The sequence below is a fragment of the Aulonocara stuartgranti genome (genome assembly GCF_965226115.1).
Source record: "Aulonocara stuartgranti genome assembly, chromosome: 16".
Lineage (NCBI taxonomy): Eukaryota > Metazoa > Chordata > Actinopteri > Cichliformes > Cichlidae > Aulonocara > Aulonocara stuartgranti.
The window spans coordinates 20,635,026-20,695,973 of NC_138952.1; the positions used below are offsets into that span (position 1 = coordinate 20,635,026).

At 40.7% G+C, this 60,948-nt stretch overlaps 4 protein-coding genes across 6 annotated transcripts; all 4 read right to left on the reverse strand.

The window, feature by feature from the left end:
* Positions 1 to 9,185: 9,185 nt before the first annotated feature.
* Positions 9,186 to 12,682, reverse strand: LOC309691171 (piggyBac transposable element-derived protein 4-like). Of its 2 annotated transcripts, none has more exons than XM_082508762.1 (4): positions 12,152 to 12,682; positions 11,065 to 11,233; positions 9,935 to 10,872; positions 9,186 to 9,845 (listed from the first exon to the last, which is right to left on the reverse strand). In XM_082508762.1, exons 1-4 carry the CDS (start codon positions 12,278 to 12,280, stop codon positions 9,297 to 9,299), a joined length of 1,785 nt encoding a protein of 594 aa, XP_082364888.1. In that variant the 5' UTR covers positions 12,281 to 12,682; the 3' UTR covers positions 9,186 to 9,296. The 2 variants fall into 2 exon arrangements, with proteins under 2 accessions (XP_082364888.1, XP_082364889.1); XM_082508763.1 differs by having other exon boundaries at positions 11,065 to 11,256.
* Positions 12,683 to 29,694: 17,012 nt separating this feature from the next.
* LOC309690663 (cystathionine beta-synthase-like) lies at positions 29,695 to 40,516 on the reverse strand. Its single transcript, XM_082507878.1, has 15 exons — positions 40,305 to 40,516; positions 38,537 to 38,857; positions 37,211 to 37,317; positions 36,371 to 36,505; positions 36,154 to 36,233; positions 35,871 to 36,075; positions 34,996 to 35,087; positions 34,668 to 34,787; positions 34,506 to 34,590; positions 34,318 to 34,423; positions 33,726 to 33,803; positions 33,480 to 33,614; positions 32,835 to 32,943; positions 32,654 to 32,738; positions 29,695 to 31,466 (listed from the first exon to the last, which is right to left on the reverse strand). The coding sequence occupies exons 2-15, from the start codon at positions 38,848 to 38,850 to the stop codon at positions 31,342 to 31,344; spliced, it is 1,776 nt and encodes a 591-aa protein (XP_082364004.1). The 5' UTR covers positions 38,851 to 38,857; positions 40,305 to 40,516; the 3' UTR covers positions 29,695 to 31,341.
* A 752-nt stretch (positions 40,517 to 41,268) lies between these two features.
* On the reverse strand, positions 41,269 to 52,508 carry LOC309690593 (cystathionine beta-synthase-like). Of its 2 annotated transcripts, none has more exons than XM_082507732.1 (15): positions 52,411 to 52,508; positions 49,555 to 49,843; positions 48,688 to 48,794; positions 46,910 to 47,044; positions 46,738 to 46,817; positions 46,464 to 46,668; positions 45,891 to 45,982; positions 45,621 to 45,740; positions 45,459 to 45,543; positions 45,271 to 45,376; positions 43,924 to 44,001; positions 43,686 to 43,820; positions 42,752 to 42,860; positions 42,571 to 42,655; positions 41,269 to 42,256 (listed from the first exon to the last, which is right to left on the reverse strand). In XM_082507732.1, the coding sequence occupies exons 2-15, from the start codon at positions 49,839 to 49,841 to the stop codon at positions 42,132 to 42,134; spliced, it is 1,749 nt and encodes a 582-aa protein (XP_082363858.1). In that variant the 5' UTR covers positions 49,842 to 49,843; positions 52,411 to 52,508; the 3' UTR covers positions 41,269 to 42,131. The 2 variants fall into 2 exon arrangements, with proteins under 2 accessions (XP_082363858.1, XP_082363857.1); XM_082507731.1 differs by lacking the exon at positions 52,411 to 52,508 and adding an exon at positions 51,204 to 51,311.
* A 1,114-nt stretch (positions 52,509 to 53,622) lies between these two features.
* On the reverse strand, positions 53,623 to 60,543 carry u2af1 (U2 small nuclear RNA auxiliary factor 1). The gene is made up of 8 exons (XM_082508764.1): positions 60,435 to 60,543; positions 58,851 to 58,938; positions 58,562 to 58,628; positions 57,569 to 57,618; positions 55,940 to 56,038; positions 55,710 to 55,843; positions 54,045 to 54,137; positions 53,623 to 53,952 (listed from the first exon to the last, which is right to left on the reverse strand). Exons 1-8 carry the CDS (start codon positions 60,476 to 60,478, stop codon positions 53,811 to 53,813), a joined length of 717 nt encoding a protein of 238 aa, XP_082364890.1. The 5' UTR covers positions 60,479 to 60,543; the 3' UTR covers positions 53,623 to 53,810.
* Positions 60,544 to 60,948: the final 405 nt, after the last annotated feature.

Sequence of the window (60,948 nt, forward strand, 5' to 3'; positions counted from 1 at the left end):
AGTCAAGTCTCAAGTAATGTCAGGCAAGTCAGAGTCGAGTCTCAAGTCACTGGTGTAAAAGTCCGAGTCAAGTCACAAGTCTGAAACTTTGAATTTCAAGTCCTTTCGAGTCTTTAAAAAAAACAAACGAAAAAATAATGTTGCAGTTATATGCTAAATGTAAATATTAGACCATGTAATTTTAAAATCTGTGTTTTTCTCAACACATACAAAATAGTGAACTTAGAAAATATACACAAATTGTGAAATTGCACCTCTATAAAATGCAGCTCAATTAAACTTAGCTCCAAGAATAATTTTCACCGACAGTTCTGAGATACGCTGCATGTTATTCTTGGATGCGGTTGTAGGACCGGCTTTAAAATCGCATGACAAAAATATCATACACATTAAAAAAAACTGTATCACCAACATAGCCTGGAAAACATTTGCTAGTTAGATGAAGTCAGCTATCTCATCTTAGCATATTTATATGCATATTTATAATCATACGGTTCTTGGAGTGAGTGCACACACTCATGAAGTTTAGTAACTTCCGGTCACTGCAACAAGTCCAGGTACAGTTTACCGACGGATGGGTGCAGGACCTTGAAATGCACCGTGTAGAACGAAAGACCATCGTACGTATCATAAGTTTACCAGTCTCACAAATCGTCGTCATAAATACACATTCGTTAACCGTTTATTAATATAACCTTTGAGCTCAACGGTAATTAATTAGTAGTGGAAATAATTTCTGGTAGCATCACAGAAATGTAGCAGTGACAATAATACTGTATGCTGTAATCGTACTGGGCAATTAGTGATACAAAAAACCTGTTTTATCCTGTGAATAAAAGTATGTGTTTTTGTCAGTGTACCATAATAACAGAAGCGAAACGCAATATTGTGTCAGGACAATTCACTATTTATGCACAATAAACACAATAAATAAAGGAGCATAGCGCGACAATTTCTGTTCAGCGCCAGACTTGCTTGTAACCTATATCACCAATTATGTTAAGAAAAATGACGCATTAACTACAACAGCAGACTGACCTTTGTGTAAATGCTTGGAGCAGACTAACCTGTGAGCTGGAGTGTTCTGGGACGTTATATTTGATCTTTGAATGGCTGCAATCCAGTCGCCTCTTTGTTACTTCGGAAACATGGCTCGAACAATTTCTCTTCAACGACGTAATCCGATAACAACCGATCTCTTTACCCGTCGGCTTCCCGTGGCTGTCATGCGACCGGCTATTGCAGTTAATAATACAACAGCTTCTTGACATTTTTGTGTTTCTTTTTATCGCTGTGTGACTGATTTTAATTGAAAGCCTGCGTGCGCTAGTACCGCTTGCCACGAGTTCCCAGAATCCTTTGCGGTTCTACCCGTGAATGACGTCACATTTTCAATCTCCATATAATATGCATGTTAAATTTTATATTTGGGGTAAAATATCAAGTCTTTTCAAGTAAACCGGTTCAAGTCCAATTCAAGTCCCAAGTCATTGGTGTAAAAGTCCAAGTCAAGTCACAAGTCTTAGAACATTTTTTCAAGTCAAGTCTAAAGTCATAAAATTAATGACTCGAGTCTGACTTGAGTCCAAGTCATGTGACTCGAGTCCACACCTCTGGAAAAAATTAACCATGTTTGCTGTTCATATGTCTTGTAATTGGGATGAAGTAAACATCTGTTGAGTAATTTAACATAAAATTGTTTGATAGTGTTAATTTGGAAAGCCAAAACTCTAGCGGGTCCACCAGACCCATGAACACTGGCTGAGTAACAAAAATACGAACACCACACAAGGGTTAAAAGTAACCTAGTCAGTTTTGAAGATTAACAATGGCTAACACTGAGCAGTGCTGATTTTCTAACACTGGAAAATAACTCAAAATGTTAGAAATATTCCAGTGTTAGAAAATCAGCACTGCTCAGTGTTAGCCATTGTTAATCTTCAAAACTGACTAGGTTACTTTTAAACATATAACACTGTCAAAAGTGTTAATTTAACACTCAACAGTGTTGTATTTAACACTCAGAGGTGTGGACCCATATGGACACTCTCCAGTGTTAATTTAACACTGGAGATTTTGCTGTGTGTTGTCTTTTAAGTTTAAGACTTCACTAGCATTCCCCTTGCTCTTAGGGTGAACTATCCAAAAGTAGACTGTTTTAGCACATACTGTGAAATAAAAAAAGATGGAGATAATTTCTGAAATGTAAATCCAGAGCTAAAGTGCCTTAAACCCATATTCCAGGGATGTCAAACTCATTTTACATCACGGACCAGTTACAGCCCACTCTGATCTTAAGTGAGCCAGACCATTGAAGCTCCCTTTCTACAGCAGATTGTAAAAAAAACATGAACTTTTCCATTATTTAAATTTTTATCTATTACCTAATTACTTTGGGGCAGCATGAATGGCCATGTGTGAGGTCTTTATCAGTAAAAGTAAAGAGTTTCTACTTATGAAAATAGAAATAGTCCAAAATTTTCCTTTCAAATTTAGCTTTAGTTTAATTAATTTTTAATTTTTAATTAATTTAGCTTTCCTTCAAATTTAACAAAGCTTTCCAGAGGGTCTAGATTGCAGTCTTTCTTTGCTTCTAGGCCTCATCTGTTGAACCCCCACCATATTATTTCCAGTAGTAAGAGAGTCAATCATGGGGGGCGACTCCTGTAGATGAAAAAAGAAGTCACATTTCTACAGAGGTCGATGGAACCCCCCCCCCCCCCCCCCCGACCTTACACACACAACACAGACATCACATGGGGATACAGGTCGGAGATCGGTAGCGTTACAGAAAAAAACAACAACACTGAAATATGCACTACAATGGGAAAGTACAAGAGGAAAAAAGACACCTCTACTCATGCTGGGCTCCTGGGAGGTCAGCATGAGAACAGGAAACAAAAAAACTCCTGTGCACAAAAAAGCACATAAATGTCCACAGCACAACATTATGGAACACGTGACAAGCCACAGGGTCGGGTGGGCGGTGAGGAGTAATCCGAAGCAAACACAGCAGCCATCCTGCCCAGCGCTACCATTCCAACGCGGGCTCAGACCCGCCGTGTTCCCCAGGAGGGAACAAGCATCGAAGGCGTTTGGAAAGGGAGGGGAGATGAGTGTGTGCATATCAGTGTATATGTATGTGTGTGTGTATCTAGAGTTCAGCTGGGACAGTGTCCTTCGCCCTGCCAGGCTAAGTAAACAGCCTTCCAGCCAACCCAGGTGGCCTTGCACAGAATGGGAAGGAACAGACTAAACACAGTCGTTATCAGGGAGTTTTTGTTCGGCTCCAGCCTTGAGACCGCAGCTGGCGCTGAAAGGGTATCCGCATGAAGTGATGGTGCTTTTTACTTTAGTGCGAACAGCTCATATGAATTTCAAAGCTGTTCTAACAGTCCAACACTGGTCTCTCAATCTCCCATTGGAGAGCCGTGAGCTTCTCCATGATGCTATCAAACTTGCGCTCTGTGATGTTGTCATTCTTGTGCTCAAAGAGCCGATTCTGAGAACTCACGACCACAATGAGCCTCCCAAGATGTAATCCAATTTGCGCTCAGAGGTGTTATTCCGAGCGAGCCCTTCCAAGATTTAATCCAGTCTGCACTCAGAGATTTTATTCTGAGTATTCACAGCAGCCGTAGCCTCTCCAAGATCTTATCCGTGCTGCACTCAATGAACCCATTTTGAGAAACTCACGCCTCTTCCCATCGTTTCAATCCCAGCGGGCAGCCTTGTGGGGGTTTGAACAGCCGGTTCCGCTTTCTTAATTCTTCGATAAGTCAGGGCCAAGCCAGCTCCGATCAGCCAGAACCCTGTTACCATGGTTCCGAAAAGGTAGATATCTTCAGCACTCAGGCTCACCCAAGCCCAAACTTCTCGTTGAGAAAGGGGTGTCAGTTGCAATCAGGGACCAGTTGATCAAATCCATAATTCCTCTTTTAGGTTTTAGAGAACAGAGAGTGTTCCAGGGAAAAGTAATACAAAAAACACGAGACTAGACAAGGACATAAGAGGCTAAGCAGGAAAGCTAAGGGAGAGGAGGAGGAGGAGAAAAGTGCGACCGCCTTCGTTAAGAGCAAGAGCAGAAATACTTCCTCAATAACTTTAGCAAACATTTTCCTAATGAGGTTGAGGACCAAATCACAAGTTTCAAGATGTGTTAAGTACAGCATAATGTACATTTTGTAAACTATGGTCCCATTAGAGTCAAATAAAGGACGGTAGGGCAGGGTACACTTTAAGGAAGGCCTACCTCTAATCTACAATCTGCATGTTTTGCTGTGGATTATTTGCCACGGTTTGTGCATCACAACACACTGAACCTTAATGCAGGTCATATTTAATGTTTCATATACTCTTCCCTCAACTTCAACCTCAAAACAAATTTGTGTGCTGGTGGAAGAACAATGTTTTTGATTAGAGCTCCCAGTAAGAAACACTTTAGCTCAAAGTGCATGCAGTGATCCTCACGTTTCACATGACTTTGTGCGTGCTACCGTGATTTTTGCTCTTTGTTGGTGCGTATTATAACAGTTTAATTATATATAATATAATATAATAAAAAGCCACGCAAAAATGAGTATATGCTTGCTCCAAACCAAATAATTACAAATGAACTCCAACTATTTAGTTATTATTATCATGGAGCACAGTAGCCCGCCACGCACCCTCTCCACTCGTTGCCCGGCTGCTTGTGTGTCTTTGTGTGTCACCTTTCCGTCTTTCTGTCTGTCACCCCCTGGGCTGCAGCAAACGCATGAAGTCATCGTCCTGTGCTGACGTCAGCTACGCCAGCTTCACAATAGAGCCAACAGTCTGCAAGATGTTTACAAGTCTGCCTTTCATTTCTCAGAACTGTTGGTTATACAAGACTGCAGAGATTGTGTGTGTGCGTATGACACAGAGAGAGTGTGTGAGCCTCTTTAAATGGGTCATGTGTGTTTGTGCAGCCGCACAGAGGGCAGGGAGGTGGGTTGAGCACGGGGGCAAGGGTTGGCATTAGTGGAACTGATTGTTTGAGACAAAAAGCCCAGCAGTCATGAGGCTCTGTTGTATTTGTCAAGGTAATTAAGTCTGAGCTGAGAGATTTGAGGCATTTGCTTGTCTTTTTCCATTTGCTCCATTTTTTTTCATTTCCTCGTCGACCGCTGTATGTTCAGTGTCACATAGCCAGATCCTTGCAGAGGATTTTAAAGGTGACTGTGTGACACTTTTTTAAATCCTCTGCCTTGCTGTGCGCCTGTATTTAAAAAACTCAGCTCCCACCTCAGCTGGAGAAAGTTATTTCATGACATCAACCCCAGTGACAGGAGCGAGGGGAAGTGATCGCATATCCTGTTGATGTTCAGTTTGCGTTTCACTTAGTGGACAAAATCACAAATTAGTCCACGATTTCACTGGACAAACACCTGCCTGGAAAATGCCAGGTCCTTAACAAAGGAGAACAAGGAAGCTGGCAGGCTAGTCAGGAAGTTTACTCACCGTTTCCACTGAAGTTATTCTCTCTAGCCTGTACAAAAAACCACTGGGCTGTGAAAATGCAGGCCCGACAGCAGCTCCCGGGGGGCATCGAGCGGGAAAACCCTCTCACTCAGCCGCAGTCGGGAGGCATTGACGTAAGAGCGGAACGGACACATGGGAGGATGGGGGCTCCCAAAATGGAAAAAGCTCCCAAGTTTGAACAACAACGAGCATCTTCCTTGGCATCTAACACAAACCCACACAAACCTTTATTTACATGTACACACAGCTTTTGTGCAGGTATTTGTCTTTAATTTTTTCCCCACTGAGATCTAATATTTGCTGCATCAAATCAATTGTACGCCACGCAGCCTGCTGCACAGCTCCTGGCGTGTTTAATAGCGGTCCTGCATGAGAGCAGACACATGCTGCAGAGGGATCTCACTCAGGCGGAACCAAGCTTATAGATCCCTGCGTCTGAGCTGTGTTGGTGAAAACAGAAACCACTGACGTTACATAAGCCCGTGGTAGCCAAGGTGACTGATAGCAAGCGGCACAGAATGAGGTTACTGATAAACTTTAAGAGGCACTGCAGCCAGTATTTTTAGTGCCGGTCCTTCAAATGTCAGTGTTATGGGGTCAACGGCATGAGGAGGAAAAAAGGAATATAAAGAGCCTCTGATACTATCTGCAGTTTTTCACGGGTTTTCTTTTCTTTCTTTAGTCTTTGATGATCTTTAGGCGTTCTCTACACTTATTTACAAAAACATTATCTTCTATGGAGTGGAAGATATATGCATCCCGTTATTTAATTACAAAAAATATCTATATTTTCTGAGTAACAGCAAATGCTAACTACCAAGAGTTAAGAGGGCATGCTTCTAATGGGCACATTGAAAACAACAAGTAACTGGTTGTAAAAGTAAGGTTAGAATTAATTAAGAGAAGTCTACTGGTCTTTATTAACATGGAAGTAAAGCCTATGTTTGCACAGCTGCATCTGAATAAATCCTCAAGACTTCTGGAGGGATTAGACTAAAATGGAGATGTCAAAACGCATGGCACCACATTTGGTGAAAAACAACCACAGCATATCAGCACAAACACCTTGTACCAACTGTCAAGCACGGTGGAGGATGGGTGATGTCACTGAGGTGGCCACGAACTGCTGTACACCAAAGTCTTCTAGAGTCAAATGTGAAACCATCTGTCCCGCAGCTTAAGGTTGGCTGAAACTGGTTCATGCTTCTAACAAAACCTACAACAGAATAGTTACAAAAGCAAAAAATCAAAGTACTTAGTTTTTTACAGCACTGTGTAGAGTTATGGAAAGAGTTTTTCACATGACCGAGTAATTAGTGGCTGACCCTCTCTACAATCAGAGCTACAGACACTTTGATATATTAGAAAATCTACTTTCTGTATGCCTTGCAAGTTTCACTGAATTAACTACAAAACAAGCTAAAAATACATGTCAGGGAAATGGAAGCGTAAAAGGAGTTCTGATGACAGTTTCATCCTAATCTTAAGTTTTATTTCTTATACCACAGAAAATCCAATAGGTCTGCCCACTTAACCCTAAATAAAAACTGATCAAGCAAAAACTGGGAGTGCCTCGGTTGATTCTGACCACACTGAGAGTTTATAAGAAATGTAGCTTAATCAGCTAACTGTAGTTTATGGAAATCTTTAAAAAGAATCAACAAGCTGCTGATCACACATGAATGCATTTTGCTCAGGAGGACAGCAAGCATGACGAAACTGCAGCGGTGACTGTAAATGAGCAATGGAAACCATTTATTTAAATAACAGGTAGAAACGAAGCTTAAAACTGACTAAAGCACATATTGCGAATATACACTCTGACGTAATGAGGGCTGAGAATAATCTGTTAATGGACGTTTGATTTAAACCCTTTTTTTTTTAAAAAGAAAATTCTGGAGCACTGTGACCCTCCTATGAAGTGCTCCACTGCGTTACCTGACAGGCACGGCTGGCTTACAAAGATGTTTTTAATACTGGCCCTTGCATGTCATAAAGTATTGAAAAGCTGCAGCGACTACTGGCCCGAACTCTGGGTTTCGTAGCAGAAAAGCCTGTCCCCTGAGAGACACCTACACACAGCCCGGAGAGCAGTGTCTGTCTGGACGAGCTGACACGGCAGCAGCACAGGCTGACTCACAGCAGCTCTACGCTCCATCTAATGCACCACCTCTGCCTTTCACTGCACATCAGCATCAAACTCCTCTCAGAGGCACGGCGGGGTTTTTGTGCTCGCGTACGTGTGTGTCTCTGTGCCAGTGATCTTCTGCACTTGTGCTTCTTTGCCCCAGTAATCTTTTTCTTTAGATACTCTGTGCACTCTCGACACTGTTACATTAGAAGGAAAGAGAAAGCGCTGAAAGTGTTCCCACCCATCATTTTTACAATTCCACATTTAGCTTGGCAGGCAGATCATGGGTGTGTGTGTGCTCCAAGAACATGACTGTGCCGGTTTGTATCATCCCTCTTTTTAATAAAGATGCTGCTAAAACTACAACTGAGAGGGCCAGACCAGATTAAACACGGAGTTTCTTTGTGCATAAAGGTTACTGCACAATTGTTCATCAGTTTATTTTCTGGGTTTGTACTGCAAGGTAAGCCCTGCCCACTCTGCTGCCTCACCCCCTCAAATTCTTCCAAAGGGACATGAGGTGTCTCCAAGCCAGCTGTGAGACATAATCTCGCCAGCGTGTCCTGCGTCTGCCTCTGGGTCTCCTCCCAGTTAGACATGCCTGAACTACCTCACATGGGAGGCAACCTGAAGGCATCCTGTCAGATGTCCAAACCTCCTCAACTGACTCCTTTTGATATGCAAGAGTTCCTCCCAAATGACTGAGCTCCTCACCCCGTCTCTAAGGGTCAGCCCAGAAACCCTTTAGAAGAAGCTCATTTCCGACGCTTGTATCTGCAATCGCATTCTTTCGGTCACTACGCACGGCTTGTGGCCACAGGCGAGGAGGGGAATGTAGATCAACCAGTTAACACTTACACCCCCGGAGAGCAGTCATTTCGGGGTAGTACCTTAGACCCCCGCGGAGTCATCATTTTGCGTTTCTACCTTTAAAAGCCGGAGAGCAGTCAAATGCTGGAAGTGGAAGCTAAATTGGCTAGTCATTCATATGTATATTGGGTCGTTACCTAGGAATTCTGGAGGGAGGGGATTGGGGGAGAAATCAACACACATGAGTCTAGGTCCTTTGTTGCTGACATTTATTGATAAAAACAGTAGTTTCATTTCATGTTATTTCCTTTTTCATTTCAAGCAAGGAAGTGGATGTAGTTAGTAAGTAAGATATTTCAGACATTATTCTGACACAGAGGAGGAGATACTGGAATTATAATTAGTATCTATGCATGCATTTGTGATTTTGTTTGACCTTCCCATTGCTTACAGTACAAAAAACCAACCATTTGTACACATATGTACTAATAATAATAAAAAGTGAGTGCAACACTGCAACCCGTCACCCCGTCGTTCAGTGGTCGTTGATCAGTGGTCCATTGTGGCACCATTCAGAGCACTGGTACAATAGTACCAGCAAGATATGGGAAGACATTGCAAATGTACTTGGATTTTAGGTTGCAAGCCACCCAAAACTTGATCCCAAACTTGTCAGGTTTACTTGCAAACACTTGGAGTGTTTCAGTATGCCATCTTAGGGAGAACTCAACACACATGTAGGTCCTTTGTTGCTGACATTTATTGATGAAAATAGAAAAAAAACCAACCGTTTGTACACATGTTTACAAATAATAACAAAAATTGAGTGAGTACATTACAACATTTTCAGCAATCACTCACAATCCTGGCACTGCCACGGTATCTGTCGCCTGCATTTACCACATGTGTACCTGTAGCAGTGAACACATCGCACAGTGGCCTGATTTTTTTTGCATCTGTGTTTGACCTGACACGTGGCCCTTTTTCCAGGGCTCGGTGTGGAGGGTTGTGTCCGAAGCAACTGTTCTTTTCTTTCCTTCTTCGCAGCTACATGAGAGTGAGCCAATTCGGTTGCAAGGGCTACCAGGAAGTCCACCCGTCTTTCCTTCGTCCCGGTGCATTCTTGATACAGCACATGTGCATTCAGTGCTGCCATGTCAATCATGTTATAAAACACGGCAACTGGCCAGCGCCGTGTTCCTTTGCGGACAGTGTACTCCCGAACCATCTGGTCCATCACATCCACGCCACACTTTGTCTTGTTGTAAAGGGTGACAGTGTTTGGCTTCCTTTTGGTAGTGTTTTCGGTCTGAACCACGCTGTGCATGCTGCTAAGAATATATACTGTCTTCTTCCGTTTGGCCGCATACGCCGTCAGCGTGGCAGCAGAGGTTGAAAACACCTAAGAAATAAGATAAATTGTTAATTCCATAGCCCTTTTACACACAATGAAACACATAAACATAGAACCACAAAAGACCTGCAACATACCTGAGTGGTGAATTCATTGCGATCTGTCTGTCTAGTGGATTGAGGAATTTCCCTGCGAATCTTGTTGACTGTGCCGAGGATGGTGGTTTTCCGTCTAAGAAGTTTTTGCGCAAGTGAAAGCGATGTGAAAAAATTGTCAGTGGTAACATTTCTGCCCTTGTCCAGGAATGGTTCCATCAGCCTCATAACTACATTTTCGGAAAGTCTCTCCCCAGTGGGACGATTGGGGTCCTTGCCAAGATATGGGAAGACATTGCAAATGTACTTGGATTTTAGGTCGCAAGCCACCCAAAACTTGATCCCAAACTTGTCCGGTTTACTGGCAATATACTGCAGGAAACTGCACCGAGTTTTTGATGGGAAAAGCTGTTCATTGATGGTGATATGTAGACCAGGGTTGTAGCACGTGATGCAGTTGGTGACAAATGATCCCCACACACTGGAAATTGCTGCGAACTTATCAGTCTTTGCTCGATCACAGCGGGTGGACTTGTCATCAAAGCGTAGGTGTTGCATGATGTCTTGGAAGCGGTTTCGTGCCATAGTTCCAATTATCTGTGGGTTTCCCAGGTTTGCTGACCAGCAGTCATTTACAGATGGAACCCTGTAAACCCCCCGCAAGATGACAATAGCAATAAATGCCATTAGTTCAGGGAGGTCCATGAACCAACAAACATGCTCCGTTTGCTGTGCATGTTGAATAGTCCATTCTTGAATGCTACGAAGCATGTCAAGAGTGATGAAACACAGGAAGCTCTGAAGGCGACTCAAGATACTTCTCCTGGCCTTAGCCGTTGGCTCTCCATCTGCAGCGTACGGTTCTATAGGGGTGAAAGGGAGACGGGTCCCCACATGTTCTTCACGCCACACTGTGCCATCTTTCGCTGTCTCAGTCCCCAAACAAGCTCTCTTTTTCGGTGGAGAAGCAGTCTCCTCATCTGCAGTGTGAACAAATTCAAATTGTGAGCAATGGGAAGGTCAAACAAAATCACAAATGCATGCATAGATACTAATTATAATTCCAGTATCTCCTCCTCTGTGTCAGAATAATGTCTGAAATATCTTACTTACTAACTACATCCACTTCCTTGCTTGAAATGAAAAAGGAAATAACATGAAATGAAACTAACCGGAAGACTGATCAGACAGCTCTGAGTCCGAATCCGGCTGAACTTCTAGGTCTTCTCCATCCGAGTCACAAGGGTCGACTTCCGCCAGGATCATTTCCAACGCCTGCTGGGTGGTGAGTCTTCTCTGCATTTTCTTTCCTTGGAGAGGAGGTCCGTACACCACAGGATTCTTCAGGGCAATGAAGGGTTAGGCTAAGTGCAGTGAGATTGTATCATATATATACCCTTGATCACAATTGATCAGTGGGGTCAGGTCACACTGATCAGCGGGGTCACACCCCCGTCGTTCAGTGGTCGTTGATCAGTGGTGCCACAATGGACCACAGAACGACGGGGTGACGGGTTTCCTGCAGTATATTGCAAGTAAACCTGACAAGTTTGGGATCAAGTTTTGGGTGGCTTGCAACCTAAAATCCAAGTACATTTGCAATGTCTTCCCATATCTTGCTGGTACTATTGTACCAGTGCTCTGAATGGTGCCACAATGGACCACTGATCAACGACGGGGGTGTGACCACATAACAATGCAACCCGTCACCCCGTCGTTCAGTGGTCGTTGATCAGTGGTGCCACAATGGACCACAGAACGACGGGGTGACGGGTTTCCTGCAGTATATTGCAAGTAAACCTGACAAGTTTGGGATCAAGTTTTGGGTGGCTTGCAACCTAAAATCCAAGTACATTTGCAATGTCTTCCCATATCTTGCTGGTACTATTGTACCAGTGCTCTGAATGGTGCCACAATGGACCACTGATCAACGACCACTGAACGACGGGGTGATGGGTTGCAGTGTTGCACTCACTTTTTATTATTATTAGTACATATGTGTACAAATGGTTGGTTTTTTGTACTGTAAGCAATGGGAAGGTCAAACAAAATCACAAATGCATGCATAGATACTAATTATAATTCCAGTATCTCCTCCTCTGTGTCAGAATAATGTCTGAAATATCTTACTTACTAACTACATCCACTTCCTTGCTTGAAATGAAAAAGGAAATAACATGAAATGAAACTACTGTTTTTATCAATAAATGTCAGCAACAAAGGACCTAGACTCATGTGTGTTGATTTCTCCACACTCACTGCGGATGAGGAGACTGCTTCTCCACCGAAAAAGAGAGCTTGTTTGGGGACTGAGACACTCATCTGCAGTGTGAACAAATTCAAATTGTGAGCAATGGGAAGGTCAAACAAAATCACAAATGCATGCATAGATACTAATTATAATTCCAGTATCTCCTCCTCTGTGTCAGAATAATGTCTGAAATATCTTACTTACTAACTACATCCACTTCCTTGCTTGAAATGAAAAAGGAAATAACATGAAATGAAACTACTGTTTTTATCAATAAATGTCAGCAACAAAGGACCTAGACTCATGTGTGTTGATTTCTCCCCCAATCCCCTCCCTCCAGAATTCCTAGGTAACGACCCAATATACATATGAATGACTAGCCAATTTAGCTTCCACTTCCAGCATTTGACTGCTCTCCGGCTTTTAAAGGTAGAAACGCAAAATGATGACTCCGCGGGGGTCTCAGGTAGAAGCCTTCTTGACTTGACTGCTCTCCGGCTTTTAAAGGTAGAACGGTAGAAGCTGGGAATTCCAGTGTTAATCAACAGCTTCATCTTTAGTGCAGCAGCTGCAATGATACCAGTCAGTCCGTTAATCTCTTGCCCCACTCGTGATCAACACCCAAACGAGGCGAGAACTCCCGAGCCCGGGGTGAAAAGGGTCACTCCACCTTTCTCAGGCTGTGAACCGTGACCTCAGACTTGGAAGCGTTAATTCTCAACCCAGCCACGTCGTATTCGGCTGCAAACCGAGCCAGTGCAACGTGAAGGTCAACATATCATCTTAAAAAAGCAAATATGTGATACTGAGACCACAGAACCGGATACCCTCCACCCCTCGGCCGCTCCTGGAAAATTCTGTACATAAAACTTATGAGCAGACGGCGACAAAGGACAGATCTACCTAAGGAACGGAAAGTGCTTGCAAATTATGATTATGGCGTAATGGTAATCTGGACCCACTTTACCAGCTTGTGGGCCAGATGTTGCTTATGCCAATCTTGCTATAGAGAACCATGTTTGTGCACCGAAGCCCTGAACTTTATAAGAGATCACCTGAACAGAGTTGCATGGAGAAATGTGCACAGTAGCTAATCTTTGACTTGTACAAGCTCCCTTGTACAAAGTGTGCTTTCCTCTAAAGCGCACAGAACAATAGGGAGAACAGATGAAGAAGAAGATTCCTGTTTTGTGCCACATTTTAATAATTTCCCACTTTGATTCTCCCATTTCTGTCTGGAGTTCGTGTGATAAAAACAAGTTAAGACTGACTTTGTGCATTTCTCTGGTTCACAGATAGGTCCGAGCTGTCGTGTCTGTTTCACCACTGCAGCTTTGTTTGGATTTTTATGAATTTATATCTTCTTGATTATACTTTAATCTTATGTATTAAGACCTAATTCTCTCCTTTACATGCTTTTAACAGCTTAAAGAATTATATATGTGCTGTAAATAAATGATATCAGGCATATTCAGTGTAGCAGGGATTCTTTAGCTTCTGGTTTATTCCCATCTTTGACGTCAGCACTCTGTATGCTATATCTGTGCTGTGATTCATTTCCCAAGGTAACATCCAGCCTTAAGAATTACTCCAAAAATGTCATTAATTACTCATTAAAGGTTACTCACTGAAAAACAAATGATATTACTAGTTACTCATAAGCAAAACCACCTAATTACACAAAGTCATCCTTTGTTAATCGCCCAGCAAACAGGTTCACGCATGTTCATGCCAATTATGTGCAAAATAGGTGAGGCAAAGTGGGCGAAATAGGTGACTCCCAGCTTATTAACAGTGGCTAACGTCACCAACCAAGTTAAACATATTAAACCTTTTGTATCTTCAAACCCAGAGATTGAAGAGATGATGCAAATGAAGCCTATTTGCATGAGAATGGGGCTAAGTTTGGTACATGCACTGGACAGATCAGTCTGTACTACCATGATTAAAATGGATGCTGTATTTATTGTGTTTCCATGCTGCTTCTAATTTATTGCATTTGAGACTTTTAAGTCATTGTCCACCAGATGCTGTTCTGTTGTTTTCAATAAATTGCATGCGTAAAAAAATGTTTTGTCTCACTCCCATTTCTTCTTGTTGCATGTTGAAGCTCTACTTGGAACCTTGTTAAGATCCAACCATGCAAAATATGACTTTTTGCCATTTTTCAAGTGGTCTTAGACTTTTGATCAGGACTGCATTTTATTAATATCAAATTCAGGGTCACAGGGGCCTAAAGGGTCACAGGGGGCTATATATATATTGGGGTTCACAGTGGGTTCTCCCAGATGTTTGGGGATAGTGTTGTGTAAAAACAAATCTATATGGGTAGATGTGTGCAGCTTTTTATCTTTCGAGGTCATATTGGACTGTGATGCCCTCCAGGCACAGTGGTCATTAAGAACTTTAGGTTGTATTGATGTAAATGATTAAGAAATCTCAGTTCTTCAGGATTCAGCTGCTTGGAGAGAAATCACAGCATGAACAGCAGGTGAGGGATTCAACATTCAGTCTCTCCAAAGGGACTTTGTCAAAACATATGGGAAACAATAAACAGATTCTGGCAACCAGCACAACTGTAAACTGTATCCCTCCCAATAAAATGCAAAGGTTAGCCTCAAACTGCTACACTTTCCCTGAGGGGCCTGAGTGTGACGCAAAACAGAAATCAGAGCAAACGGCTGCTCTACCCTCCATTCATTTGACTTTTTTTCCTCTCTTTGATTCAGTAATTCTTTGGCTATCTGCTTGTCAATCAGTATACATTCCAGCTGTGTGTGCAGGGCTAAAATACTTTAGCCACTACACAGTGTGGCAAAAGCACGACGAGTCGCAGCAGGGGTCTTTCGTCATTTCGTTGGACGATGAATTTCTGATTTATATGTTTTGACGGAGGAATGACGCAGAATGAGAAAGTTAAAACTAGGACATGGTTTCTTCCTGTCAGCTATGTCTGCTCTTACTTCGCAGTCTATAATAAAAACCTCTCACACTCTTTTCCACTGGGCTGCGTTCCTCCTGGCCAGAGTGGCATTTCCTAACAGGAATCCCGGGACTCCTTTTCTGAGAGGAAACTGAGCGTTCTTAAGGGGAAAAGTCACTTAAAGCAGGGACCAGAGTTGCTCTGCAGTCAGTCTGACCTTGGTGCAGTTACACAGAAGTATTACTCACTGCGTACAAAGTAGAGATGGCACGATACCACTTTTTTATGTCCGATACCGATACCGATATCATAAATTTGGATATCTGCCGATACCGATATGAATCCGATATAGTGTTTTTTAATCAACAAAACTGTTTTTTTTTTAATATCTTGCTGCATTTTGTATAAGTTCATACTCAAGTTTAAAACAACAACTACACTAAAGCTATTCTGTTATACCTGTATGCAAAAAAATATATATTTCATAGTTCAGCAATACTGATCAATCTAATAAACTTAAACCTACACCATCCTCCCTATTCTGGTATTTTAAAGAGCACTTAGCGTAAATATTAAGCAACCTAACTAATAGGGTTCCAACTCCCAGCAACAACAAAAATAAATAAATAAAAAATAGGGAACCACCCCTCACACTCCACCTCATGATGCTTAATCAACGTAATCAACCTTAATTTGATGCAGTGTGGAAAAAAAATGCACAGAAATCAATTATTTTTCAAGAAATATTAAATAGATTCAACATCTTTCTTCAACAAAATTGCAGACTGCACAGATGGTACCTTCCCAAAGGAAAAAGTACTATAGCTTACTAGGGTATATATATTAGACTTAATAGTCACTATATACAGTAATTGACTTCTATTCATTTTACATCAAATTAAAACTTTGGGTGTAAGATTCGGATAATTATTTATTAAAAGCTAGACATTTTAAATGAGAATAAGAAAGAAAAGTATGTCTTTGTGCCCCCTTTTCCCTGTTAATGCCCTATCGGCCCCCCTGGCTAAACTTTGCTAGATCCGCCCCTGCACAGTTACCAGCGTCAGCTACGTAGAAAAAGATCCTCGAGTAGAAAGTAATATTAAATAAATTCTAACAACAGCTGATCAAGCTTAAACGTGCTGCTGTTGTTCAGCCGCTGGTTTCCTCTTTCTGGTGCAAAGTGGGCCAAAAACAAACCAGAGAGACGGACTCGCGACAGAAAAGCTGATCAGCTGATCATTAAGCAGTTTCATGATTGAAGTAGCAGCAAGAAGAGGCAGTCACTCCATATATCGTTTGGTAAGCTTAATGCAGGAATGCTTTACAAACATTCAGAGATGGACTTACACACTTGCTTTACTTCTCTCGGGGATAACTTTGTCGGAGATGAAATGCCGGGTTGCTAGCAAAGCTCCACATGCTATCCAGACCAGGTCCCGCATGCCACAGCCGCTCTATCACGTGATGCATACTACTCCGACGTGCTAACGTTCTGAGGTGAGTTACAGCGTGTTGCAAGTTTTGTGAGGTGCTTTCGTGATATTTAATGGATCGGATTACATTTTTTATTTTTCTCCGATATCCGATCCAGTAATTTAGGTCAGTATCGGACCGATACCGATACGTAATATCGGATCGGTCCATCTCTAGTACAAAGGCAAAACGCTCAAGTGGAAAACCAGATGTTTCTGTTTAAGACTAGTTGTGTAAGTGCTGGTGATGGATGAGGCGGAGAGCTGTCAAGGTGGTAAAAAGATTAAAGCTGAACGGATCTTTCACTTTCATTTTCAAACCAAATTCTGTGCCAGCTGTCGTCACAAAGGATCCCAGCAAGAGAAACATTCAAGTAGGTTAAAAAAAGACAGGCTGTGCTCTATAACTACATTATAATGACAGATATATTGAATTAGAAGTGCATTTGGGCTAAAAAAAAAAATGTGTTCAGTCATCCAAAAACATGCAATCTACAGCTGGCTTATTACTTCTCTGTGAGGCTTTACAATAATGCTGGACTGTAAGGGCATTTTTGTCAGATACAGAACAAAAGATGAGCCATGATGTTACCCACTGGTTAGTGTGATGATGATGATGCCTCAAAATGAGGGTTTTCATAGTCACCATCTTGAGGTTTTGAAGCACAGGGTGTTCCTCCTTTCTGACCCTAATCAATACCTCAGTTTAAGAAATGCACTTCATGCATACGACCTGAAGCTAACAAGTAAAACATAAGATCATCCAGAAAGTTGAGGTTTACTAACGTTAAAGAGGTTTTTTTTAGACTTCAGTGTAAAGCTAGATTTAGACTGCAAGAAATGCATGTCTTAACTTACGTGGTAACCAAACTACTTTTAACCCTATGTCGCAACCTTCCACGCCAATCAAGTCAGTATGCTGTGAGTCAACCCAACATGCAATTACATCATGTTACATAGAAGGTTGTGGCATTGGGTTAAAATGAGGTTCCATTTACGGCATAAGGTATGACGATCTAACGCAAAGTATAATTTAGGGCTGGGCGATATGGCCTAAAATCCATATCACGGTATAATTTGAGGCATGTGCGGTAACGATATATATCGCGATATATTCTTTTCTTCTGTATAACGTATTTTCCACACTATAAGGCACACTTAAAATTACAGGTATTACAGGTACTGCACTGCAGTGGTTTGTATCATATCTATCTAATAGACTCCAGTTTGTGCATGTAAATGGAGAGTCCTCTTCACACACTGAGGTTAATTATGGAGTTCCACAGGGTTCAGTGCTAGGACCAATTCTGTTTACATTATACATGCTTCCCTTAGGCAGTATCATTAGAAGACATAGCATACATTTTCACTGCTATGCAGATGACACCCAGCTCTATCTGTCCATGAAGCCAGATAACACACACCAATTAGTTAAACTGCAGGAATGTCTTAAAGACATAAAGACCTGGATGGCCACTAACTTTCTGCTTCTTAATTCAGATAAAACTGAGGTTATTGTACTCGGCCCTGAAAAGCCTAGAAATATGGTATCTAACCAGATTCTTACTCTGGATGGCATTACCTTGGCCTCCAGTAACGCTGTGAGGAACCTTGGAGTCATTTTTGACCAGGACATTTCCTTCAATGCACATATTAAACAAATATGTAAGACTGCATTCTTCCATTTGCGCAACATCTCTAAAATTAGAAATATCCTGTCTCAGAGTGACGCTGAAAAACTAGTTCATGCATTTATTACTTCCAGGCTGGACTACTGTAATTCATTATTATCAGGATGTCCAAAAAATTCACTGAAAAGCCTTCAACTAATCCAAAATGCTGCAGCAAGAGTCCTGACAGGGACTAGAAAGAGAGAGCATATTTCTCCTGTTTTGGCTTCCCTTAATTGGCTTCCTGTTAAATCCAGATTTGAATTCAAAATCCTGCTCCTCACATACAAGGTCTTAAATAATCAGGCCCCATCTTATCTTAATGACCTTGTAGTACCATATCACCCTATTAGAGCACTTCGCTCTTGCTCTGCAGGCCTACTTGTTGTTCCTAGAGTATTTAAAAGTAGAATGGGAGGGAGAGCCTTCAGTTTTCAGGCCCCTCTTCTGTGGAACCAGCTTCCAGTTTGGATTCAGGAGACAGACACTATCTCTACTTTGAAGATTAGGCTTAAAACTTTCCTTTTTGCTAAAGCATATAGTTAGGGCTGCACCAGGTGACCCTGAATCCTCCCTTAGTTATGCTGCAATAGACATAGGCTGCCAGGGGATTCCCATGATGCATTGAGTTTTTCCTTTCCAGTCACCTTTCTCACTCACTATGTATTAACAGACCTCTCTGCATTGAATCATATCTGTTATTAACCTCTGTCTCTCTTCCACAGCATGTCTTTTATCCTGTCTTCCTTCTCTCACCCCAACCGGTCGCAGCAGATGGCCGCCCCTCCCTGAGCCTGGTTCTGCCGGAGGTTTCTTCCTGTTAAAAGGGAGTTTTTCCTTCCCACTGTTGCCAAAGTGCTTGCTCATAGGGGGTCATATGATTGTTGGGTTTTTCTCTGTATCTATGAAGCGCCTTGAGGCAACTTTTGTTGTGATTTGGCGCTATATAAATAAAATTGAATTGAATTGAATTAAAATCCTTTAATTTTCTCAAACATCGACAGTGTGCCTTATATATGAATTCTGGTTGTGCTTACTGACTTTGGACCGATTTTATGTAGTACACAGCGTGCAGAAATCTATCAAAAATGTTTTAGTACAACTTTGGAAAGCTATGAAGGCGCACCACTTGATGGATTGCCGGAGCATTACGGAGCCGCGTGAAGTAATCTGGTTCCAAAACTCCGTCCTCTTTAGGTCCCAAAGTCAAACGAACACTGCGGCACACTGAGAGTTAAAAACTGTCTAAATTCTTTCATCTTTAATAAAATGATCAGCGTTGCTGTTTTACCAGGTGTAACAATTAAGTTTAACATCCAGGCATCCATGAAAACAGAATTTATTAAATTCAACGGAGTTAGAAGTTTGCAGGAAGTTAGCTCGCTGGTTTCCACCTAAACATGATATGCCATGTTCTGACTGAGAGATTTCTGAAAAAATGAAAACGTACAGCTCTGCTATCACTTCCAACATGAATGAAGACAGAAAACTAAACAGCAGTGACTTTTGGAGGGTTACTGAAGTTGGACTAGCTGGTATATAATGATGTCCTACGTGATTGCTAGCAAAACAGCTATGTTAGCATAACATTAGCACAGTGAAGCTGAAGGATGAACGCCAACTTTTTTTCCACTCAATAAAAGTTGACATGAGGGTTTCTAGTTGTTAGGGACAAATGCAATTGCATGGCAGGATGCTATACACGGGCCAAACTTCAGTCAGGAGAACAACTGAGATTATTCATCCACAATACGAGGTTAGTCATTAATATACTGCAACAACATGGGAATAGAGAGAGAATTCGGCATTAATGAATCAATGGTACGGAAGTGGAGAAAGCGCCGTTTTTGGCTTTCCCCATATTCCGAAAGTGCTTCATCTCTTTGCTATTACTTTTTTTTTTTTTTTGCCTGTCCCGTTTGGTTCTTTTGCCATCAGAATTGTTGTCTAAAGGCAAAGAAAGATGCCCAACTGATTTACTTTACCAAATGGACCATCCCAGCCTTGCTGTATTGGTCTATTTGAGTCACCTTTCCTTTTATTGTTTATTTTATTTTCATTTGCTGAACACAGGACAGACTTGACTGGGGAAAAGAAAAGGGAGAAAGAAAGGGAAAGAAAAAGATCGGGGAAGAGGGGCGGTGATAAGGGGCAAAAACCAAAAACCAACAAAACAAACAGGCAAAAAGTACATATATCAATCACCTGGATCACATGTTGAGAAACAAAAAAGAGAAAACAAGCAAAGAAAAAGAGAGCAATATAATAAACAACATCATCATGATGATCTATGTGAATATAACAGTAAATACTAAATATTAAACATTATTGTGCAGCACGCAAGATCGACAGCACACAGTGTGCTTTGAGGTAGCAGCCAAAAAGGGTGTAGTTTGTGTGTACACCTGTGAGCATGAGCGCGCTTGTAGTTAAAAGGTTCCTTCATGTAATGATCTGCTAGAGGGTGTGGAGAGCCACAGCCCCGTCCTCCAGGGCATGAAGCAGGTATGGAGGAGATCAAAACTCCAGACATCCAGAGGCCCGGGCCCGGGAAACCGTGCCACTATCCCGGAAAGAGCAGCGGGGGAGCTGGCCCCCTCCCAGCTGACTCCAGTAGGCACCCCCACACGCTGCAACCCACCAGGGAAAGGGGTCCAGGCCCATCCGGACTGGGCGCAGTTCAGCAGCGCCGCCCAGCCACACAGAACCCGGGGCAGCCCACCCGACCCCACCACAGAGAAAACTGCACCCATCCACTTATCTTCCAGACTACACAAGACAATAGACACCCAGGCTGAGTATATCTCTCCCCACCTGCAGAGTCAGTTCCTGGAGAGAAGAGACCTCCTGCAAGATATAACAGCCTCCCCCACCAGCTGAAGAGCCCCCCAGGTGGCTCGATGCACCGGCGGCACCCTGCACCAGGGTTGAGCCAACCAGGACCCAAGCCCCCAAGACCCAGCCAGGGCCCCAGCCCTCTCTTTGCTATTACTGTTGCCCGGCATAATTTGCAGATGATATTGTTTGCAGCCGCTGCAATGCTTTTGACCAAAACAGGTGCCGCTTGATGACACCATCAACATGCGGTAGAGCGGTATAGTCAAAATCTCTACCGTTGACCAAATTTATATCGTTTATACTGCCCACCCCTAGTATAATTCATGTGTAACTCGAAGCTTTTGTGGCAAGAAATTCCAACAAAAAAAATGAATAGTTTGAAAATACAGAATTCAAACGTTCCATCCAACTTTTGCCTCTTACCTGAGTTCAGGTCGTGGGGATTCAGTGGAAATATTCAGTCACCTATATAATAAAAATTAACTTTGCCCTTTCTTTGCATTTACACATACAAAGAGACCACACAGTGTTTGTGTTACGTGCGGATTTCAGTCCCCGTGGATGGCATTCACTGAACTTTAACAGTAATTGGACTAAATCGTCCTAAAGCCAAAAATGGTTTCTAGCTACCGCTGTCTGCTTCTCCTGCTTGGATCTCTTGACTCATACATTTGTGACACAGACAAAATTTACTTTTCAAGACTCTGGGAAAGTTTTCCAAACATACGTTTTCAGTGGATTAAATCAATGAATCATCATTGGTCTGGATTAAAATGCTGAATTTTATAGTTCTTTGTAAATCTCACATGAAACCCTTTTCACTGAATTTTCCTTAAAGTCCTTCAAGATTTATTTGTAATGTGCACTTGCAAACCTGTGGGGACTGAGCCAGAGTGCTGCAGTAGCTCTCTGGACACGGTGTATTCTTCATCATTAAACATTTAACTGTGCTATTTTCAACTTTATTGATTTCCCAGAAAGGATTTGCAAGGTTGCACCATTTGCTGCACTGACGCAAGTGTAACTTTCTTGGCGAGGGGTCGTGACTGCAGGTGTGTGACCCGGTGACTTCACTCTACTGGGTTAGATAATGGTGGCCGGGAGGTGTGATGTGCTGTACCAGCAGGACTGTTAGTGGCACTGGCACTGAGGGATTTGAGTCCCGAATCTCACTAAGTGACATAACTGAAGGCAACAGGCCAGTGACGAGAGTCCTCCATCACTGCCGGTAGCTGTGCACCGGCTCGGAAATGATGAGATTCAATTTGGGCCACTTAGACAGAGACATGTCATTCACACCTCAGTGTGTGTTTTCCGTGTGTGTGTCACTGTCGAGCATGTGTTGACAAGCACATCGATTACGTCTTTCCTGCATATCTCAGCATCCTCCATCTGATTCCCTGCACACTAAACAGAGAGCAGACAGGCATTTTTTTCATAGCAGCACAATCTCTGAACTCAACTGCGAGAGATGATATGCTTTGTCATATATGGGGAAACAAAACTATGGAGCCATGTCTTGTATGCAGGTTATACAGCATAATATGTAACCTTGCACGGGTGAGATCAGCGCTTATGCAGTCTAGGGTAGGGCTCTCTAACCTGCAACTGCAGGGCTGCATGAAGCTTCTGCTGTGGCTCTGATTAAAATCTAGATGAACAGGAATAATATATAAATTATAATTTTATTTATCATTGTAAGGAAGTCTAAATTTTCCAAGTGTTAAAGGGTGTAACCTCTGCAAGTTTTAAAAATAAAGTTAGTTTTTTTGTCAGCTTAAATGTGCCATTGCTTATGCCTATCACTTTATTTCATTAGTTTATCCGAACCCATGCACACACATAAATGGCTAGTCATGACTCCTGCTATTTAATTTTATCTGTTATGAAAATTTGAATATAAAGAATTTAATTGTGCATGAATTTAACTGTGCATCAACCAACCCTGCTGCTGTCCCATGTGCATGACCTGCAGCTGGACTTTGGTCAAATTAAACTGAAAGTGGCCTATGTTTTTTAAATTTTCCTTATTTTTAAAACTATTGGGTTTTTGTGTGTTTTATTTCTTATCAGTAATTTTAATAGGACTCATTTGCACAAACACAGGTAGCATTCAAATTGACCAACACAGATTAATATCTACTCCGTTTTAAATTAGGCCTATGCAAGATAATTGTTTTTTTTTTCCCCAATTTGAGAATTGTTCCATAAAAAAGGAAATAGCATTTTTCTTATTTTTAGTGTTTAATTTCATTTTCAAGAAAAACATGGTATTATTTAAAGGAATATCCAAACAGTCATAAGTAGCACAGCGTAGGCATAAGTGATTATAGATTTGAATGTTTACACCACTTATAATATTGATAGTCTGATTTAGACTTAACAGGCTGGATCACCTTTATTATAAGACTAATATATTCTGTGGCTCCATACCATACATATACACCATACATGGCACATCTGTGTTTAAGCTACAGGCTAACATTGCCTAAATTACATCTCTGTGTGGATTCCTCTCATAATACATGTATGTATTGTATGTATGTTTCATATTACATGCTAGAGCCCAACAGTATATTTGCCAATATGTCAGTGTTGGTATTTTTAAGGAAAATAATTTAATAAAAAGTGAAAAAGCTGTGGGAGAAACACCCTTCAGCCATGTTACCAGTGTTGTTGTTGGATATTTTGTCCACCAGGGGGCACCCTGCAGTTTTTGCAAACACACCAACCAGCTGATCTGAATAGAGCCAGATCGTCAAGGAGTCACTTGTTGTGAAGGTGAAACGACCTTATTATGAAAAGGCATTGTCTTATTAGCTCAGTAAGGACTCATGCTGGGGAAAACTCAATGTTTGTGTGTCTCCTCCTTTCTCCGGCTCCTTGCAGGGGTCTCCACAGCAGATCATCTGCATCCATCTTACCCTATCTGTAGCAGACGTCTCCTTTACATTAAAACATTTTTAATGTACCAAAAAGTACCAGCTGATATATTGGATTTTTAAATGACCCCTTATTTTTCTCAATATTAGTCTTTAAAAAATATGTCAGTCGGCCTAAACCACATGCATCGTTTAATGGGATGTGTTGCACTTAACAGTAATGACAAACTCTACTGTCATGCTAGTTTCTTCATTTTGTGAGCTTTTGACTGCACATCTAATATTAAATTCTACATTCTTCTGTCTATAAGACTAACGTGATTAACTAGGTCCAAATGCTTGAAAGCAAACAAGCTCTTGGAGAAGATGTTGCCAAGTTAGGTGTAAAGTGTAAAAGTGATTTCAAAATATATTCACACTATTTACAGACACTTATGATGATGTGTTAGCTTCATGGTTTCTCACGGAAGACCTTTCAGTTTCTGACAGGAAGAAGCTGTGTGGCTCAGCTTATGAACAGTGGCAAGAGTAAAGGCGCTGTTTCTTTTAGTAAAAACAGAACCACATTAACAAACAAAAAAACAAAACAAGCAAAAAACAAAACAAAACATCATATTCCAGAAGTTTTAGAAATTAATAATACACTACGTAGCTAGCTAGTAAGTTGACGTCTGTGTTCTGGTTCTTGGTATATCTCCAAAACAAAAAACAAGCCATTGCAGAAGTGACTTAAACCTGCCTTCTTTCCAGCTGAGGTTTTGCAGTGGCATGACCACCAACCACATGACGTTAACTTGAGACTTAATGACAATGCAGGGCCAAGTGAATAAGGCATCAGTCACAGTCTTTAACCATCTGGGAACCAAGGGTCACAGGGTGAGGGTTAAAAGTACCAGCTGAGAGTCAGTGAGCGATAAGAGATGTGCAGGAACAATGGGCCCAAAATAATCAGTGAAATGTGTTTGTATGTATGTATGGAGGCATGGTACATGAGGTACACTGTCAGTTTATATTGTTATATTAAGCACACCTAAATGAAGGAAAATGCAATCAGACTTTTGGTTGCAGTCTTCTTTACAGCTCATCTGGACTTTGGCTGGGTCAAAGTTGGTATGAGGTTTTCCAGACGTCTTGTTCAGATGCAGTTTTGGAAAACCTAATCCATGCTGCCGTGTTCTTTTAATGCGAAAGAGGCTTCCTCCTGGCAGCTTTTCCAAACACAGCATAAGTATTCAGACTTTTTAAGTGTAGTGTTGTGACCTTTAACATTTAACATGCTAACTGAGGCCTGTAGAGTCTGAGATGTAGCTCCTGGGTTTTTTGCAGTTTCTCTGTCTGGGTCTGAGGCTTGAGTGAATTTTTTTAGGAAGATTATAGCATTGCTCCAGAACAGAAAACTGTCAAAACGAATGCTTTTATTGAGGTGCTCACAGTTGATGATGGTCAGTTATTCAAGTGCATTAGATAAGAAACACATGGCTGTTGCTTACGCTCTTAATTCTTATGGATGCAATAAGGATATACTTAGTTTTCCCAGAACTGCATGTGATAATGTGATTATAACAGTAATACTCTGCATTTGCAAATGTATCTCAAGTGAGCTTGTAAAGCGGTCAGCCTGCATGAGGGTCAGCCTCAGCGGTTTTGTGGCTGAGGGCTAACGACCAAATGGGGAAGATGCAGACGTGAGAAAGGCAGAGATGGCGAGTACCAAGATTGTAATGTTGTATTTTCCAAACATGGAGGCATTTGAGTGAAGGTCACAGGCTGATTTAACATTTCTAATCATTATGAAGAAAATGTGTTTTTGCTCACTCTGAAAAGATTGTTGTCTTTAAGCTGTTTAAGTACAATGGCATATTAGGGCCACTGAAGAGAAAAGTGGCAAATTTGCCAGGAATAACTCAGAAAATATAATTATTTCATCAAGGCAACTCATCGCTTTGCACATCTCTTTGGTGTGCACTATGCCAACATTAGATGACCTAATTACATGAGGCTTTTCAACTGGATTTAGTAACAAAGAAATACTTGTGATTTTAGTGTGAATCACCCACTTTATCATGAACTGGGTCTATTCAGAAGAAAGCACCACACTGATTTGGATGAGGTCATAGTGTTTGTGTACCAAGAACTACAGCACAATGGGCATTTGGCACTTTAAAGGTAAAAATCTTGTGTTCCCCCCTCCCCCTTTAGTGGCCCTGATAAGCCGTGATAAGGAAGTGACATATGGAGAGAGAAAAAAGAAATGACAGGAAAGGACACGTTCACGATTGCGCGTCTTCCTGCTCGTGCCTCACAAACAGCACCGCACAGACAACATCCTGTATGCACAGAATAAAGGGGGCAGTGCACCCGAGCGCTTGTGGAGTGCTGTGTGACATCATTTGTGTGCAATGACGTTTGTAATTACAGATAATGACGTATAATGTTATAGACAGCGTTAGTATTTAATTTTTCTCTGCGACCTCATATTAGTCACATTTACTCGATTCACGTCTTTATTTTTAAATGGCAAACATAAACATGTCTGAATGATTACAGTACACTTTCAGTCTCTTCATGTAGGTATTACCTACAGAGTAATACCATTTAATTTGAATATTTGTTGGTCTGCAAGACCCACTGAGGTTTAGTGATTGTGCACATGCCTATTGTAGCCAATTGTTCGCAAACCAAACCATGAACTGTGCAGCTAATTACCCGAAGCAAAGCTTTTCAGTCAGAGACATAAACGTCAGTTTGCTATTTTACGAGATCTTATCTCCCTTCCTGGAGTCTCAGTTGCCCGACAGCTGCTCCCAGCCAACAAGCGTCGCAGCACGTAACAAATAACCACGCCCACAAGGCCACAGCATGGAGTTTCTACACTTTATTTTTTGTACAAACAAGATAAAAATGTGTTCATTAGTGAGCTTTATAGATGCTTGTGGGAGCAATTTGTTATTGTTCAGCAAACAGTTTTCCACTCATTTGTAGGCTTTGCATGCTGGTTGTTGCATCATATCTGACATACAAATGCTTGAGTGGTATCACACTTCTTATCTACCTGTCATGAGCAAACCATACAGACCGCATATATATGATGCTCGTAGCTACCATCATGGGCATTTTAAAGCTTTAAGCCTGGTTCTTTTAGTCGTCATGGTTTATTTAAAACCGATCATCATGCTAACATAAAGGGGTACACAGCAATAAAAGACTACTGCAGACTTGTTGACCAGTGGGGATTAATAATATTTAGTGCAAAAACTGAAGTGGCTCCCCCTGAAAATGAGTTACTGCCTTTAAGCTGCATTGTTTTTACTGGCTCTTATACAGAGACATTATAAAAATGCTTTGAAACCAGATGTGATGAGAGAGGGGCGGTCGGACTGGGAAACGTGCTTACCAATTAGCTAATGACTTTACAGTTCATGAGCCAAGGAGCATATCTAGATAATCTGGAACATAGTATGACCACGATTTACCAAATGGACCAAAATTTCGGTCCAGCGCGACCCAAAATGTGCAACTGAACCCACAAACTCATGAGGAAAATGCTTACAAAGGTCAGGGCAGGACTGTTTTCCCCCACAGACTTCCATAGGACCAGAAGTGTTCTTCAACCACAGCTATTGCTCCCAGGTGGCCGTTGAAAAGAATGCAGAAGGCACCTTTAAGAACCAGAAGCTACAGTATGTCCATCTTTTGTATAGAACATGTTGTACAGATGTCTGTAGGGGAACAACCTACTGCCCCCTCGCTGTGTGACCTGTGTAAGCATGAACTCTAGTTTATAGAAGCATTTTGTTGATATTAAATGGAAAATGTGGTCAGTTTTGTAAGTTATGGTATTTGGATAACAACTTATCAATCTCAAGCCAGGTTGGTTGCATCCATCTTTTATTGACTGGCTTTTTAAGCCAGCCTCCTCAAGGATTCATTGTTTTTGGCGTCCGACTTTGGCTTCGGGTGCTGCTTGGTCTAAGTGCTATGCTAAGCTAACAGGCTAATTTGTATTTTATGCATAGATGTAAGTCTGGCAGTGAACACGTCTATTCATTTTAATTTACTAAGACCTTTTTAAACTATTAGGAATTATAAAGGAGGCTTTGTAATTCCTGTCATTATTATTATTATTCAATAAAGAGCCATGTCAGAAAAAAATCAAAGAAGGTAAACGTACTAGCAAGATATAGTGGATTACTAATTTTCCCAAGGGGCCACATGAGAACTGGAGGACCTCAACAATAAGCTGAACTCCTTTTTTGCTCAATATTCATTTTTTGTCTTTTAGCTTACTGGTCTCGCTCCCCTAAAATTAAGGCATATTGTAATAGCCTTGAAAAGTAAACTGCAAACTCTCTCTACAGATGTATTGTACTAAGTCAGGTTCTGCGTTTAAGGTCATTTAAGTGTTCCAGAGCTCCCCTCTGTCTGTGGTGTAACATTAAAACTTTGATTGCTTTTAAAAGTCTGTTTTGTGACTTCAAACACGCCCTTCCTGATTAGTAGCTTCAAGCCTGCAGGCCCAGGGCAAATAATTAACCTCCAATTCTGCAATTATCCCAGCAGGCAAAAGAAGCATTGAAAGACAGAGAGGACCTGAGCTGGAAGTGCGTCATGCTTAATTTTCGAATGCGCCGACTGTTTTTAGTCGCCAGTCACACACTGGCAGCAATCTGCAGCACTTTGGATAACCTGTTGATTCTGAAAATGGTTTCATTTTCTCTTTACGTCAAAAACCAGCCGGATCTAAACAACCATCTTTCCAAACTAAATAGACCCACATCGGCATGCAGTAGTGTTATGTTAGAGTGGGTAAAGAAACTCAGCAGGGCTTTAAAGATTGAAGAGATTTAAAACAAGGAAATGAAAGTGTGAAAGCCCGTCTGTCTGTGTGCCTCTGGCACTATAACTTACTAAAGTCAAAGTATGTGGTTTTATTCCTTATGCTTGATGATAAGAAGTTTAAATTATGTGTCTTTTACCATGAAAAACCACTTTCCATGTCATTTTAACCTACAAAATATTGTTATAGCTGCTTTAGAAGGCTTTTCTACACTCAGGGGGTCACTTAATCCAGTTGGAGTTTCTGGAAATCAACGTGTAAGCACATGGATACAGCCTGGTGTTAATGACAGAAAGAGACCAGCGTCATCATGGGATACTGCCTCTGCCTGCTGGTGATGACAGATCAGGCGAGGCTGTGATGTGCAGAGGACAGTCAGGGAGAGTGTGACAGTGGTTTTCCATCTGCTCTGATATTGGTTGTGCAATGACTAGTTTGGCTCTTTAGAGTGATGGTGTTAATGGTCATTTTGATGTGAGGGTCACCTTGTTAGTTTAAAAACGAAGTCTTTTACAAGACAGGAAATAATGGTGCAGTGACATGACAGATACATCACAGTGTGTTGCTTTTTAAATGTGATGTGCTCCTTGACAACGACAGGTGAGAATGAAGGAAGGAAGCAGCAGACTTTCAGCACATTTCTCTTTGACCAGACTCGCTGCTGGAAAAAACACGGCTGAGAAAAATAAAAGCTTTGCAGAAAAAAAAAAAGTCAACAATAAGTAGAAAGTTTAAATACGGCATGTTCCTTTATCCACTTTTGCATCTTTTTGTTTTAAATCAGCATTCAGACATGACTTTCATGTCATTTCCTTCTTATTTGGGTCTTTTTGCACTTTTATCTATGTACAATAAAAGCTTTCAAAACAAAAATAAAAATTAAATACAATAAAAACAATATAAAAAAGCTGCCATTTGGTCTCAGCTTTAATTGTTGTCAAGATAGTTTATTAAATCCAAGGCAGGGCATTAAGTTACACCTTGTTACACCTTGAATTATTGACATTACTGGCTGAAGGTCAGAAGGATGACGCTCCTACAATCTGTGTGTGTCCAGGAGGAACTGAATATACAGAGAGCTGCACAGCTGGTCTACCTGTGCCAATACTCCCTCCCTGTGGTTTAGTGAGTCATTACACTTCAACGCAGAGCAGTGAGTAAAATTAGGTTTATGCACAGAAGTGAGAGAAATGCTCAATTAAAAAAAAAGCACATGCCAGCATTTATGCATGTCTTCTATTTAAATCGACTATAGACAAAAATGAAATCTAGTGTCAGATTAAGCAGTAGAATAGAAACATCCTCAAACATGTTTTGGAGCACAAGAGGGACTTTAAAAAATAAGAAAATGAATAAAACAAAATCTGACATTGTCCCTTTTCTACTTTGTTCTAAGACATTTGAACTAATGTTTGAGCAGCAAATGAAAAAAATAATTAATAAAATAAGTGTAACTTCTCTACTTTATCATTACACGCTAATAGCGCTGTATAAACAGCGGAAAAGGCCTCAAAGTATCTCTGCAGAAGAAGCCGATACCTTTTGTCTTTTCACTGCATGATGCCTACATTTCCCACGGTGCAACTTGACAAACAGATAATCAGGTGTCCTCACAGTATTTAATGTAAGCTTGAAATGCAAGCCCTTACCCTCAATAACAACGCCACAAGTGACAATTTAGCCAAAACGAAAAAAAAAGTTTGAAACGTTAAACTGAGGTTGTTTCCTCCTTTAAATGAAGTAAAATGTAGAAAGCAGCAACACCAGATCACAAACCCCGTTTTATGAGCTGTGCCGTAAACTTAGTTAAAGAGAAAAGTTGGACAACCTTGAAGCTCTATTCACTTTAATTACACTGCAAAAGCATTTTTTGTGCAACAAGCTTATAACTAAGCTTAACAAGTAAGTAAGTAAAACAGTGAGCTGAATTTATCATCACTTTCTGTTTTGCAGGTACCTGGTTTGAAGGTTTCTAGGTACCTGCTAGCTAAGAGGAAATACAGCAAATTAATGAAAACATGTCACAGAAAAGCAAAACAAACCAGAATCTGTAAGGCCCCACACTTTCCGTATGGCTCAAGTCTTTAATAGTAGGAGTAAAATGCAAAGAATATAAACACTGAACTATTCTGTAAGAAATGAGACTGTAGGCCTGCTTTCCACCATTCAAAGATTAAATGTAGATATCAGACCTAAGCCGGTCGCTGCATTATTGACGGTGAAGGGAACACATTCATTTCGCACAAGTCGGAGAAAAGAGTCAAAAAGCTCCAGAAAGATGATGGTAAAGTCCCTCATACAGCATTTAAAGCTGCAAGGTGAATACACTCAGATTACTTGTAACAACACTGACAGGATTAAAGTTAAAAAAAGATAATGTTATTTTCTATTTTGCTTCAACTGTCAACAAATCCCAAAAAACAACAACAACAACAGCTATAAATATAATTACAACTTCTCTGTCCTCTCTGCGACTGTATATCTTATAATTTCGGTGACACTGTAGGTGATTGTTTGCTGTGTCTCAGTGAGAAGAGAGTAAAATCCACCTTAAACAGGACACAGTCACTGGGTTACACTGCCTGACTTTGATGGTTGCAGTCCTGCCCCTCGTGTGTGGTGATGTAGGAGAGAAGGTCAATCGATGTCACGACGGCAAATAAAATCTCCCTCTGGAGGGCCGACCCATCGACCCCGTCTGCACAGAGACACAAAACTGCTGATGGACACAGATCTGCTAATCTCATAAACACGTATTTTATTTACAATATAGAAAATATATCAGATCTTTAAACTGAGACACACCGTTACAATAATAATACAATGTTTAAAGCGTTAAATGTTGACTTCAGAATTTGATGGCAGCATCACGAAGGAAAACAACAAAGGAAAGCCAGAACTGCAGTTAAAAGAAGAGGGGATGTTACACAGTGTCGAACACGGCCGTGTCCCAACTTCATTCAGACATCAAATTTAAAATCAGTTCTATTGTGAATAAAATATCAGCTTTTTTTAGGGGGGGGGAGTAATAATTCACTCATTTAACAGTTGATTAATCCAGCCTCTGGGTCTCTTTTGTGTGACTGTAATTCAACATCTTGTTAGGATGCCTGGGTCGTCGACCCAGGGTTTTTGAGTTTATGTTATTATTTATAATTTCTAGTTTTTGGTTTCTTTGAGTTCCGTCTTATGGCTTATGTCTCTGTCGTCTTTAGTTGCTCTGTCTCCCCTATCACCTGCATCCCCTTGTCTAGTTCGCGTCTATGTGTATCTTAAGTTCCTATATCCCCGTGTTCAGTCAGTGTCTGTGTCTGCCCTGTTCCCACGTCTCTGTTCCCTTTGTAGTGCCTGCATGTGAGTCTGTGTCTTTGTTCAGTCTGTGTTATGTGTTTCCTGTTTTACTTTGAAGGTCTCTGTCTTTTCTCAGTGTGTTCAGTTTATGCTTCTTTGGTCTCGTCAGTTCTGATTTGCCCCAGCTGTGTTTCCCTCCTGTTACCCATTCCCTGATTGCTCCCTCTGTGTATTTAAGCCCTGTGTTTCTCTGTGTCTGTGTCGCGATCTACCGTTTACTTTGCTGTGTGTTTTGTCATTTTTCTAGTTTAAGTTTGTTTTGAGTTTTTTCAGTCATGTTATATTTTGAGTCTTAAATTAAAGCCTTTTTGAGTTCACGTCTGTCTCCAGAGTCTGCACCTTGGGTCCTATTCCTGCCTGCACACAGCCATACCTAACACATCTTTGGTTTTGGTCCATTAGTCAGTCAAAAAAGTGGAGCCCTCGCAGCTTTGTGAATGACATTTATCAACCATGCAATAAACAGCTCATTATAAAAATGATCTGCACATAAATGTCCTGCATAAACACTATTTAGGAAATTAATTTTCTCACATTGCGTTTGATTGTGAACCACCAGGGCAAAGTTATCAGTTTTGAGGATATGGGAAAGCTTCCCCAGGTCGTCTGTCAGGTGCACCTGAAAGCACAAGTGGAGGAAGATTAAACAAGCGTGTAAAAATGTTCATTATGTCATCAAAGGTCGCCATGAAGAGCTCTGCACTCTCTGACTGACCTGTTTGAAGGCTTTGAGGAGCACCGCGCTGACAGCAGCTGAAAGTTCAACCTTCCCCGCCAACAGAGAGGACAGAATGGTTTCCAGAGTCACCATTCCCAGGATGGCCCTGTGGAAATACACAAAACCCACAAACTCCCATCAGACTCAGGTGACGAGAAGACTAACCCATCATGTCTCTGTCTGCTTATTTCAACCAAATGTCAAGATTAAAAAATGGGTAACCAAACTGGACGATTAATCAATATAGTTTTTAACTAGAGTTTATCTTGAGACGAGATCCAACTTATATGGTTACACACTCAAATAAAGCTACCTCACATGGGGATTTACACTGGAGGGACAGGGTTGTAATGTATGTGTATATACCCATCAGACGTCCAACTGCCCACACACGTCTTTAAACTACAACACACATCTTAGCAAGCTGAATCAATTGACCAGAGGCAATGAGTAGTTAAGTCCACTAGAGGGCAGTCATCCTGGCACAAGTCAAGGACAGGACCCCAGGCAACCAAGAACTGCCAAGTACCAACATTCACAGGAAGGCAGGAACTTGTCCCATGTCCCACAGGGACCAAGGCTCAGGAAGCCTCAGGCCTGGCATTTATAATACTAACCTGATATTGAGAAGAAGAGACATACCCTGACTCAGTGACGACTGGTGCCTGATCCAGTGAGTTCTCCTTTAGGATCTCAATGGTTTTCTGGCAGGACACAGAATATGTGACAGTGAGGGGGGCAGACAGGTGTAGACTCTGAACAGTCCGGTTCCACCACCTGCAAGACGGAAAAACAGAGGTTTTAACACCAACCTGCCCCGTCATACCTCCTCTGAGGGGTATAAGCTATAGCTGATTCGGGGTGTTTTGTTATTATGATGTTTTTTACCAGGGTTTTGGGTCTATTTGAGCGTCCAAGCAGAGGAAGCCTTTCTCACACATCCACTGATTCGTCAGGAACTTTGACCTGCAGGTAAAAATCGGTGAGTTTGAAGAAGTGTGCTGAGGTTTGGTCAGACTTCCACCTAAAACATGTCTGACTCTAGAAAATCTGTTTTGTAATGGTTGCAGCATTTCAGTTATGGACAGGAAAGACACGTGGCTGTAAAAAATAAAAATGAAAAAACATAACAGCTGAAAGCCATCTCTCATTTTCTCTCACCTTTGTCTTGTAGAAAAAAATCCACATAAAAAAGAAAGTGTGTTTGTGTTCTGATGTCTAACTGCAGAGGTTACTGATTTTTCTTTAGCATGTTTAAAAGCAGTAACATCGGTTGAAATGTTTTATAAGTTAATAGCAAACTTGTGAAATGACCATTGAAAAGTCCTAACGTCACCCCTATTTAAAAAGTATTGATGTTCATGGGCATGATGAGTGCATGTAAACGTCTGCCCACAACTGTATTTTTGAAGGCATGAAGGCCTGTGAGCACTCCAGACTCTCACTGGATTCAAAGTGTATCTGCCATTGTGTCTCGTACATGTAGTTGCGGACAGAGTCAGGCAGGATGACCACGCAGCGCTGCCCCTCCTCCAGCTGCTGAGCCATCTTCACAGCTGCTGCCATCGCTGAGCCAGAGCTGCCACCTTCAGCAAAACAGGCAAATCGATCATTTAGAGCAAACTGAGGTTGCTCATAACATACCACAACTCACTGATATGAACTTACCGCACAAAAGACCCTCCTCTCTGATCAGTTTGCGGGACATAAGGAACGTTTCTGTGTCGGTTGATTTGTACCAGACATTCACAATCTGTGCAGATTCAACAAAGACGGGCGTTTAGCAAAAATACTCACTTTACAAATGTGCACGTTAACAAAAATACTCACAGATCTGTCCAGTACTGTGGGGATGAAGTCAAGGCCGATTCCCTCCACTTCAAATGGAAACTTTTTATTCTTCCCTTCTGAGCCTTCCAGAACAGAGCCTTCAGGATCCACACCGACTACCTAAAAACAGACATGAGGAATTGGGTAAGAGGCTGCAAACACTGCAGGGTTAAACAGTTATCAAGTAATGTTTGATGGAGCTGCCAATACATGCATTGCTTCACTGATGGATATGCATCAGTGTGAGTCAGAAATAATAATAAGAAGAATACAGTAAATAAAAACCATTCATTAAAGACTGTGGACTGATAGGTTGTGTGGTGCTCACTTTGACATTTGGACATCTTTCCTTTAACTTTCGAGCAACACCAGTGAGCGTGCCGCCTGTGCTGACTCCAGCCACCAACATGTCCAACTGACCTAAAACAAAAACACATTTTCTTTTTCAAGCTGTAAAAAAGTTTTTTTTTAATAATAATATAATTTCACATTCATGCCTAATAAGCTAATATGAACGATTAGAGGAATTTTCAAGGTTTAACAAAGAGGACAAGCTATATGCCTTCATATATTCGTGCAGTTTGATATACAGCTCAGTGTTTCAGGCATGTTTCTTGTATGATTAAAAGTAATTTAATACATTTGTGCAAATAATGTGGAATCTGTCCATAGGTTTACTGTTCGTCTCCTCCCAACCGTCGACATTTTGTCATGTTTTCATGAGAAACAGTGGGAACGGGAGTTAAATGTGCTGTTTCACACGCCTCCATGGGCAGATCAAATGTGCAAGTCTAACCTCAGTGCACAAAAAGATTACTTCTGATTGGATCACTTCCAAACTCGTCCCACCTCATGTCTCCAGAAATTCTCATTATACTTTGTTTTTTGTTGATGAAAGTGTCAAAACATAATTTTGACACTTTTTTTGTGCGTTCGTTTTTATTTGGTTATTGTCTTTTCCCGTTCTTGTTTTCATCAGGAAAAAAAATATGGTTGTTGAGAACAAAATTAACGCTGCTCCTCAGAGCCAGGCTCAGACTTTCTACTTCAATGAGTGAAGGGAGAGAAAGAAAAGACTTAGTGGCAGAGCCATGTGTTTCTTTTCATTACCCTCAAAATCAGTTGTTGAATTAAACATGTACAGCAAAAATTAGACTCAAGCTAGAAGATGCATCAAAAATCAGAGTTTCTATCAGCTCGAACCATCACACTGCTCCAGTATCTCCTCAGCCGTGGTGTCGTAGTGAGCCAGGGGGTTGCTTGAATTGCCATACTGGTTGAGGATGTGCGAGTTGGGGATCTCGTTCTTCAGACGCCAGGCCGTACGTATATGAGACTCTGGTGAATCAAAAGCTGCAGCTGTGGGTGTGCGGACAATTTCTGCCCCGAGAGCTCTCAGGACATGCACCTAGGACACAGGAGAGGATGAAACTTCAATGCATTCCTCCCACTGAAAAGAAGAAGAAGAAGAAACAGGGCTACTTACCTTCTCCATGCTCATCTTCTCAGGCATCACAATGATGCAATGGTAGCCTTTTACTGCAGCTATGAGGGCGAGGCCAATACCTGCACAAAGAGCAAGATTTATTTAAATGACCTTTTTCCTTCATCATGGAGCTACAATACTGCACTTCAGTTTGGTTTATGTTAAACCGTATCAAACACTGAGCCTTCAACCCATTTGTTCATTCACACTCATGTACCCGTGTTTCCAGAGGTGGGCTCGATGATGGTGTCTCCTGGTTTAAGGACCCCGGCTCTCTCGGCGTCCTCCACCATGCGCAGGGCGATCCTGTCTTTCACACTGCCTCCTGGATTGAAGAACTCACACTTGGCCACTAAACACAGTCACCCGTTAAAAAGAATACTGTCATACTACACAGATAATGTGTAAAAACTGAAATTAAACTAACAGAAATGAATAAATAAACAGATAAAAGAAACGCATGAACAAGAGGAGCCTATAGAGAATTTATACTCTCATCTTGGAAAAGCTAAATGTGTTTGGCACATTGCGTTCGGATCATCAACGTAGGTTTGAAAAGATCAAAGAACCTGGATTTTGAGATGGGCCGCCAGTGTGAAACACAGGTGGCGCAAACAGTTTTCAGCTTTCCAGCTCAATTTAATTTACAGGTGTTTTTGTTCTTTCATCCAACAGAGAAAGAAAGTCTTTCAGTCTCACCTCTCCATCCAGGGAACGAGCTGCCTCCTCATACAAAACAACAACAGTCTCACAGTAGGAAACATGATACTTCAACGCTCCCTTCTCAGCTATTTTGCTTGTTCTACGGCTGTGCCACAGTCATTCAAGGCCCTGCTGTTTACTTCTCCCATTTAAACAAGCGAAGTTTCGTGCAGATTCATTCACATAATGAATCTGCACGAAATGCATAATAATCATTCTAATGTTTATTTGGAAGATTTTGCAGAAACTGAAAGTAAAAATAGTCAAAGTGATTGTGTGCAGAGAAGCTTATGGATTCTGCTTGTACTGATATCCAGGCATGTGTGGGTGTGTCACATTTTACATTCATACTCACAGATATCACACTTGAGCCCAAACTCTTTTGGGATGTTGTTCAAGCGAACCAGAGGTGTGTGTCCAATTTTCTCAAGGATGCTGGAGAGGATGCCAGAGGGCTTGGTGCTGTAATGTACGAGATAACACACAATTAACAGTCATTACCATCTTGGAGATACCATACAGCATGTCATGTTCATTACATCTCGTGAGAATTTAATTTCAAAATACCAGAAATACCGTATCAGAAGTATCACTACAACATGCTCTAACTGGCCAATTTGTTAGGTACACGTTTTTATCATTGGGTTTAACGCCCTTTTTTCTTTCAGAAATGCCTTAATTCTTTATGGCATCAAATGGGTGACATGACCCATTTGGTGCTGCAGACCAGGTGCCTGACGTTCCACCAAATCCCAAAGATGCTCTACTGGATTGAGATCTGGTGACTGGAGGCCATTTGAGTGGAGTGGACTCATCATCATGTTCAAGAAACCAGTTTGAGTTGATTTGCGCGTTGCAGCACGGTGTCCTATCCTGCTAGAAGCAGGCATCAGAAGATGGGTACACTGTGGTCATAAAGTGATGGACATGGTCAGTAACAGTACTCAGGGAGGCTGTGGGGTTTAAATGATGCTCAGTTTATACTAAGGAACCCAAAGTGAGCCAAGAAGATACCCCCCAAATTATTATACCACCAGCAGTCTGAACCACTGACACAAGGCAGGATGGATCCATGCTTTTATGTTGATTATGCCAAATTCAGATCAGGTGAAGTTTTTCCAACCTTCTATTGTCCAGTTGTCCCTGTGAACTGTAGCCTCAGTTTCTGGTTTTTAGCTGTCAGGAGAGGCATCCAGTGTGGCCTGCTGCTGTAGCCCATCTGTTTTAGGTTTGATATGTTGATAACTTAGTTGTAACAAGTCTTTTCCCTCTAACTTCTGTCATCAACAAGGCATTTCCCCCCCAGAGAACTGGATATTATTGTCTTTGTTTGACCGTTTTCAGTAAAGCACAGAGATGATTGTGTGAGAAAATCTGAGTAGATCAGCAATTTCTGATAGTTCTGAGTCAATTAAGTCACCGTTCTTCATTCTGGTGCTCAGTTTGAACTTCAGCAGGTCATCTTGATCATCTTGATCATCTTGATCATCTCTACATGCATTGAGTTGTTGCTGTCTGGTTGACTATTTATATGTTTGCCCATGAGTGTATGTGTGACATCTGTTTGTGAATCAACATTCTTTTACAGCTGTAATAGAGTTTCATTATTTAAAGACTGAGCTTAAGCTCAGAGCATTCTCTCCTCTACACAGCAACCTCTTTATTTTTTCCAGACTCTTACCATGCTGAGTGGCTATGAGGCGACTCTGACATGGGCGCGCCCAGCTTCCAAGTACATCTCCTGGGCAAATCAGGACGGATCCACTTCGTCTCATCAGGAGTCTCGTCTGTGTTCTCCAGCTGAGTCTCAGTGAATGATTCATCCTTATCTTCATCATCAGCAGGTAACCTGTCACCACTGTTCACAGCTGCTGTAGCCTGACACACACTTGAAGATGCTTTAGCACAAGTGACTTCTGCATTTGTTGGGTTAGCTGCAAATGTGCAAGGAGAAGGAACTTCTTCCAAGGACTTTGTACCAAAATCAGTGGGCATGGTTCATCTGCAGCAAGATGGGACACATATTACACCACATTTACATCAAGCTTTCAAAAGTTACTGACAAGTTGGCAAGACCTTTTGTTTTAGTGGCCACTTAATTTGACTCATTCATCAATGACTTGTATCAGAAAAGGCTGCACTTTAACCTATCCCAGCTGTCTTAGGGGAGAGGCAGGGTACACGCACAGGTCGCCAGCCTGTCGCAGGGCTAAGACATAGACACAGACAAGCATTCACACTCACATTCACATATGCAGGCAACTTAGAGTTTCCAGTTAATCCCTACTAATTGCATGTCTCTGGAATTTGGGAGGAAGCTGGAGTACCTGGAGAGAACCCACACAAACACAGTGAGAACATGCAAACTCCACACAGAAAGACCCAGGCCTGATGGTGGAATTGAACTCAATAAATAAGCTACACATTATTTTATCTAACCTTAAATTAATTTAAAGCCAATTTGCATGACACAGTTTGATTGATGTCCTCCAGACATAATTTTAAGAATATGTTGCTCCTTCTGTGTCCACCCACACATTGTTTTGGCTGCCACTGGCCGACACAGGTCGCTGGTCCATTACGTGGCCAACACAGAGAAAAAGACAACCGCACACTATAACACCCCCACCTACAATTTAGAAGCATCAATTATCCTAGCAAGCACGTCTAATCAGTGAAAGGAAACCCACACAGACACAGTCTGGCCTCACAAACTTCACACAGACAGGCCCCGGCCAGACCGCAGTAGTAGTATGATCCTTTATTCTGTGCTGTTTTTCAGCTTTCTGGTTGTGGGGTTACGCTTACTTTCCTTGTGCTTGATATGATCCTGTGTTCTGTGCCTTTTGTCTCCTACTTGCCTGAGTTGCTAGGTTTGTTTATTTCATTTTTCCTCTGTTCCTTCTCTCTTTGTGTGTCTGTTCCCTCATTACCCTCTGTGTGTATATATATATTATCCCTGCCCTTTGTCTCTCTTGCATCGTAGCCTTGTTCCTGAGTCCTACGTTTAGGACCTTAGTCCTGCCTGACACACAGCCTAAAGAAGAAATACATATTCCGACTCCAGTTTCAAAAGACTTCCAAGAACGCCCAGCCCGCATAATAATAAAACCATTAATATATACAGTCACAATGTTACAGTCATCTGTGGCTACAGGGACCCAACATTTCTGCTTAATCTTCAGAATAAATATAATGACAATTTCATTCACTTTGTAAACCATGGAATATGATTACATACTTTATTTTGTGAATTAAATCATATACTGCACTACTGAAAACAATGAACACTTAAAAAAACAACAACATAAAAGTACTAAAAGTACACAGCACAGATGTACTTCTGCATTTTAAGGATGACCCAGGTGAGGAAACCACACCCAACTCTCGCTGGCTGATACAGTTAGCTAAATCAGCTTAGCTAAAAACTTACTAAAACATTTACTCACCAAGACCATGAGAAAGTAGTTGGACATTATCAAGCTGGTACCACAATCACTTTTACTTTCATTCCTAAACAACAAGAAGAAGAAACAACAGGCTTTTTTTCCCCACTCCTGTGTTGTTGCATTCAGGTTCAACCGGAGTGGGCGGGACTTGTTTCCTCCCTCCAATAGAATTTCAGTATATGCCCTAGGGGAATCCAAACTTCAGTAATACACAAATTAACCTAAGAGCTGGAGTTCTAAATCAGAATGTAAAATAAGACACACAGAGAGTTGCTGCTAGTGGGCTACATTGTAATAACATTGTAACAAGTGAACTCTGCTTTCTGCTGATAGCACACAGGTGAGTCCTAGTTTCAGCATAACCGCAGCCTGGAGATAAAAACAGGAATCAACATGTTTCTCTAACTGTGTACTGAAATGCTGAATTCCTACTAACTGCAGTTAAAGGAGTGGTGTGCAATAACATTCACAGAAAGGCATGGAGTGACGCCCACCTCCATACACATGAACGAATATATCTTCCTCCGCTGTTTAGAAATTCAAGATAAATTGAATCAGATTAAAACATACCATTTGCACTCCCTGTCTGCAGAAAGACACAAACCTGTGTGCTGGTAGTGTGTCAAAAACTGATTTCCAATATTTGCCATAAAGATGATTGTTGGAATTTAAACAGTTATAAATGATTGCTGGCATCTAAGATATGCCAAACATATAATATCAAGTCATTTTGACTCAGCGATAACAATTTTTTGTGTATTCACTGTTATATTTCCTTTTAATTTTAATGTCTCACCAACATTAAAAATGTTTTTATTCAAGAGTGATCCGGCCATGAGGGCAGCTGAAATAAAATAAAAAAATCCAATTTCTGTGAACACGCTGAGAGACCAAAAAGAACTAGATTGATTATACTGCAGTTGCAAGAAGGCAGAGTCATAAAATGTTTGCAAAACAGGTTATTTCTTTATTTTCTATATAACCACATAATAAACCCCGTTCACTACAGTCTAATTACAACGTAAGTAAATATTAGACATAAAAGCACACGAGAACAGCAGAAATCATTGTTTGGCTTTTTTGGCACAACACCAACAACATCTGATATCTCCTATTGGTGCCGTTTCTGCATCATCATCATAATATTGGTCCATGATCAACATTGCAACTGACCAATAACATTGTCATGATGTTATATGCTTTGCATTGTGAGGTACACAGAAGAAACAAAATATGCCTCTGTTTATATCATACTTCTGGACATAATTGTATCTATATTCATTTATACAACATAATAAACTATTTTATCAACGTAGGCTTCTCTTAGTCAAATTTAGGTTATGTTGGTTTGCTAGTTTTTAAATGTATAAACTAACTTCTTGGCTAATGCTAAGTGACTTACACGGAGCAAATAAAGCAAATTGAAAAAAACATGTACAAAAAAAGAAAAAACACTAAACACAAAGGCACCACACTTAAAAAAGACATTATGTGTGGCAGGAAAAAAAGAAAGAATAGAAATATTTTTACTGTATTGTAAGAGAAAAGAGTCAGTTCCAGAAAGATGATGGTAACGTCCCTCCAAAAAAAAACTAAGCTGCCCTTTAACTGGAGATTTTTCACTCATTACAAGATGCACAGTGTTAAAAAAAAGAACAAAGATAGCTCTGAATAGTGCTTTACAACTTCTCTGTCCTCTCTGGAGCTCTATTATTATTATCATCATCATTATTATTATGATTATTTCAGTGACACTACAGGTGATCGTTTGCTGTCCCTCAATGAACAGGAAGTAAAATCCACGTTAAACAGGACACAGTCACTGGGTTACACTGCCTGACTTTGATGGTTGCAGTCCTGCCCCTCGTGTCTGGTGATGTAGGAGAGAAGGTCAATCGCTGTCACGACAGCAAATAAAATCTCCCTCTGGAGGGCCGACCCATCGACCCCGTCTGCACAGAGACACAAAACTCCTGTTAAACACAGAAGACTGTTGTGGTTTGTTTACTGCACAGGCTCATGAACAAAGTTTCCCATGTCGTCCACAAATACAGGTTTTAGCTCAATGATGGAAAGAAAGAGCCATATGTGAACATGATCCAGGAGAATGCAAATGTGTGATTGTAAATCAGTGTCTTTGGGTGTCACAACCAAAATGAAGCTTTGTGAATGACATTTATCAACCATGCAATAAACAGCTCATTATAAAAATGATCTGCACATAAATGTCCTGCATAAACACTATTTAGGAAATTAATTTTCTCACATTGCGTTTGATTGTGAACCACCAGGGCAAAGTTATCAGTTTTGAGGATATGGGAAAGCTTCCCCAGGTCATCTGTCAGGTGCACCTGAAAGCACAAGTGGAGGAAGATTAAACAAGCGTGTAAAAACGTTCATTATGTCATCAAAGGTCGCCATGAAGAGCTCTGCACTCTCTGACTGACCTGTTTGAAGGCTTTGAGGAGCACCGCGCTGACAGCCGCTGAAAGTTCAACCTTCCCCGCCAACAGAGAGGACAGAATGGTTTCCAGAGTCACCATTCCCAGGATGGCCCTGTGGAAATACACAAAACCCACAAACTCCCATCAGACTCAGGTGACGAGAAGACTAACCCATCATGTCTCTGTCTGCTTATTTCAACCAAATGTCAAGATTAAAAAATGGGTAACCAAACTGGACGATTAATCAATATAGTTTTTAACTAGAGTTTATCTTGAGACGAGATCCAACTTATATGGTTACACACTCAAATAAAGCTACCTCACATGGGGATTTACACTGGAGGGACAGGGTTGTAATGTATGTGTATATACCCATCAGACGTCCAACTGCCCACACACGTCTTTAAACTACATCCCTGCAAAGTTTAACATCTCTGACTACAAGTGAGCAACACTGCTGGAAGTGTTAATAAAAACATAAATAATCACTGAGGTTTTAAAAGCTGTGGGAAATACAAGCTTCACATGTTCATATTATTTATGTTTAAAAATATTTCAGTTGGGTAGTTATATAAAGATGAAAATAAGACAAAAAGATCAGACAAGACAAAGGTCACAGACAAAGTGTTAGAATCTCTTCCTGACACTGTGATGTCATCCCGAAATTCAATTTCCACCATCAACTCGAGAACAGAGCCACGTTTCAGTGTGAAATCCTGAGATCAAACTACGACCTGTGGAACATCTGCCGAGCATTTAGCTGCTCTGCACGAGCGAAGATGACGATACAGAGGATGAGATCTGTTTCCCTGAAATCTCCATGGAGACCACTGTTTGTGTTTATGCTGGAAGTTCCTGTCCTCTTCCTGTTTATACAAGGTCATATCCAAACAGAGCATTTATAATACTAACCTGATATTGAGAAGAAGAGACATACCCTGACTCAGTGACGACTGGTGCCTGATCCAGTGAGTTCTCCTTTAGGATCTCAATGGTTTTCTGGCAGGACACAGAATGTGTGACAGTGAGGGGGGCAGACAGGTGTAGACTCTGAACAGTCCGGTTCCACCACCTGCAAGACGGAAAAACAGAGGTTTTAACACCAACCTGCCCCGTCATACCTCCTCTGAGGGGTATAAGCTATAGCTGATTTGCGGATTTTTGTTGTTTTTTACCAGGGTTTTGGGTCCATTTGAGCGTCCAAGCAGAGGAAGCCTTTCTCACACATCCACTGATCCCTCAGGAACTTTGACCTGCGGGAAGATACGGGTGAGTTTGAAGAAGTGTGCTAAAGTTCAGCCAGGGTTCCACCTAAAACACATCTGACTCTAGACAATCTGTTATTTATCAGCTGCATCACTGCTTTACGTCAGTTTTTCTTTTTTTAATGCTGACAGCTTTATTGTGGGATTTATTGGTTATTTTAGGGATAGGAAATGGCTGTAAAAATAAAAGAAAGAAAGAAAGCATCCTAGTTGAAACACATGTGTCTCTTTCTCTCTCATTTCCTGTCACTGCTGTTCTGTCCTTAATAATGGGAAAAACATCCACACAAAGGGTTTCAAAAGAAAGTGCTTTTATGTTAAATTCTTGTCTAACTAATGGCTGGTGGGAGCCACATGATTACTGCTTTTAGCCAGACATAGCTCAGAGGAAGAGAGTCCAACTCTTTGAAACCATGAAGATCTCTAAACTGTTCAATGGACTGAATCATTTCTACACACATTTACACGTTTTTGAGGACAAAGCTAAAAACTATTGGATGGTCTGTGGTTAAATTTGGTACATATGTTCATTCACTGGCTTTTAAAGATTTCATTAAAATGTTCTTTTTAAATGGGGAAAGATTATAAAGCATACATCTTTAATCATCTAAAAAAAACAAGAATGGAAGCAGAAATTTTAATACATTTTCTCTCTAATCCACGCAGGATCAAAAGTATACGTACCAGCCCCTGGCCCAAAATCAGCAGCTTCAAGTTCAACGGAAAAGAGCAGCTGCCCCACATAGACAAGCCAAATGCCTTCTGAAGCAACGTTTTATGATCAGAAGGGACAAAAACTGAGCTATTCGGCCAGTAACAAGAGGTGTATTTGTAGGAATAAAGCGGAGGCTTTCACAACAAAGAAGATTATAGCATCTGTTCATGCTCAAGGGTGTTTTGCGCCCAGTAGTGTGTATGGATGCACAAATAATGAAGAAGGAAAACTACCTCTAAATTCTGAAACTTTACATCAAATTAGCAGCTAGATAAACTTGACCTGATAAAACCTGGACACATTAAGGTGTTCCAGCAGGACACAAACACACATCCAAACTGGTTTTGGAATGGAAATAGCAAACTTGTGAAATGACCATTGAAAAGTCCTAACGTCACCCCTATTTAAAAAGTATTGATGTTCATGGGCATGATGAGTGCATGTAAACGTCTGCCCACAACTGTATTTTTGAAGGCATGAAGGCCTGTGAGCACTCCAGACTCTCTCTGGATTCAAAGTGTATCTGCCATTGTGTCTCGTACATGTAGTTGCGGACAGAGTCAGGCAGGATGACCACGCAGCGCTGCCCCTCCTCCAGCTGCTGAGCCATCTTCACAGCTGCTGCCATCGCTGAGCCAGAGCTGCCACCTTCAGCAAAACAGGCAAATCGATCATTTAGAGCAAACTCAGGTTGCTCATAACATACCACAACTCACTGATATGAACTTACCGCACAAAAGACCCTCCTCTCTGATCAGTTTGCGGGACATAAGGAACGTTTCTGTGTCGGTTGATTTGTACCAGACATCCACAATCTGTGCAGATTCAACAGAGACGGGCGTTTAGCAAAAATACTCACTTTACAAATGTGCACGTTAACAAAAATACTCACAGATCTGTCCAGTACTGTGGGGATGAAGTCATATCCAATACCTTCCACTTCAAATGGAACCTTTTCACTTTTCTCCTCTGAGCCAACCAGAACAGAGCCTTCAGGATCCACACCGACTATCTAAAAAACAGAGATGAGAACTGAGGAAAGAGGCTGCAAACGGTGCAGGGTTGGAGCTGCCAATATACGGATTGCTTCACTGATTAATATAAATTTCAGTAAAACAAAACTTTTATTTCAGATTCTAGATAAGTGGGTTGGGAATCTCGCCTTGACATTTGGACATCTTTCCTTTAACTTTCGAGCAACACCAGTGAGTGTGCCGCCCGTGCCGGCTCCGGCCACCAACATATCCAATTTACCTAAAAACAGAAACACATTTTCTTTTCCAAACTACAAAAAACATATATTTTTGGGATTCAAATAAACACCTGTTCCATGAGGATTCGCAGTTACAGGACAAACTATTTACGCCTTCCTTCATTCATGTCAGTTTGACGTATAGATCTAAGTTCCAGGAAATATAAAATACACACCATGAAATTGTAGGCAAATCATCACTTGTTACAACTAAGGTCTGCAAAAGATCATCTCTGTTTGCACAAGACAAATCTTGTGCTACAGCAGCAGAAGACCACACTGGGTGTCACTGACAGGAGTGAATGGGAAACTTCTGCTGCCACATTCGAAGGGTAAGGTCAAAATTTGGCATAAAAGATAAGATCATCTTGTGTTAATGGTTTAAGGTGGTGGTGGTTTAATGGTGTGGGGGGTCATTTCTTGAAAAAATTCAACTTCAAGCTAGAAGATGCATCAAAAATCAGAGTTTCTATCAGCTCGAACCATCACACTGCTCCAGTATCTCCTCAGCCGTGGTGTCGTAGTGAGCCAGGGGGTTGCTTGCATTGCGATACTGGTCAAGGATGTGCGAGTTGGGGATCTCGTTCTTCAGACGCCAGGCCGTACGTATATGAGACTCTGGTGAATCAAAAGCTGCAGCTGTGGGTGTGCGGACAATTTCTGCCCCGAGAGCTTGCAGGACATGCACCTAGGACACAGGAGAGGATGAGACTTCAATACATTCCTCACATTGAAAAGAAGAAACAGAGCTACTTACCTTCTCCATGCTCATCTTCTCAGGCATCACAATGATGCAATGGTAGCCTTTTACTGCAGCTATGAGGGCGAGGCCAATACCTGCACAAAGAGCAAGATTTATTTAAATGACCTTTTTCCTTCATTATATAGTTATAATACAGCCGTCAGCTCATTCGCTCAAACTGATGTACCCGTGTTTCCAGAGGTGGGCTCGATGATGGTGTCTCCTGGTTTAAGGACCCCGGCTCTCTCGGCGTCCTCCACCATGCGCAGGGCGATCCTGTCTTTCACACTGCCTCCTGCATTGAAGAACTCACACTTGGCCACTAAACACAGTCACCCATTAAAAACAAAAAAAGATATATTGCATCAGGGAGTGTTCAAAGTTAATCCAAAAGGTTTGCATTAGATAATGCGTGACAAATTTAATATGCATTGTAAATAACTAGGACTGAACCAGTGCAGAGAGAAGAATAATAGTTAATCTATTAACCTTTACCAGGTCACTGACGACCCATCTATGATTGGTAATTTGAGAGGAAACATCTTAAAGCTTTTGAAATAAAACCTCTATATATAACTCTAAACTTAGATGGCTCCCCAATCACCCGCTAAAAGGTTAACAAGTATGAAAAGCATGCTTCTGTCATCTGTAACTAGATTCTGGTTCCCACGAGAATCTAGTTTTTACTTTGCTTTTATTTGTCCTGCTGAAAGTGCGTGTCTATGCCAGTCCACGTCTTTTATTTCCACAGAGAACAGTTCATGTCAGATCTCCCTCTGTAATCCTGACTGACTGTGTTTGAAGGAATTAGGAAATTCAATTTGTGGAGTGTGAGATCTGGATCTGCTCTTTTGCAAACTCATAGCAACACAGGGATAATGACATGCCTGCCAGCTACTGCATCAGCAACAACATGTTGTTAAGGTACCGGAACAAATATAAACTCTATTATTTCTCAAGTTTAGAGCTGCATTTTATTTGCAAAGGTTTTCTTTTTACTCTGTTGGATGACAGAACAAAGAGTCTTTCAGTCTCACCTCTCCATCCAGGGGAGCGAGCTGCCCCCTCATACAAGAAAACAACAGTTGCACAGTGAAAAAACATAAGGCCACCAGCTACATGATACTTCAACGCTCCCTTTTTAACAGCTGAGCAGGAAGCCAAGAGGGACACACTGGGTTCAACAGCCCTAGATTAAACAACGGCACCTCTTCCACTCGGATGCATCAACTTAACAATATCCCCTAAAAGACATTCTTTTACACAAATATGGTAAGCCAGGTGAGATGTCACTCTGTAATCTGCTGCTGCTCAACTACAGTCTCATCCAAGCAGAGGTTTTTTTCACCCCACTAAACACAGTAAACTTATCAGCTTTCTCGCTGCTTAGGAGGGAGAACAATAAAGCTGCTGTTAGGACATTTAAAGCATCTTCTATCCTGAAAATAAGAAGACTGCACTCCTGCTCATTTTCTTGCAAGGACATATCAACGTCATTTTGGGGTGAGCGAAGGGGACTATTCAGAGAGAAAACTTAACATTTCACATCCATAAATATCCATAAACCCATATCTTTTGGATTAAAGTTGTAGCTTTGCAGTACAAGTACATGGATAGCAGTCAGGTTAAGGATCATGTTATTTATTTATTAAGGTTAATGTCATGTTTTATATTCTAAAAGGTTAATTCTGTTTAAATCTGTTTTGTATAGTACTAAAACTTAAAGCATGAAAAATGTGAACCTTTCTCTAAGTTTCCTTTTCCTTTCTTTTTTACTTATTTATTTAATTAGCTTACCCTGTTGTGTAACATTCAAGCCTCTGCTTTTACAAGCAAACTTTCAATTAGACTTATTTGCTTGAATGCAGAATAATAATAAAGATTTTGCAAAACCGTAAGCAAAAATAAGTCTTTTTTTTTAATCATCTTCTTACTTTTACATAATTTGTCACATCTTTTACTCACAGATATCACACTTGAGCCCAAACTCTTTGGGGATTTTGTTCAAGCGAACCAGAGGTGTGTGTCCAATTTTCTCAAGAATGCTGGGGAGGATGTCAGAGGGCTTGGTGCTGTAATGTAAGAGATAACACACACTAGGAGATACCATACAGGATTTCATGTATCTGATGAGAGTTTAACCAAAATTAGTGGAATTGTCAGAAATATCATCACATCATACACTCACTGGGCAATTTGTTAGGTACACCTTGCAAGCACTGGGTTGGTTTTCAAAACTGGCTTGAAAACCAACCCGGGAAACATTCCTCAGAGATTTTGACCCATGTCGACATGATACTATCACACAATTCGATCACCTCACAAAGATTTTCTTTTGGATTGAGATGTGATGACCTGTGAGCTGAGATCATCTGAGCTTTACAAACACTAAAGAGGGAAAAGTGTAAAAAAAAGTGTACACTAATCCACCAACACAAAGTGCCAGAACCACTGATACATGTGATACATGGCAAGATGGAGCCATGTTTTCATGTTGTTTACATCAAATTCTAACCCTGCCGTCTGAATGTGGTGGAAAAACATTACCATTTTCCCTCATTCTGATGCTTTGTTTGATCTTAAGCAGGTCATCTAGATCGTGTTTACATGCACTGAGTTGCTGCCATGTGATTGGCGGTTTACATATTTGCATTAACCAGCAGTTGAACAAGTGTACCTAATAAAGTGACACATCAGTGTATGTGTGACATCTGTTTGTCAAATCAGAATTAAATATTGCTGGTGACTCAACTCTGCTGCAAAAAGTAAGTAGACAGAGTCACTAGTTTTATTTAAAGACACAGCGACCTCTTTATTTCTCCAGACTCTTACCATGCTGAGTGGCTATGAGGCGACTCTGACATGGGCACGCCCAGCTTCCAAGTACATCTGCTGGGCAAATCAGGACGGATCCACTTCGTCTCATCAGGAGTCTCGTCTGTGTTCTCCAGCTGACTCTCAGTGAATGATTCATCCTTATCTTCACCATCAGCAGATAACCTGTCACAACTGTTCACAGCTGCTGTAGCACAAGTGACTTCTGCATTTGTTGGGTTAGCTGCAGATGTGCAAGGAGAAGGAACTTCTTCCAAGGATGCAGCACCAGAAACAGAGGGCATGGCTGCAGTGGGATGAGACATATATTATCATCAAGCTGTATTTTTTATTTTATCTAACCATGCATTAATTCAAAGACAACTAGCATTAAACAGTTGGGTTGATATCCTCCAATTATAATTTTAAGAATTTGTTGCTTCTTCTGTCTCTGTCTCCACATTCCATTTATCCAACTTTGTCTTTGGACAGTGGGAGAAAACCCACACTGGTACAGTCTGGCCACATACACGTCACACAGACAGGCCCAAGCAAGCAAGCAGGCTTGAACCTAAGCTGTGTTGCTGTGAGGCAGCAGCACTGACCCGCACAAAATATGTGTCTGGTACAATTTATTTATATGGGGGGGGGGGGTCCTACATAATTTTCTAGTGTTTAATCGGTTTTTATACTTTTTGCTCATTTATATCACAGCGCCACAGTCAGTGTTGGGAAGTAACGGAATACATGTACCGCCGTTATGTATTTAAAATACAAAATATGAGTATTTTACAATTGTGATGATCTCAGCGACATATTTTCAAGGCACAAAACAAAGAGTTCTTACATTAGTGAAATCTGAAACAAACCATTTGGCCTTCAACAGGCGTCTCCTAAAAGATTAAGAAACTAATGTAGCTGAGGGAGTGATCTCTGTGGTATTTCAACCTTGTACCAGCCTGTGATTCTCACACATCAATTCTTGGGTCAAAGAGAAAAATAACTAAAACAAAGGGGCCTTATTGAATGACAGAGTTTTCCTGTATAATGTCACTATAAAACAATATCCAGTAAATGCTACCATGGTACTAAAATACCTAACAGTAACCTTCCCAACACTGTCCACAGTGCAGTGCTTTAGACATCTGGCTAACAAGCAAAAGCACATTTTTGCTCCAGAATCAAAATCAAAACATGAATATGAATTGGAAAAATTATGATACACATTCTCCCTGATTGGCATTTGCTTCAGTAAACAACAAATCGATTTATTTAATAATTTAAAAAGTGATAGCCATTCCTCGTTTCACATTATACAACTTCAGTTTTTGGGAATTACAAGCTAGACAATTAATAGATAAAAGGCCTTTAAATTTAATAGTGTCAATAGTGTCAAAATAGTGTAAAATATAGTTAAATGTGTTCATATTTTCTCCCGACATAACAATAGCTCACGACTAGCATAAAAAAACAACGTTGTAATAACGTCGTAACATCTCAGCAGGTAAACTTGGGCTCTGTTTTTCCTGATAACGCACAAGTGAGTTCAGGAAAGCCTGGAAATAAGAACAAAACCAGTCTTTCCACAGCTGTGCACCAGAGTACTGAATCTCTGCTGTGTTTAAAGCCATTCATATTGAGCAACACGAAAAGGGCAGTGCACTCACCTGTGTGCCGGACATGAACCCTTGCAGCTGTCAGATGGACACCTGAGTTCTCTGCGCTTTATTTTCAGGTCCCTATCCGCCAATCAGCGCACAGTGATTGGTCTTGCCCCTGAGCATTTATGTCCAATAGCATGCAGCGTGGACGCTTCTTACAATGAATGTTCAGCGATCGCAGGATGCTTTTTATAGAACTCTTTTTACTTCAAAATGTATCTATATTTTCTACCGTTACTATCCAAACATACAAAGAAGTCTCTCACACAGCAGGGTTTAGCAGTGGGCTTTCAGTTTCACGCTTATGTGGTTTTGACTGTTACAAAGAAGCCATTTCTGAGAACTTTCATGTATATAACTTCTTAATTTTCAAATTAACGTGTTTTTAATCTGTAATTTTACATCGATACAGATTTTAAGCCTCTGAAAATGGGGCATTCCTAATTTAAATGAATTTAAAGGTCCGGGCTTCAACCGCATAATGATTGTTTGATTTAAAATCACAAAAACTGCCACTCTCCTAAAATATATTGTGGCATGAAGAATATATACTACGTTTCTGGCATCATTGCTGTTCACAGTGCTGCTACCGGGCATCGTCAAAAAAAAAAAAATAAAATAAATCAGAGAATCTGGAGAAAGTTCTGTATGAAAATCTGTGATGTTTGGGTCTTTGAAATGCATTAAAATGCATTAAAAGCAGACATGGAAATAACTTTCTGTGAATGCAGTTCACTGTACCAACCACAAAAGCTCCATCGTGTAAAGAAAGTGCGTGAACGTGATCTAGAAATGCTGCTGTTTTCACTGAGCCAAAGATCGTTCAAAATGGACCGAGCCAAAGTGGAAAACTGTTCTGTGATCAGATGAGCACATGTCCCCCTCCTCTTCAGGGAAGGCCTTGCATATTTCAGCAAGACAATGCTAAACTTCATACAGCATCTATACAACAAGCATGGCTTCACAGTAGAAGAGTCCACGTGCTGAACTGGCCTGCAGTTCAGACTTTTCACCAAATGAAAACATCTGGAGCATTATGAAAAATAATGATGACGAATACAACAAAGAAGACCCGGGACTGTCGAGCAACTTATCCTCTATGAAACAACAATGGAACAACAGTCCTCTCCCAAAAGTCCAGCATCTGGGTCCTGGACAACGAAGCTAGCTCGCCACATTCGGTGATATCTTCACATTATCTGAATCAACTTACCTGTAACCTGCACAAATCAAATCAATGAGCGGCCACACGATCAACTCGATAGATTAACCCTGGGTTTCCCTGCGCGTTCACATGAAAGGGGTGGCGTTAGCAGAATCTGACCAATCACAAGCGGTGCGACTGACTTCAGAGAGATAAAACTATATTATAAGAGGTTAGAAGCACGGGGAAAGAGGTTAATAGAATTCAATATTGTTGAAATTACAACTCCATCGTAAAGTCGCGTTATGCTTTTAGGGATTATAATAAATATATATATATTTTAAATCTTTATGCATTTGTTGTTTAAAGCGGAACAAAATCCAGAATCTGGGCAAATTTGATGTCAGCAAACACAAATAAATGCTCTATTTTGACATCGTGTATTTATAGAGCGATAATACTTTAAATTATTTTCCAGAGAGCTGATTGGTCAGTAGGGTGATTTCATACCAGCGGATCTCTAATCTTAAAACTACAACCGGCTTCAGAGCAGGTTATGGTCACAGCATAGGTTTCCATGGAGACACTCCTCCTTTAAGAAGTGAACCACCTTAAATGTGCAGGAAACACAGAGTTAATCCTGAAATTAGCTGGATAAAACAAAAGTGCTTCATAGTATGGGCCTCTGGTCTCAGTTCCCCACGGAAGAGGATTAGGGTCAACAAAAAACAAAAACGTGGGCACATCTTTTCTTTTTTTTCTCCTTTTCCAGATTAAAGTCAGAATTCTGACTTTTTTCTCAGAATTCTGGAAAAGAAGAAAAAGGACATACCCATGTTTTTCCCCTCGGTGGCCCTAATCCTCAGTTGTAGTTTAAACATTCAGTTCTGTTCTACTGTGAAAAAACAAACAAACAAATAAATGTTCTCATGAGATTCGCAAATCATTGCATTGTTTTTATTTACATTTTACACAGCCGGATATTGTTTTATCCGCCTATGAAACAAATGATCCATTTTCTGTCTACAGCCTATATGAGATATAAAATCTTGAATCACATGTAATAGAAATGGAAGTAACTATGGCAGCAGAAATGAGTGGGCAAGAAAATCCTGTTTTTAAAATTTTTAAACTAAGAAATTATCCTAGATCATGAACTTCTTCACGACTAAGTTCAACAACACACTACATGTGAGGAATAATGACTCATCAGTGGCTATATCTGATTTTGAAATGAATGCTTACTATGAAATATGAAATGAGACTCAGTAATCATTATCGTTTGGTACAAATTTAAATTTAATGAAGTGAAAGTCATTTTCAGAAATCAAGAAAAACCAAACTCCTCAGTGGATTCACATCTTCGAAACAGCTACCTTTCAGTTAGTCCCAAAACAGATCTGCAAGGGTACAAACTTAAAAAAAGACAGGGATGAACACAGGGAGGGCAAGTAGTCACTGCTCGAAGTTCAGAATCGCCCCGAACGTTCTCTGTCTCTGGAGCGACGTCTCTCATGGTCACGGCCGCCTCCTCGACCCCTGTCCCTGTCTCTGTCCCTGTCCCTCGAGCGAGACCGCCTGTCTCTTGACCGAGACCGAGACCTGATGCGGCTGTAGGTGTGAGGAAGTAGAGGATTAGGAACCGTGACAAAATGTGAAACATCCGAAGGTTTAACGACGTGCCTGACATGCAAAGTTTGTACCTCTTCCTTCGACGGCCGTAGAGCTCTCTCCTCAGCTCACGTGAGATGGGTTTCAGATGCATGAAGTTACAGAAACCACCACGAGTGCATTCCCTGTGGAGAGAGCACACAAAGCATATGAAAACCAGGGCAGCAAGAATCAGAGAACCCAGAGGACATATTTCACCCATCTCTCTACTATACTGGCTTCTCTTCATTGGTCCCCTCTTGAATCAAGAATCTAATTTAAAATAATTCATATACAAGGTCTTGAATAATCAGGCCCCATCTCATCTTAAAGACCTCATAGTACCATATCACCCAAATAAAGCACTTCACTCTCAGATTGCTGGTTTACTTGTGGTTCCTGGAGTAGTTAAAAGTAAAATGGCTTTCAGGTCCCCTTCTCTGGAACCAGCTCCCAGTTTGGATTCGGGAGACAAGACACCTGCTCTACTTTTAGGATTGGGGTTAACACTTTTCTTTTTTGCTAAAGCATATAGTTAGGGCTGGATCAGGTGGCCCTGAATCCTCCCTTAGATATGCTGCAATAGCTGTAGGTTGCTGGGAGATTCCCATGATGCATTAAGTGTATCCTTTTCATTCCCCGTTCTTTCTCTCCAATCACTATGACTTTATACACCACTCTCCATTTAATCATTAGTTATTATTAATCTCTAGCTCTTCCATAGAATCTTCTAGAACCTGGTTTTGCTGGAGGTGTCTTCTCATTAAAAAGGAGTTTTTCCTTCCCACTCTCGCCAAACCACTTGCTCACAGGGAGTCATCTGATTGTTGAGTTTTCTCTGTATTATTTTAAGGACTTTACCTTACAATATAAAGCGCCTTGAGGCAACTATTGTTGTGATTTGGCGTTTTATAAATAAAAATTAATTTAATTACTTTTCCCAGGAACAAACAGAAGCTTCTAGTTAGAAACTTTACCTTGAACTTACAAAAAAAAAGAAGTACTCATGAGTGGACTGTGACAGTGACTTTCATTAGGCGCACCATGAATAGGATACCAAACACTGCTTTAAACTTTAAACCTCTAAAATGAATCAGCTAATTGGCAAATAGGTCTTACTTGTGCTGATTAAATGATCAGAAATTGCCGAACAGATCTGAGTTTCTGTTTCTCTCCAGCACTTTTTTTTTTTTTTTTTACAATAAATAAATAAATACATAAAACAAGGTAAAATAATCAAAACTGGCCAAACCTATACTGAACAAGAATTTCACCACTGCTAAACAATATCATATTTCTACCATCCTCACTTTAGTTCAATAAAACAAATACTGAACTACTGGAAACACATAGCTGGTTTTGCAAATGAACTTGATGTTGGAAAAAACAAAAAACAGTTTAGGACACAGTCTGAAGCTGTCCTTTATTACATGTGGTACACAACATTAAACAACTGGAAATACTGTGTTGGTTTTGGCTGAAGCAGCTGGCTAAACAGAGCGAATAATAATGCAACGGGGGGGGGGGGGGGGGGGGGGGAACGACACACACCAGGCATCTGCTCACTAGCTGTGAATTTACCGAACTATTATAATCTGACTCTGTATCAGAAAGCTGGCCCACCCTGACTGTGTTGGATATTCCTGTTCTGGACCCTCTGTAAGGCCTTTTGGGGTTAAATACAGCTTGTAAGCTGTTTCCTTTGATGTAAAACTCACCCGATCTCATACTGGCGACAGCAGGCTTCTCTAAAGTCTGTGACAGGAGACAGCTCAGCATGGATGGGCTGTCCATTAAACCACCGATTGTTTAGGTCTATCACAGCCTTCTCAGCGTCCTCCTCTTTACGAAACTACAAAGAGAGATGGCAGTCGAAGAGAAAAGTTATGTCAGTGGATCAAAGCCAAATTTCACTACATTTCAGGGAAAGTGAAAGCCTGACACTCACCTTCACATACACGTTTCCAACTAGGTGGTCACCGAGGTTGTCACATACGTTCATTTCCTCCACTTCGCCGTACTTTTCTTCCATCTCTGTGAACACCTCCTGTGAGGAAATGATAGAGAAGTCAAGTCTGATGTTATGTGCGCAGTGTTTGGGAGTAACGGAATACATGTACCGCCGTTACGTATTTAAAATACAAAATATGAGTAACTGTATTCCGTTACAGTTACCATTTAAAAAGGTGGTATTTAGAATACAGTTACTTTGTTGAAATAAATGGATTACACGGCAGTATTTTCCTGTTTCATATTGTCGTGGGTCAGGACTGTTTGGGTTTTGTTTGACAGCTAGGTTCCAGGTGGCAGCGTTATGGTTGCCATGGTTACAGACTCTCTGCGACTGTGTGTTTCCTGGGTGAGAGAGCGCCTTTTTGTTGTTGTTGTTGTGCTAAGCTACAGAATGCTACAGGCATAGCCCTAAAGAATGTAGCCTCATGGGCAGTGTAGTCTGTGCTGCAGGGAGAATGGACTGCCATACACGTTATGTGTCTGTGAGCGTGAGGAGGGAGAAAAAGGAAGTAGAAAAGTACAAGCTGTCATCGAGTAGAAACGGGAGCTGGAAGCATGTAAATATAATAATAACCACTTCAGCCAAGAAGAGTGCCTGACGAGCCCAGTTGTAAGTAAGCTATTAAGACTCAATTGTACACTGTGTTCCTGTTTTCCTCCGAAACAATAAGTTCCGTTGGAGCAGCCTTTCAACCCTCTCTCTGTCTCTCGCAAGCAAAGTTGACTCACACGACAAAGTAAAGCTAGTTTTCGGCTATGAGCCCGACACAGAACCCGCCGTATTAGCCAGAGGTCCCTTTACTACGGTTCGGAGCTGCGGACCTTCAGTAATAGTAATAAATCACACAGCAATAGTACATTCATGCAGTTGTAAAAAACATGATAATATATTAAGTAATCCAAAGTATTCAGAATACATTACTCTCATTGAGTAACGTAACGTAATACGTTACAAAATACATTTATACATTTTCGGGCATGTATTCTGTAATCTGTAGTGGGATACATTTTAAAAGTAACCTTCCCAACACTGTGTGCGCATTGACTACAACAAATCAGTTAAGAGCCTGTTAAAGGAAAATATGCACGACTCCTTTCTCAGTGGGAAGCTGAAGAAGATATCTGAACCCACTCTTCTGTTTGTTCAGTGAATGTGCAACAGCAGCTATCAGTTAGTTAAGATACGCATGTAAAATCTTTGAAAGAGCACCAAAATAGATCTTTTTCCAAATCAATGAACACAACATTTAGCTGTTTTAACCCAAGCTGTTCCCCATATCCAGTATTTATCTTAGACTAAGCAAACTAACTGCTGGTTGACGTTCACCATACAGACATCAGAATGACATCAGTTGTCATCCAATTGCCCAACAAAAACTATATTTTGCATGATGTCACACCAATCCAACAACTTTGCATCTTTTATTTTTAGTTCTTGAGAATGGATCTTCATTAATTACCTCAAACACAGTTAGAAACAAATGCACCAGTGGAAAAGCGGTGCGGTCATGGTTTGAGGCAGAGAGGCACAACATGAGAAATACTTCACAAGGGAATGAATTACCTCAAAAAACTCATCATAGTGCTCCTGCATCTCCGTGTCACTGATGGTACCTAGTGGTTAAAGATAATTCACAGTTTCAGCAACAAACACTAAGTTGCATAAAATAATTGCTTGCAATGACATCAATGGTCAGTTCACATTAACTGCTCGTTTTCAGGTGGTAAACGTAATTAACGTGCAAATGCATTTCTTTAAATTAATAGGTGTGAGTTAGCATTCAAAATATCTGATAAATGAGACTTGAGAAACACCCTTAAACAGCGTCATGAGTGGCACTGGCAACCTATGCTTGGAGCAAGAAATTAGGAACTGATCTGAGCAGAGCCAGGGAAAGCTCGCATCTGTTTGGGAAATCTGTTTATACTTTATATGCTTGAAAGTAAATAAAACATATCCACAGATATATTTAAATATTTTAGATTTTAATATCAGCAAATGTCATTATCAGTATATCGGTCTTAAAATCCCTGTACGCAGAACGCTCTTTCAGAATAAACCTCAGACTCTAATGTCTAATTTGTCTGTGATCCAAACAACACAGGTTAAACCAAGCTAACCTTTAAATGTAACAAATGTCGAATAAGATTAAAAAACAGCTAACCAACAGTTTGTTATAAATAACAGAATAAATAAATCCAGTGAATAAGTGCTTAAGATGTAGACATGAATAATCTATACACAGTGTAATTGTTGCTATATTCCAGATAGAAGACACTTTTCAGTTGGCGTGTTTCTGTAAGTACAGCTAACACATTGATTTTAATTAACTATGTAAATAAAACCATTAGAAAGGGCTTGATAAGCTTCGCTTCATTGTGTCACTTTAAACCTCAACTGCTGTCTACTCGCAGCAGCACGGGTGGCAAACAGACACAACATGGGTAAAGGTCAATAAAAAATAAATAACTTTTCAGACACTCACAGACCACATTTTTAATAATAGTAATATTTTAATATATAATAATAATGCCTATTTTTTTTTTTTTTACTTACAGGTCAGGCCGTCCACAGACTGGGCGCTGTTCTGGGGGTTCCGGTAAATGTTCAGGAGGGCAATCGTCTGAAGCACAAACGTTGATGATGATGAGCACTTATACACATTGGGTATCAAATTACAATATTTAGCAGATCAAGCCAATCCCAAAATCAAAAATTGTGATTGTAAAGTACACTTTTATTTTGTGCGCAGTTTATTAACTCTTATCTGCCATTTCTGTGAGGTCTGTGCTGCTCTTTTATCAATTTGAATACTAGAAATAAAACTCGAGGATCGGCAACTTACCTGGCTAAATGTCGGCTTATTGTGTAATCTGGAGCAGCGGTCACCATGTCGGCAGGCACCAATTTTAAAATAAAAAGAGCAGTTCACCCTGTAAAACAAAATATATTAAGAGCACTGAAAAATGGGAGGCTGTACTCTCAGGTGAGGTAAACATAAAAACAATGTTTATTAATATTTCTGAATACAAAAAAAAACAAACAAACTGATACCCTAAAAGATCTAGATGGGACTAGAAAACATGCAACACATAACAAATAACATTAAAAAGAACAAGTATGGAAAACCCTGTGAACTCCTGGTAGTTTACATGACTACTGACATTATTTCTTATTTCATTGTATCTTCTTCCAGCTGCTCCTACCTCAATCTGCCTTTCCTCCTTCACTACATTCATCAATTATCTGTTGTTTTCCTTGTTTCCCTCCTTCCTAGCAGCTCCATATTCAACATCCTTTGTCCAGTATTTTCACCACGTCCAAACCATCTGAACCTTGCTTCTCTATCGTTGTCTCCAAATCACTTAACTTGAGTCATCCTATTTTACATATATACTCATTTCTAATCCTGTCCATCAAGGTCATTCTCAATGTCAATCTAGCATATTCAACTGTTTTTTTGTCAGTGCCATTATCTCCAAACCATGCATCATAGCAGGTCTCACCCCTGACACTCCTGCCTGCACACTCTTCTTCAACTGTTGTTTCGGATGACTGTATGGCCCAATATTTCAGAATTGTTTATAATACTGAAAAAAGTACGTTTCCGTCACCTTCGAGTTGTACCATTTACTTAAATGGTAAATTTCAAAATTCTACTGTACAAAAAATCAGCTCAATTTCTTCATAATCGCCCTGCTCTAATACACCCAAACTACTGCTGGTTACACATTCCACTTTCACTTTACATGATCATTTTACTCAGTATTGAACCGTTTTCACTCAGTATTATTATTAAAAAAAATTTTAATAACAACCCATGAAGTTTTACACGTTTTCATTTCAATGTCTGCTTTACATTTCTACGAGGCTACGTTGCTTCATTGGGCATAAAACGCTTTTTTGTTGGCGGTTCAGCAAATTAACTGTTACAACCCGGAAAGAGGACAATAGAAAAAAAAGTGCAATGAATAAAATAGCGGTCTAGACAAATTACAAAGACGAAGTTCATTTACCTAAATGCGATTAATGAGCACTTCTAGTACGTTGGAGGTTTCCATTGTTTCAAACACGTGTGAGTTTTACAAAGTATGATATTTGTTAACGCCAATAAAGGGTCTAGTTTGTGCACCACTTACGCTCAACTTGGAATATGAATTTACTATATTTTCATTTAAAGTTACCCGCTGTGATTGCTTTCTGACCAGCTCAGCACTGTTCATCACCCAGATGTTGCTAGCTAGCTTTTAGCACGCGCGGTTTTTCACTTGCGAAAGCTAGCATATCGCGCTAGCAGATAAAGCCACAGAAGCCTAGCCAGCTGCATGCTGTAAATACCACAAGACCAAATCCTGTCAGCAAAAAGTAGCCATAGGATAAACAGATGAAAATTAATACTGAAATTACCAAGTTAACATTAAATACTTACTTATCTTTTTCTGTCCCAAAAATGGATGCTAGGTACTCCGCCATCTTGGCTCGCTTGTAGCGTCAACAATTGTATTTCCGGTAAAGGGCCTCCAAAGTAAAAGCCTAACCTCTGTCTGCGCTAATAATAAAAAAAATTAACAGTTTATAAGGCACCCATTCATAGTATCTTTGTAAAATTATTTTTTTACCGGCATAGGGAACTGTCCTTTAAATTTAAAATGTAAAACGTGCTCAACTGCATAATGGTGGCATCATTAAGTTAAATTATCCCCTGTACAATGAACGGTTAAAATTTATTTATTTATGTGTGGCTCAAGAGTTAAAGTTTCTTTTGTTTCTTGCCCCTTTTTTTAAGATTAGAAACTCCCAAAATATTCCTCAACAGAGAAAAATCATTTATATTTGTACAAAAGCCCCATACTCTTACAGATTTTACATCTGATTATTTATTTTATATCCAGCTAATTCGACCCTTAATCTAGCAAATCTAGAGTTGACATATTTCAGAATTC

Excerpts from the sequence above, each read along its gene's own strand:
- LOC309691171 (XM_082508762.1), bottom strand. The coding sequence starts at position 12,280 with ATGCATGCATTTGTGATTTTGTTTGACCTTCCCATTGCTCACAATTTG. Across the intron at positions 10,873-11,064 it reads GCTGTCTGATCAGTCTTCCG|ATGAGGAGACTGCTTCTCCA; the intron begins GTTAGTTTCATT and ends TTCACACTGCAG. Across the intron at positions 9,846-9,934 it reads GCAATGAATTCACCACTCAG|GTGTTTTCAACCTCTGCTGC; the intron begins GTATGTTGCAGG and ends CTTATTTCTTAG.
- LOC309690663 (XM_082507878.1), bottom strand. The coding sequence starts at position 38,850 with ATGCCCACTGATTTTGGTACAAAGTCCTTGGAAGAAGTTCCTTCTCCT. Across the intron at positions 32,944-33,479 it reads CCAGTCGTCACTGAGTCAGG|GGCCATCCTGGGAATGGTGA; the intron begins GTATGTCTCTTC and ends GTATTTCCACAG. Across the intron at positions 31,467-32,653 it reads GGTTCACAATCAAACGCAAT|ACGGGGTCGATGGGTCGGCC; the intron begins GTGAGAAAATTA and ends GTCTCTGTGCAG.
- LOC309690593 (XM_082507732.1), bottom strand. The coding sequence starts at position 49,841 with ATGCCCTCTGTTTCTGGTGCTGCATCCTTGGAAGAAGTTCCTTCTCCT. Across the intron at positions 42,861-43,685 it reads CCAGTCGTCACTGAGTCAGG|GGCCATCCTGGGAATGGTGA; the intron begins GTATGTCTCTTC and ends GTATTTCCACAG. Across the intron at positions 42,257-42,570 it reads GGTTCACAATCAAACGCAAT|ACGGGGTCGATGGGTCGGCC; the intron begins GTGAGAAAATTA and ends GTCTCTGTGCAG.
- u2af1 (XM_082508764.1), bottom strand. The coding sequence starts at position 60,478 with ATGGCGGAGTACCTAGCATCCATTTTTGGGACAGAAAAAGATAA. Across the intron at positions 57,619-58,561 it reads GTCTGTGGACGGCCTGACCT|GTACCATCAGTGACACGGAG; the intron begins GTAAGTAAAAAA and ends TTTAACCACTAG. Across the intron at positions 54,138-55,709 it reads TGTCGCCAGTATGAGATCGG|GGAATGCACTCGTGGTGGTT; the intron begins GTGAGTTTTACA and ends CTCTCTCCACAG.